General features: G+C 38.6%; 1 protein-coding gene and 1 non-coding gene across 7 annotated transcripts; both read left to right on the top strand.

Annotated features, from left to right (window-relative positions):
• The first annotated feature begins 26,442 nt into the window (after positions 1–26,442).
• On the top strand, positions 26,443–57,358 carry LOC124556572 (nascent polypeptide-associated complex subunit alpha-like). Of its 6 annotated transcripts, none has more exons than XM_047130530.1 (6): positions 26,443–26,689; positions 33,168–33,436; positions 50,102–50,221; positions 53,689–53,784; positions 56,270–56,431; positions 56,591–57,358. In XM_047130530.1, exons 2-6 carry the CDS (start codon positions 33,182–33,184, stop codon positions 56,603–56,605), a joined length of 648 nt encoding a protein of 215 aa, XP_046986486.1. In that variant the 5' UTR covers positions 26,443–26,689; positions 33,168–33,181; the 3' UTR covers positions 56,606–57,358. The 6 variants fall into 6 exon arrangements, with proteins under 6 accessions (XP_046986486.1, XP_046986487.1, XP_046986483.1 ...); XM_047130531.1 differs by having other exon boundaries at positions 33,164–33,436; XM_047130527.1 differs by having other exon boundaries at positions 26,444–26,671.
• An 11,311-nt stretch (positions 57,359–68,669) lies between these two features.
• Trnat-ugu lies at positions 68,670–68,744 on the top strand. Its single transcript has one exon. It is a non-coding gene; the product is annotated as a tRNA-Thr (tRNA).
• Positions 68,745–72,089: the final 3,345 nt, after the last annotated feature.

The following is a 72,089-nucleotide window of genomic DNA, read 5'->3' as shown; positions in this document are numbered from 1 at the left end:
AGACATTAAAGTCACAATCATTGTAATCCACAATGGGTAATTAATAAACTTTATTTTTACTGTCTATAAATTGCGTAGAAACTGTTTTTCTTTTTTTCGTATCGCTCAAGGCATGGAACCCAGATTGGAATCCAGTTCCATGTGTAACAGATTTCTCTTAGCAACAGGAACAATTTAGACATACCGGGAGATAGTGAGCAAATTCTGAAGCTGTGGGAAGAAATTGCTGTCACTTGTGAAGGTGACAGTTCAACAAACATCTAAGAAACACAACTTCAGTCCAAAAAGTGTCTTTGGTAAACCAACCCTGGCTGAAAATCAAATCTTGCAAGTGCTTTGGTGCAACCTGGCAGTGAAGTGTTGAGTGTACATGTTGGCTTTAATCACACATACTCTAAGAATTAAATTTATCTGTCCTACAGTTGTGTGTGCATGTTTGCGTATCATGGTTTATAGGCCTACTGGGGAAACTCGTCATGTAAAAAAATGGGTAATGCATCATACTCGGTACCTCAGGGTGATGTGGAAATCCGAGTGTACTTAATAAAGAAAATGTCACTGTTTGTGTGTTTTTGACTCATTTATCCTATTGCATATAGATTACAAAATGTAACTGAAATATCTACTAAACTATAACATTAATTGGACTATGTACATAGTCATTTCAAATGGTTTTGCTAATTTTCACAGGTAAAGTATGAGTAATCACCAGAATCCCCCAGTACAAATGTTTTCCAGCTGACAACTCAATAAGGTCAAAAAGCAAAATTTGCTTGGACAAGCTGAAAATTGTTTATTCAGTTCCAGTTATTATTTTTTATATTAAAAAAGTCCCCAAGAATTTATTTTGCTGACTTCCTTGGTCTAATTTTCTATATTTAACGTGTCAGTTACGACATGCTTGGTGATGGATGTTTTGTCACCAGACATATGGCATTAGGTGTGTGGCTTTTAGTGACAATAGTGCAGTAGATGTGTTAACAGCTTTCTGGGAACTTGAGCATGAAGTATATGCTTCTAGAAGTCTTGTTTAAAAAGTGCAGCCAAAATTTTAATGTCTGTCTGAGGAATTTTCCTTTAATGGAATATTTTTGCCCAATAACTCAGTTAATGTCTGCTAATTACTTAGCATGGTAAGTGCTGTGAGGCCAACACCAGCCACAGCAGAGCCATCTGCCATGGCTGCTGGCATCTTTGTGACATTTAAGGGATAATATTCAGACGTGGGCTGTGCAAGAGGTTCAACCTAGTTCTCTTTGGTTAAAGCTATTTATATCAGACTTGTGAAGCATGTTAAAAACCACATACTCCTTGCCATAATTTAAATGTTTACATTGAAATGGTTCTGACATGTGCATAATATACGGAAATGATACATTTTCTTGAAACCTTAAGAACCAAACCTGTCAGTTGAATTAACACATGAGTTAACCCATCACAATAGCACTAAGTTATGCATCAATTTGCTGTAGTTACAAGATAAGTAAACATGTACAGAAAACTTTTCATATACATTTTATTATAAAGCTTGCAAAAGTTATAGAAAAGATGGACAACAAGATAAACTTGTGTAAGCGTCATTGTAAATACATTTTTACTTTAAGAAAGCTGAATAGGATAATAATCTCAAGATACCTTAAATTTCATGACACATATCACCAATCAGGTATTTTCTGTTGGAGAAATAGTCTGGTTTTTCAGAATTTTTTCATTTGTTCTTGTGAAAAACCTTGTATCAAACAGCTGTTTTTCTATGATCAATCCATTATTACATGCATGTAGTTTCGGTGACCCAATGGCAGCCATCTTAAGGCTGTATGCAAACCACCAGATAAACATGTCTACATAGTTGGTCTGCGTTGTGCAGGTCCCAGCAGATTTTTTATTAGATTCTGTGAATGTCTCCTTCAGTTCCATGTGGATGCCTCTGACATAAAAGTACTATGATAATTTTATTAAATACTTTTGACCTATATCAATGGTGACACAAGAAAATTTTTACTGGATCGGGATTTGAACCTGTGTCTCCTGCTCTCAAGGCAGTTTCACTGACTACTTCACTACCCAGATACAGTGCCCATCATGACTATGTGGATTACCTCAGCAAATCTTCCATCTGACCCAAAATTCCATATGTCACTACTACTGCAGTAGTACCCTCGCTACAGCAGTCCATCTCACTCGCCATATCCAAGAGATATTCCTGCAAATGGCTCTGAGTGTATGAGTGCATCTGAACTGAAGAAATTTCCCTAATGCCAAGCTAGGCTATGTATAGATACAGTTGTATGCATGGTGACTGTTCTTTTGGATGTCTGAAAGAATGGATACCAGCATATAATTGTAGAAATATAACTAGTTGTCTTATGTCTGAGGTGTCCACGTCAGTCTGAAGAAGTCCGTGGAATCTAGTAAAAAACTGGTGGCACCTGCACAATGTAGACCAACTTATGTGATAAATTTATCTTGTGGTTTATGCATAGCCTTAAGATTAATGGGATACCGAAACTAGTTGCATATAGTAAAGGATTTATAAAAAAAAAGAAAAACAGCTGTTTGCTACAAGGTTTTTCACAAGAATTTGAAGCCAGCTGCGATCCTATATCCCACCTCTGATGGATTCACAAAAAGAAGAAAAAACCATTCATTGCCCTAAGAATTTCTCCGAAAACATTACCCATTACATGGAATGACCAGATGCCGCATTCAGAACAAGAATTTTGGAGACCTATGCAGGACCAATGCCTGATAAGTGCTAGATCAAAATATGGCCTCTTCCAACACCTCTTCATTTTCTACCTCGTTTTCATTTTCTTCTTCTTCACCTAACTCTGAATTACTGTCATGGGTGCTATATAATCCGGATAAAGGCCAGACTCGGTGTTGTAGCTGGTTACTTTCTGCAGAAGAGGGCAAAACTAAGGCAGAAGTCCTAAATTTTGCATTTAAGAACTCGTTCACACAGGGTGATCATACAGACATACTTGACTTTGCCCATCACACAGACTGGTATGTGATTCCACTTGAACCTGGCATCAGAGCTCACGCCCCAGAATTTACAAGAATTAGGTGACTTGTGTGTGCAGATGTGGTGCCAACTCCCTCCAGCGACTTTATCATGGCTTCGTTGGTTCCTTGCAAGAACGCCTCGTCACTGTTACCTGTGCTGAAGATAGACATACCGGCTATTAGGTAGGTGGTCAAAATGTTCTGTTTAATCAGTGTTTGTAGCTGTACTTAGTCAAGGATAGACTGTAAACATTCATCGAGCTGACCACTTAGTTTCATTTCTTTACGAGAATATAACATCATTTCAATCTATAGGAACAGGAAACAGTTTGTTAGAGAAATCCCACAAGCAGTATGATGGGGTCAGTCTGGCTCCAAACTTACCTGCTCTAAACACAACCATTTGGTTTTACAGTTCAGAGTGCAAAGTATGCAGACCTACAGCGCTACAATTTTACAAGCATTCAATCTAAACATAAACAAAATTCCCTGGCATCCATATGACCCCACCACACTGTTTATGGGTTAGATAGGCTATGCCTAATGACTTGGCAGACATTTGTAAAAGAATGAAATGAAGGTGGTTGACTGAGGTGATGGAAAAAAAGGAGGCAAGTGAAAGTAAAGAATAAGTACTACTGAAGTAAAGATGCACTTGAAAATTGCATAAAGGCAGTAAATTTTGTGAATTAATTGGAATAAATTTCAAAATCTTTTGGTGTACAGAAACAACTAACTTTCAGTTTATTTAAATAATATTACTATTTGCCTAAATAATCACTTGCATAATATTGTACATATATTTTCAATAAAAATGTTTTGGTTGCCAGCAGCTTTTCAAGAAGTAATGTATCTTACACAAATTCATCCCACCAAATACAGTAATAAATTGTAAAGTGAAAGAGTTAAAATGATTGTTTCGATAGTATTCTGTAAAGTGATCAGAATAGTGGTGTTAACTCATTCTACAGAAATTCTGGAAGTGCTTCTTAGTATTTCAGCAGGTTATATGATTCATGTTTTATGGACTTTTAAATTATTCATAATTTAAGTGAACACACTGAAAACAGAAAAAAAATTTATAGTAATTCAATTAAAAATAAATACAAGCTGAAACACTAGCAGGACCATGAAACAAAAACGAAAGATCGAATTTCCGTGTACAATGTACAATTATATCTGTATAGGAAGTTACTTTTATTTTTTTAATAAATGCAAAAGGAAATAGTGTGCAAGGATTAAATTATTATGGGTAAATCACCAGAAAATGTTAAGCAAACAACAGTATATGTTTTAGCCACTTTTGATGGCTAATTAGTAATGCATTTCAGACATTGCCCATCATCAGAATATCTGTCCAGAAACATCACAAAATATGTATGACACATTAAGCGTACTTAGACCTATAGGCAAATAAGTTAACATACCAGAGAAAAAAACTTTACTTCAGAGTATCATACCAAGTGTTATCTATCATAACTTTGGAGCTCTCAACTCACAGCATTCTGCGATCACATAATTAGCTGTTATAGCATACCACTAATAGACTTGGTTGTAGAAGTGCTGAGTTCATTTGTCATATTTTGACAGATAATTAACAAAAATCAACTGAAAAACCATAAAAACAGTACATCATGCTAAATGATTTTTTATTCCTTTAGAAAAACTAATAATCACAAATGAGAATGCAAAGATCACATTGGAGCAAAAGTACAGTATTAATACAGGTGGTATGGGCAAGAGACGGAGGGAAGGGAAGGGAAGGGACAAGGGGGATGTGGTGAGAGGCTTCCAAATTAAGCTCAGCTTACATAAATGAGAACCAGCAAACTCTGGTATTAATAAACTTAAAATAGGGAGTAGAGGCTTACTGTAAGTCTATTAGGTATTGCGCATACACATAATAAGTTGAAGGTGAAATTTCTTTAAAGTGCATAAACAGATTATTAAATTATTCCAGCACTTAGGTAAGAACACACAATATATTCAATATAATGTTATTCGAGTGGGGAGAAGCCATCAGACTCTGTCAAACAGTGGTAAGTCACATATTTAGCTTTTTTTGTTTGTTGTCATAGTTTAATTCTTAAGTTAGAAATGGTACGATGGATAGGGTGTGTGCTGGACACAAGAGGAGCTGGCTGCAGTTCACGATCGGCTGAAGATGCTTTTAACTATGGTCAGCTGTCTTCAGGCTGCTGCATTCGGGTGTAATGGTGGCGGAGAAACTGGTGCATTGCTTGGAACAGCTCAGATATCATTTGTTTCACCATAGGCTTTGCTGCTGAGGCACCTTCTAGTGTATCTGATTTGGAGGGTCTGCCCTGACCATAGGGCGAGTGGTGGTCAGTAATACACTCGAATCACTTGTGCAAAGGGTCAACGTTGAGGCAGATCATTGGGATGGGAGATGGGGGGAGTGAGCATTCATGATCAAGGAAAGATGTAAGCAGAACACGGATTAAAAGGTCGGTTTCAAGAGGGTTGGGGCATGGACATGTACAAAATAAGAGCAGAAGAGAGGAATATCTTTGTTTCACTGTGGAACTACACTTCAGAAAATACCCATGAGCCATGGACCTTGCCGTTGGTGGGGAGGCTTGCGTGCCTCAGCGATACAGATGGCCGTACCGTAGGTGCAACCACAATGGAGGGGTATCTGTTGAGAGGCCAGACAAACATGTGGTTCCTGAAGAGGGGCAGCAGCCTTTTCAGTAGTTGCAGGGGCAACAGTCTGGATGATTGACTGATCTGGCCTTGTAACATTAACCAAAACGGCCTTGCTGTGCTGGTACTGCGAACGGCTGAAAGCAAGGGGAAACTACAGCCGTAATTTTTCCCGAGGACATGCAGCTTTACTGTATGATTAAATGATGATGGCGTCCTCTTGGGTAAAATATTCCGGAGGTAAAATAGTCCCCCATTCGGATCTCCGGGCGGGGACTACTCAAGAGGACGTCGTTATCAGAAGAAAGAAAACTGGCGTTCTACGGATCGGAGCGTGGAATGTCAGATCCCTTAATCGGGCAGGTAGCTTAGAAAATTTAAAAAGGGAAATGGATAGGTTAAAGTTAGATATAGTGGGAATTAGTGAAGTTCGGTGGCAGGAGGAACTAGACTTTTGGTCAGGTGATTACAGGGTTATAAATACAAAATCAAATAGGGGTAATGCAGGAGTAGGTTTAATAATGAATAAAAAAATAGGAGTGCGGGTTAGCTACTACAAACAGCATAGTGAACGCATTATTGTGGCCAAGATAGACACAAAGCCCATGCCTACTACAGTAGTACAAGTTTATGTGCCAACTAGCTCTGCAGATGATGAAGAAATTGATGAAATGTATGACGAGATAAAAGAAATTATTCAGGTAGTGAAGGGAGACGAAAATTTAATAGTCATGGGTGACTGGAATTCGTCAGTAGGAAAAGGGAGAGAAAGCAACATAGTAGGTAGAAATAAGAGCAGAAGAGAGGAATATCTTTGTTTCACTGTGGAACTACACTTCAGAAAATACCCATGAGCCATGGACCTTGCCGTTGGTGGGGAGGCTTGCGTGCCTCAGCGATACAGATGGCCGTACCGTAGGTGCAACCACAACGGAGGGGTATCTGTTGAGAGGCCAGACAAACATGTGGTTCCTGAAGAGGGGCAGCAGCCTTTTCAGTAGTTGCAGGGGCAACAGTCTGGATGATTGACTGATCTGGCCTTGTAACATTAACCAAAACGGCCTTGCTGTGCTGGTACTGCGAACGGCTGAAAGCAAGGGGAACCTACAGCCGTAATTTTTCCCGAGGACATGCAGCTTTACTGTATGATTAAATGATGATGGCGTCCTCTTGGGTAAAATATTCCGGAGGTAAAATAGTCCCCCATTCGGATCTCCGGGCGGGGACTACTCAAGAGGACGTCGTTATCAGAAGAAAGAAAACTGGCGTTCTACGGATCGGAGCGTGGAATGTCAGATCCCTTAATCGGGCAGGTAGCTTAGAAAATTTAAAAAGGGAAATGGATAGGTTAAAGTTAGATATAGTGGGAATTAGTGAAGTTCGGTGGCAGGAGGAACTAGACTTTTGGTCAGGTGATTACAGGGTTATAAATACAAAATCAAATAGGGGTAATGCAGGAGTAGGTTTAATAATGAATAAAAAAATAGGAGTGCGGGTTAGCTACTACAAACAGCATAGTGAACGCATTATTGTGGCCAAGATAGACACAAAGCCCATGCCTACTACAGTAGTACAAGTTTATGTGCCAACTAGCTCTGCAGATGATGAAGAAATTGATGAAATGTATGACGAGATAAAAGAAATTATTCAGGTAGTGAAGGGAGACGAAAATTTAATAGTCATGGGTGACTGGAATTCGTCAGTAGGAAAAGGGAGAGAAGGCAACATAGTAGGTAGAAATAAGAGCAGAAGAGAGGAATATCTTTGTTTCACTGTGGAACTACACTTCAGAAAATACCCATGAGCCATGGACCTTGCCGTTGGTGGGGAGGCTTGCGTGCCTCAGCGATACAGATGGCCGTACCGTAGGTGCAACCACAACGGAGGGGTATCTGTTGAGAGGCCAGACAAACATGTGGTTCCTGAAGAGGGGCAGCAGCCTTTTCAGTAGTTGCAGGGGCAACAGTCTGGATGATTGACTGATCTGGCCTTGTAACATTAACCAAAACGGCCTTGCTGTGCTGGTACTGCGAACGGCTGAAAGCAAGGGGAAACTACAGCCGTAATTTTTCCCGAGGACATGCAGCTTTACTGTATGATTAAATGATGATGGCGTCCTCTTGGGTAAAATATTCCGGAGGGGAAGAAATGAAAGAGGAAGCCGCCTTGTAGAATTTTGCACAGAGCATAACTTAATCATAGCTAACACTGGTTCAAGAATCATAAAAGAAGGTTGTATACCTGGAAGAATCCTGGAGATAGTAAAAGGTATCAGATAGATTATATAATGGTAAGACAGAGATTTAGGAACCAGGTTTTAAACTGTAAGACATTTCCAGGGGCAGATGTGGATTCTGACCACAATATATTGGTTATGAACTGCAGATTGAAACTGAAGAAACTGCAAAAAGGTGGGAATTTAAGGAGATGGGACCTGGATAAACTGAAAGAACCAGAGGTTGTACAGAGATTCAGGGAGAGGATAAGGGAGCAATTGACAGGAATGGGGGAAATAAATACAGTAGAAGAAGAATGGGTAGCTTTGAGGGATGAAGTAGTGAAGGCAGCAGAGGATCAAGTAGGTAAAAAGACGAGGGCTAGTAGAAATCCTTGGGTAACAGAAGAAATATTGAATTTAATTGATGAAAGGAGAAAATATAAAAATGCAGTAAGTGAAACAGGCAAAAAGGAATACAAATGTCTCAAAAATGAGATCGACAGGAAGTGCAAAATGGCTAAGCAGGGATGGCTAGAGGACAAATGTAAGGATGTAGAGGCTTGTCTCACTAGAGGTCAGATAGATACTGCCTACAGGAAAATTAAAGAGACCTTTGGAGAGAAGAGAACCACTTGTATGAATATCAAGAGCTCAGATGGAAACCCAGTTCTAAGCAAAGAAGGGAAGGCAGAAAGGTGGAAGGAGTATATAGAGGGTTTATACAAGGGCGATGTACTTGAGGACAATATTATGGAAGAGGATGTAGATGAAGATGAAATGGGAGATATGATACTGCGTGAAGAGTTTGACAGAGCACTGAAAGACCTGAGTCGAAACAAAGCCCCGGGAGTAGACAACATTCCATTAGAACTACTGATGGCCTTGGGAGAGCCAGTCATGACAAAACTCTACCATCTGGTGAGCAAGATGTATGAGACAGGCGAAATACCCACAGACTTCAAGAAGAATATAATAATTCCAATCCCAAAGAAAGCAGGTGTTGACAGATGTGAAAATTACCGAACTATCAGTTTAATAAGTCACAGCTGCAAAATACTAACGCGAATTCTTTACAGACGAATGGAAAAACTAGTAGAAGTGGACCTCGGGGAAGATCAGTTTGGATTCCGTAGAAATGTTGGAACACGTGAGGCAATACTAACCTTACGACGTATCTTAGAAGAAAGATTAAGAAAAGGCAAACCTACGTTTCTAGCATTTGTAGACTTAGAGAAAGCTTTTGACAACGTTAACTGGAATACTCTCTTTCAAATTCTGAAGGTGGCAGGGGTAAAATACAGGGAGCGAAATGCTATTTACAATTTGTACAGAAACCAGATGGCAGTTATAAGAGTCGAGGGGCATGAAAGGGAAGCAGTGGTTGGGAAAGGAGTGAGACAGGGTTGTAGCCTCTCCCCGATGTTATTCAATCTGTATATTGAGCAAGCAGTAAAGGAAACAAAAGAAAAATTCGGAGTAGGTATTAAAATTCATGGAGAAGAAGTAAAAACTTTGAGGTTTGCCGATGACATTGTAATTCTGTCAGAGACAGCAAAGGACTTGGAAGAGCAGTTGAACGGAATGGACAGTGTCTTGAAAGGAGGATATAAGATGAACATCAACAAAAGCAAAACGAGGATAATGGAATGTAGTCAAATTAAATCGGGTGATGCTGAGGGGATTAGATTAGGTAATGAGACACTTAAAGTAGCAAAGGAGTTTTGCTATTTGGGGAGCAAAATAACTGATGATGCTCGAAGTAGAGAGGATATAAAATGTAGACTGGCAATGGCAAGGAAATCGTTTCTGAAGAAGAGAAATTTGCTAACATCGAGTATAGATTTAATTGTCAGGAAGTCGTTTCTGAAAGTATTTGTATGGAGTGTAGCCATGTATGGAAGTGAAACATGGACGATAACCAGTTTGGACAAGAAGAGAATAGAAGCTTTCGAAATGTGGTGCTACAGAAGAATGCTGAAGATAAGGTGGGTAGATCAGGTAACTAATGAGGAGGTATTGAATAGGATTGGGGAGAAGAGAAGTTTGTGGCACAACTTGACTAGAAGAAGGGATCGGTTGGTAGGACATGTTTTGAGGCATCCAGGGATCACAAATTTAGCATTGGTGGGCAGCGTGGAGGGTAAAAATCGTAGAGGGAGACCTAGAGATCAATACACTAAGCAGATTCAGAAGGATGTAGGTTGCAGTAGGTACTGGGAGATGAAGAAGCTTGCACAGGATAGAGTAGCATGGAGAGCTGCATCAAACCAGTCTCAGGACTGAAGACCACAACAACAACAACAACATGTTTTGATTGCTATCAATGTCAACACTAATAGGTAAATTTGGATATCATCTTATAGTGATTGGTATTGGCAGCCATTAGGTGTAGTATGATGGTCTTTGTGATACCAGTCTGCCCTGTGATTTTGGAATCAGCTGAAGGCATTTTTCCTTCTAAACTTGTTTTGATGTGTGTGTATATATATATATATATATATATATATATATATATATATATATATATATATATATATATATATATATATATATAGTACAAACAATGTTTTTATCCTCAAGTTATTATTGAATTGTTGTGTGTGTTTGCGTATTCAGCAAAGCATGATATTGTTTGTAATGTTTGCATTCTTTGCAGTATTAGGCATGTAATATGTGTATTGGCTATCTATGCAAATTCCAAATTGGAAGTCAGTTTGCTACTAATTCATATAGAACACTGCTGTATAAATTGGGATCATGCCTTATGACATGTAGTCCATAGTCCCGTCATAATCCTGTGACACAATCTCTTCTGGTTTTGTATTTATTACGACTCAAAACCACCCCCTGCCCCCTTACCACCACCAATTAGTCACTATTTATCTTACTTATACCCTTGAGCATAGCTCCTCACCTTCCCATTGCTCTTGCACAATCCAAACCCCCCCCCTCTCCAAACAAACATTCTGTATATGAAATTAGGTCAAATCTGTTGAAGAAACCATCAGCCAAGCCATGAGGACAAAGACACAGCATGGCTTCCGTTCTGTGGTGCAATGGGTAAGTTAAAGTGTAAACAGGCAAGGAATCAGAGGAGTCTTTTCATCACCAAGGAAAATTAAAGAAAGGTTGTGACCTGATAAACATACTCTCAGGCTCAGTGTACCAGGGATTTATAATATTCCTTGTGAGCATGTTATCAGTTATGTGGGACAGCCTATACAAACTACTGCTATTTGCTGTGTTAATCATCACCTCAAGCATGAAAAAATGAAAATCAGCAGTTTCTGAGAACTGTTTAGTGAGTAAATGCAAGATAGCCTTTAAGCAGATGAGGATCTGGCCCATATTTCTAGCTGTTGGGTCTCTGTAATTATGGAAGCAGCTGAAATTAGACTGTATGATCACAACAATACACACACTGCCTATGTAATTATTAGTTTATTGATTTGCTATTTTCTAATACAAGATCAGATCACATGTTGCACATAAGGCAGTATGTATGAATATAGCACAATATTTTCACGCAATTTCAAATTAATTAGTATAATTAAGCAATGTATGGAAGCGTGCAATTCAGAAAGAAAAATTACAGAGAAAAACTTCACAAAGTTCACCACCTATTACATGTGATGGCACTGCAAGCTATGCTGGACAGCTTGCAAAAATGTGATCTATGGATGCAGAGGGTGTTGCTTTAGCATATGATTTTTCCATGATGTGATTTAGCCAACTACATTGTGTCCACTGGGCATAAGTGTGAACCTCATTAATTTTATGACAGTCGGACTTGGCCCCTGACAATGGTGATGGAGGCAGTAATCAAAAGCACGGGATTGTATTCAGATTTGATGTGAAATCTTATGAGAGAACTTTTTATCCATGTGAGTAAGATTATTGTGTAAAAGTGATAGTTTGACATCTTACAGAAGCCTCCTTATTGTCCTTGAGTTTTACACTCTCATGTCAATATATTAACCCCTTAATTTTATTTGGTGTTAATAAGAAGTGTGAATTTAGGATTATTTCTGAAATTAAATGCCATAATACTTGCATAGACTGTTTCTCTGCCTGGGATTCAGAATAGAAATTTACATTCTGGTGCAAAATGAGAATTTTATCCGTGATGGATGGTGCTGATCTCCATGTCTGTTCCTTTATTTAACACCCTGTAGTCTAACAGATTGCTGGCAGGCATCAGACAGAAAACTGGAAACCCCAGATATTAAATAAATGTAATTACTTCTGAAACAGTGATTTACTGCCATATGGAGTTCTGTTCCACAGACAGCCACTGCCAATGGGTATGAAGATGACCACATAAGTGGTCGAAACCAGTGACCACAAATAAATTCAAATTGTGATTGAGAACGATTTAAAGTAAATTATCCAAAATAAATATAAAGTAAAAGAGTATCTCATTAGCCTCCTCTCCTATAATTTATCATAATGTTTGGACTCAAGGATGCATGAACTGGATAACAGTAATGTTCATATTAAACAGATATTTAACTTTACAGTTATATGAACAGCTGATGGTGCTCTCTAAAAGTTATAAAATGGTTTGTATGAACTATTAGAGGAAACAACAGTTGAGTAAAAAAACTATTTCTAGCTTTCTGTACTCATAGTTCCTTCCTCTGGGAAGATGAATACATTTGGGAAGACTGGGAATGAGGGGATTGTCGCTCAGATCACAAGTTGAGAGAAACCCACCTGTATTGAACAGTGATGCAATTCATTCTGGAGTACCACTTGAGTTTTTGGGATCCGCACCAGGTCAGTTTAAGGAAGAAACCAAGCAGTTCAGAAGTGGACTTCTAGATTTCTTACTGGTAGAATCAATCAACATGCAAGTATTATGGAGATGCTTCATGAACTCAAATGAGAAAACGTTGGACAAACATGTTCCTTACATGGAACACTATCGAGAAAACTTAGAGAAATGTCATACGAGGTACCCATCACCACACACCGTATTGTAGCTAGCAGACCATGGAAAAGAACTATGAGTGAATATCTAATACATTAAAACATATGGTATCACTCTGAAACTTTGTGATTTATTTCAAATGTTTTGTTACACATTTCACTGTAACTGATAAACTGTGATTACCAGTGATCTACATCTATAACAGTCTCACGATTTGCAGATGTGAGTACTGTCTAGACCTATTAATCTATTAATAATTCCTCATTCAGAATTGTTTATCACAATGCCATATGAACATAACCCGGATTCTGAAAAACTAGATAAGGTACAGAAAGATGCAGTTCATGCATAACATTGACATAGAGTTCTTAGTTTACACAACAATGACCAAAATTGAAGCATAACATATACTTTGCCAGGAGCAAAGGCCTAGGTTAGTTGAAGGGCGATAATTTCGTTAGTTGTGGAACTCGTAAAGTTTGAGTGTGGGATAATTGTTGTGGTGACAAACGGACATATGGCATTGCCTAATATTTGCGTTTGCATTATATTTGAAGGTACCATATTTATCGCACTTCTCGCAATAAACCCTAAAAGAACAAGGTAAAATCAGAAAATATAGTATGTATGTAACTTTTACATATATTTGGACCGCTTTTCCGCGTTTGCCACAGCTGCAACTGGGTTAGTCTGTCACCGCATTCGCGATTATTCGCATTTGAACCAGGTTTTTACATTTAATTGCCAGCCGGAGTGGCCATGCGGTTCTAAACGCTACAGTCTGTAACCGAGCGACCGGTTAGTTAGGTTTAATTAGTTCTAAGTTCTAGGCGACTGATGACCTCAGAAGTTAAGTCGCATAGTGCTCAGAGCCATTTGAACCATTTTTTACATTTAATTCCCATAAGTTAAGCTCATTGAATAATCTGGACCTATTTGACGTTCCAAAATGACAGCTGTGTGCAGATCTACATGTAATGGCTTTTTAAACAACAGGTGAGCGACATCGCTAATGTCAATAGAGCTCATTACACATCTTGTCACCAGGCGGTACTGCTACACACGTTCTGTCTCACTGATGACGTCATGAGCCTCAGCCAATCAGCAGACTCAATTCCTTGGCGTCCCCTAGACGCAAGTACCAACTACTGGCAGATTAACGTGCAAGAGTCGGGCGCGGCGGAGGTGGCCGGCGAATGCTGTATGGACAGCCAGTGGCCGTGCTTCGCGACCCACTTTCAATTATTTATTGCACAAGAACCAAACATTGTACAGAGATCATAATATTTCATTTTGAAGAGAAACCCTGAAAGTTTTTTTTCATGTATACCGCCTCAGCGTAGTTTGGTAATTTGCCGATAGACAGCTCTAGTCGCAAACACCCCAATCACCAGATCGCACTCCATGTGACTTTTTTCTGTGGGGACACTTTAAAGATCTGGTGTATGTACCACCTCTACCATGTGATGTACCAGAGCTCCGGGAGAGACTATGGGAAGCAACTGCCACAGTTGACAATGCCATGCTGGGTCAGGTATGGCAAGAATTCGATTATTGTATTGATGTCTGCTGGGTCACTCATTGTTTGCATATCAAATGTTTGTAAGAATAACTTTGAATTTCTCTTCAAAATTCAATATGTATGATATATGTACAATGTTTAGTTCTTGTGCAATAAATAATTGAAAGTGTCCCTAGACTTTATTTAAGGGGGGGGGGGGGGGGGGGGGGGGTAAATGGACATAGAGGACAAGGAATAGATTTAACAGAGATGGGGAAAGAGTTGATATATGAACAAAAATTATATTCACAAGAATGAGCTGTTTTGTTTTCTTCCCTCCAACAATTTTACAGGAACCACTAAAGTTGTATTCATAACATTTCGGCTTATGGTTACAATATTACTAATGAATCTGAATCATTCTAAACTTCGTAATACTACCAATTTGCAGATTAAAACTATCTTTAATACTGTGTATGAATCTACTATACACACAGCTGGAGAGGTCCCTCTCATAGCACATACAACAATTATCCCAATCGACCTATCCATTCATTTTAAGATACTTCAAATCTGAATGAAGGTTTCGTTTGCAATAACAATACACAAGGCTCAAGATCATCTAGAGGGGTACGCGGGCAGAGGGAAAGGGGGGGGGGTAAATGGACATAGAGGACAAGGAATAGATTTAACAGAGAGATGGGGAAAAAGTTGATGCAAAGAGAGAGGGAGGAGAGGAGGAGGACAGGAGGAGATGGATAAAGAGAAGGGGAAGAGGGGATGGGTAAAGAGAGGGGGCAGCAAGAAGTTTGAATTCACATACATATCAGGCAGTTGCAAGGGATTGCCAACTCTGAAATTCCTACCGATTTCTCAAGGTTACAGGAATCTGTTATATGCATAAAGAATTTTAGCGAAGAGTGCACGCGAAAACATACTGTTTGTAGTTGATGGAGAAGTAAGAAATTGCCCAAAGCTGAAACCAGATGCACAACCATCGATTTTGCCACATTAGTTGACAACAGCTGGACCCTCATGTAAAATGTTATAATTTTGGAAAATCAGTGATAAGATACTTGTAAAGCAGGATAAATAAGAGAATGATATTAACAAATTGGGAGGGACATAAAATATTTTTCAAGTTTTACTTATATAAACAAGAAACAGTGGTGATGTGTTGAGAGAGAATGAAAGATAATGCTGCACTTAATTGATACTTGTGACAATGTAATACCCAACATCATTAGGTCAGTAATTGTTAAGACTGATCTGAGTGTCCTTCTTGTCTTGAGAAAGTATAAAATTCACCAGCATGAAATGCCCAATGCACCTGTATCAGTAAAAGCAAAATATATGACTGACAGTCTAATTAAATATGTTGAGTCAGTGATGTCTAAATAAGACACATGAAAAAAAGTTTTGTAGTTCAAAACTTCGTGAATGTGTTAGAGCATGATTTTCCAGATGACATGTGTTAACAGCTGTGATTAATAATTAAACAAATTCAGTTTCTCGCTAAAAATGAAAAGAGTCACAGGTATAGTGAATACTTTTATATAATTTTCAGTGAATAAATATGTAAATATGTTTGTGTCAGTCATTCACTCCCACTTCTCCTTTATCAAGAATATTTAACTATGAAGTTTGAAAAATCTTTCAAACAAAAAAGAGAATTTCCAGTTTGTGAACAAATGGTATAGATTTTGGGATTTTTTTCACATATCCTTGAGTGTCTCTCTCTCTCTCTCTCTCTCTCTCTCTCTCTCTCTCTCTCTCTCTCTCTCTCTCTGTGTGTGTGTGTGTGTGTGTGTGTGTGTGTGTCATCATCCAGCCATTAAGCTACTCTGTATTGATGTCATCAAACTGCGTCTTGGCCAGGATCTCTAGATGCCTGTGTTTGTTGGGTAAATGGTCAGAAGACCTACCAATAGGCAGTAGAATGCTGTATTGTATTTCAGCTGTGTGTAATTGAAATGTGTTATGAAACAAGATTTGAGTGTGAAAAAGCTTGAATGTGGCGATAGACCAGTCAGTAAACTGGATTATAAGGCACTATTCTGAAACCAATGAAAGTAATTACGAATTATTAGTCAAATGACACCCTGATATGTAGCATGACCATGGTCTACATTTCAATTTAATGTGAAAACTGATAGTATACTTTAATTATCGCAATTTCCTCAGAACTCAGAATCACTTATCGATGCTTTATTTTTGGAAACTGCATAATTATGGTCAGTTTTGAGCCAGTGCACGGTCATATAATCATAAAAAATATGTCCATATTATTACACTTTAATTATACACTGCCCTCATATTTTGGAAAACATTTATTGCTTTCCTTTGTTAAGAATATAAATGCAGTTAACTGGAACCTTCACTATAGCTTCACCAAAACACAATGGAACTGTCACTATTCAGTCTAACATTGAACTTGCAGTATGCCACAAATCAGCATGCCACCACAACTAGGATATTGTATTCATGCTTACTAACTGACACAAAGCCAAATTATCATCTTTTTAACGTAATCTGTACCTTAGGTTATGCCAGAGATTAGTCTGTCACCACAATCTACCTTCTAAAAAATAACACACACACACACACACACACACACATATATATATATATATATATACACACACACACACACACACACACACACATATATATATATATATATATATATATATATATATATGTGTGTGTGTGTGTGTGTGTGTGTGTGTGTGTGTGTGTGTGTAAGGTAGTCCATTGATAGTGACCATGCCAAATATCTCACGAAATAAGCATCAAACGAAAAAACTACAAAGAACGAAAGTTGTCTAGCTTGAAGGGGGAAACCAGATGGCGCTATGATTGGCCTGCTAGATGGCGCTGCCATAGGTCAAACGGATATCAACTGCGTTTTTTAAAAATAGGAACCCCCATTTTTAATTACATATTCGTGAGATATTTGTCTCAGTCACGATCACTGAACTACCCTGTATATATATATATATATATATATATATATATATATATATATATGAAGGGCTTATTTCAATAGTGGTACAAGAGTCCATTAGCTCCACGTTCCTGCCTATAATGCTTCTGAAATTAATGATCCAAACAAACAGAAAGAAAGGTTCATCTCTAGAAAGAAGCCATATGCTTGAATATTTCTGGCATCTCAACCACAGATTTTTTAGCGCTCATTTAACTTTAGGACTCTACCTCAAAATGCACAAAAATGGACTTGTACCACTATTGAAATACGCTCTTCATATGTATATGAATGTATAATTATTGGTGTTCTGATGTCTTCCTGTTTACAAATATATTGCATCACATGCCACAGCATTTAAATCATGGGATGAAGCCAAAATCCAGTATTAATAGTTTCAGTTGACCCTCTTCAGTTTGTGTATCTACCACCATATAGCCGAAAATACATATACAAACAATGAGTAAGATGTGGTGAGATTCAATGTTCATGGTCCAGAGTCACCAGTGGACATCCATAGTGGTGCGGTGCAAAGTTATGTGTTATATTTGCTGTAAATTGTGTATGATAAGAAGAACATTGTGTAATATGGACTAACTAAATGAGGCAGAGCAGCTGCTAAGACATGACTTCGTATTTGAGCTACCTGATTTAAGTTTCCTAAATCATCTCAGGTATCTCCTGTCCTGTCCCCTTAATTACAATACATATCTATATATTCTGCATGTAGTTAGTTTCAAATTTCATAGATCCTTTGCATGATTAATTGTAAGGTTGTAGAACAAGTCACTCTACTTTCACATTACACATTCATGTATAAGTATGTCTACATGAGAACTATTAACAAGGTTTTTTTAATTTTGTGTATTTTTTTACTACAGAAAATATTTTTTTAATAAAGATTATCCCTATCCACCGCTCTCTACACATTACAAACATAGAAATTCTTCTACAGAAAAGAAGGAGTTGTTGAGCAGGAACTTTTCAGTTTGGTTTAAAATTTAATTTCGCTGTCTATGAGGCATTTTATATCACTGGGTAAGTGATAAAAAGTTTTGATGGCAGCGTAGTGCATTTCTTTTTGTGCTAAAGACAACCTTAAGGTGGGGTAATGAAAGTAATTTTTCTTTTGTTTGGCACCATCTTCAACAGCATTACATATAATCAAGAGCTGTATGTCAGCTATATAAGACATCCTCAGACTTCTTTCTGTATCATTTCAGGACAAAACCTTGAACTCCCGTCGGTTACCTCTTACATAACGCCACTTCAGGAGTAGTTTATACAGTCAGCTGCTTCTGACAAAGTGCTACAGACAACAATTGATACATTCAAAAATCGTCAGATGAAGAAAATGAAGCTGCACTAGCTAAATTGGTGTGTAAAGTATCCACTCTATCAGTATCAGATGCAGAGCACCTGCATGCAGGTGCCCAGCTACCATTAACTTTTCATTCATAGGCACTTTACGAGTATCCAATCCTTCCAGAGACTACTACATAATTACTGACCTTTAAGACATATGTTCAACTGGAAATAGCTCAATTTATTAGTTTAGAGTTGCAAGCAGACAAGAGGGGAATTGGAAAAAGGATTCGAGTGTACTTGACAATTGTGAACTAACCAGTGCTAAAGTATACCTAAATTCAAGGTATTTTCAATATGTTAAGTTACAGCTTTACTGGAAAATTAATACCGTTTTTCTACTGTCTGATATGGACACAAGGCTTCACTTTTTTTCTCTGAGAGATATGAATTTGGATGCATGCTCAGTCCTAAGAAGCTAAAAGAATTAATGGATGCTGTGGTGACTGAATGCTTCTTTCAAACTTAAGATATTAAAAATGGAACTGTAGACGAGCACACTGAATTTGTATCGTCGCAAAGCTTCCCTAAAGTCACTGCAGCATATGCATTATTGATAAATGACCATATAGTAAATTACTCACCTATTACAGGAATCACATGTGTTGTACAAGTGTGAGGGTATTCCGCCTTATGTACCATATCTGACAATGATGGCTCAGAGTGGAAATATCATTGTGGATATGCAGGGGCTTCACTGTTAGTGTGGACAGTTCGTGTCTAAAGATGTTATATTTGCAGCATTCTCCAGTGAGGCATCCATGGCTTCAGCTGGCCACCGACACTCATGCCAAACACGTGTTGCATGCATGCGCTCAGTCCAGTTGGCACACAGCATGGAGAAAAGAGTTTACTTCCCACATGAAGTATGTATATCGATTCATGTATTGGATGATTGGCATTTTACCACATACAGACAGGCCTGCACTGAAATATGGCAGCAGCCTGCCATGGGCCACTTCCATTTTCAGTGGTGCATGGACAATGTTTCTAAACTTATTTCACCAGTTCTTCAAGAGCAGCATAGGCAATGTATGTTAAGTATTACCTAAAACTTGAAAGTGAGAAGGGGGAAAATATGAAGTGAATAAATAAATAAAAAGTTCTTCTCTAAGAAACATTATTTATTGACAGTCCAACTTAAATGTATTTGTAAATTTTCTGAACCGAGTATCCAATTGTTGTCCCTCCAAAATCGTTTAGTGCAGTGTCATGTGCTATGACTCCTTGAAAAATTGCATGGTGGACTCACTATCATCATGGAAAATGATGGAATGAGGAGGGAGTATCATATGACAGTAAGATGACATGGCTTGAAACCTATGACCATAGACACAGCGTGGTTTACATCGAAGGCTATCCAAGATATTGTGGCTGCATGTTATATTCAAGAGTGTGTCAACACATGACCTTGAAGAGTTCAATTGCCCCTCAGTTCGAAGACTCAAGCAAATGTATGGTGTCAAAAACAACAGCAGTTAGATAAGTGCTTCAGAAAATTTACAAATACTTTTAAGTTGGATTAAAAAAAAGAGAGCTCTGTATTTATTTATTCACTTCATATTTTCCCCCTTCTCACTATCAAACTTTAGGTAATACTTATAGGCTGCTCTTGAAGAACTGGTGAAATAAGTTTAGAAGCGTTGTCTATATGCCACTGAAAATGGAAGTGGTCCACAGCAGGCTACTGCCATATTCCGATTTGGGCCTCTCTGTATATGGTAAAAAGCCAATCATCCAATACATGAATCGATATACACACCTCATGTGACAAGGGAACTCTTTTCTCCATGCTCCGTGCTAACTGGCCTGAGGTGCAAGCATGCAACACATGTTTGGCATGAGTGTCTATGGCCATCTGAAGCCATGGCTGCCTCACTGCGAGAAACTACTTGCATTGCACAAACCTATGTACAGGCTGTGATTGACTCTCCGAAAACTGTACGTAAGTGTACAGCTAGAAATAGTGCAAGAAAAAAGGAATACCGGCAGGAAGTGTTGAAATTATGAAAAATGTGGTATCTGCAAGCTGACTGAAGAATAGCACTGGTGGTGTGATTTGAAATTTTGAAATTATGCATATGCAGACTGGTTGCTTTCGTACCACAAAAATATAATATCAAGCTGTAGCATTTTTTTCGTTGCAGAGCATGTGATATGGTGAAATGTATTCTGAATAATAAAGTACATAATAATGTATGTACAATTTTCTTTGAATAAATGGCATGAATAAGATCAAACTTTTGGTAGGCCCTCTGCATGGAACACATTACCGTATTTTACATTGATTTATATGGGATAAATTGTTTCGCTTAGCGAGTGTTTCGCACTGCCAGTAAGATTATGGAACGAATTATGCCCGTTATGTGAGGTTCCACTGTAAAATGTGGTATCATCCAAAAATCGTGGTGCCATAATGAAGTCTGCACTTCGTGTTGATACCACACAAAATAACGATATCTCGCTACATACTGCAACGACGAATGCGAGACGCTGGCAAAGCCACACCCTCTCTGAGCTTCGCAGCACCACTGCAACGAGAGAACGATATAATTATAGCCAAGCACAGGAAGGCTCAGCCCAGTTCGTCATCGACGATTAAGACGACATCGTCATCTTAGACAGGGCATTAGTTTATTTCACGTCTAATGCTGAACTTTAACTGTGAACATAATGTCTATGTACTCCAAGTGAAGAGTCTTGCTGTTTGTGTGTACCAAGAGATACCATACTTAAATATTCAGAGACAGGTGCAAATACTCTGAACATTCCTGTGGAAATGCATTTACAAAGTCAAGTAAATTTATATTACGATAAAATGAACTAATTTTTTACATGTTCTAGTTTCCACTCGTTCTCCTCTGAGAGCAAGTAAAGAACATACATTTATACTGACGGTTGTACTTTCGTCAGGTACAACATCAAACATTAACGAAATACGACAGGATAAGAGCACTAGAGGGCAGGATGTTCGCCATGACCCAATAAAGGGAACCATCCCTGCATTCACCTTGGCGCAAGGCGAAATCATGGCAAACCCAAGTCAGGTTGGCTGCAATAAATCCTAGTCCTCCCTAGTCCGAGTCCAGTACATTAAGACTGGAATAACCACCTCGCTTGGTGCACAATTGGAAGGGGAAACACAAAATACATCGTCTAAATTGTGAGTGCAACATGCACAATAAATAAATCAATGAACAAAAAAATTTAGAATAAGAACACCATTGAAAAAGTGAAAACACATAAACAAATTATGTAGAAAAGTACAAAATGCACAATAAATCATTCAATGCAGGTAAATCGTGAAACTCTGGTTTAAAACATATCTCAAAAACTAAGACACACGAGCACATTATGTAGTACTACTAACAAGTATAATGGATGAACAAACGAAAATCTGCCGGCACCATAACCATCACAATTAGGCTAGCATCAGACCTAACCATCACAATTAGGTTAGCATCAGACCCCTTCTCAGCGGAGGTGTATTACACTATATCTGAAACAGATGAAACAGAAAACCAAAAGCAGAAACATTCTTTGCAAAGACGAACACAGGTACATCAGTTAACAGAACCAAATGAATGAGGATTACTAAATCCTACAAGCTAACATATTCATCTACACTGCAGAAAAACCTCTCAACAAGAAATGATTTTAAATCTGATCACAAGCCATTTCTGCATCCTACCTCTTTATGTATGTTGGCAGTGCGTTGCAAAGAATGGCACCAAAATGGCTCACATGTCTTTGAGTGTGGGTTGTTCTAACTTGTTCTATATGGAAGGGTCCACAGTTGTGAGCAGTATAACTGTGGTAATCAGAGTTAGTTAGCAGGTCACCAAGTCTAGCTCTTGTTGTCAACATACATTAAGTATATGTACAAGGAAGGTACAATAAGCAAATACAGCTTTTTAAATAGGGGCTTGCACTGAGCTCTAGCCAAGCTGTATGACAAATTTCAAATAGCCCTTTTCTATAAAGTGAATATTTTACTTTATCGACTATTAATTTTACTCCAGAAAACTATTCCATAAGCTACAAAGGACTGGAAGTAACCAAAATAAGCTTTTGTAGCACTATCTGGGGAGAAAACTTTAGTAATAGTTTTCAGAGCAAAACATACAGAATTGAGGCTCTGGGAGAGATTAGTTACATGGTCTTTCCAGTTAAGTTGCGGTCAGCATCCAGTCCTAAAAGATTTGTGCATTGTCCCTTTCTAATTCATTTCCACCGAGTACCAGATCGACATCCTGATTTTGATTCGTTTTTCCTGTAGTTTATGTCGTTTGCTTTTTTTCACATTTAAGGTCAGTCTGTTGGCACTGAATCATGAATGCAAGGACTTAAGTTACAGTGGACAGAGATTCCTTAACATAACTCACTATTACAGTAGTGTCATCTACAAACAACACGATCTTGGCTGCAATGTCTAAGGAGCATATATATCGTCGAGCTGTCATTACTCATCACAAACTATGAGTGTTCTTTTCTTCCCTTTGTTGACAATATTCCGTTTACAATGAGAAGAACCTATAATGTTCAGGTGAAAATCGTTTTCTGCCCACCGCATATGACTGCTGACTTGCTGGGATCAGTAGGGGGCAGTGACGCACTGTCTGCGTGAAAAGTTTCTGAACACCTAAGTGTTCCACCTTTCGAGTTTGCTTTGGAGAGGGACCACTGCACTAGCAGTTTTCTGTGGTTTATTTATGATTATTTTAAAGAGAGCTCGATACTGAAATATTGATTTCAGCCTTTCTGGATAAGCACATTGATAGATAATGTTTTTATAGATCAAGATATATTTAATCAAATAAAAACTTTTCCTGTTAAGAATGGTCTGTCTGATCGTAATGCCCTGTTAGTTACAGTATATGACATAACTCCATCCAATAATGCAAAACAATCCTCCAAAATAGTGTGTTCAGTTAACAATTTAACAACTGAAAGTTTAGGGAAAGCTTCCAACAGTTAGACTGGGTTGAAGTGTACAGGGAACTTGATGCTAATTTAAAATTTAACCTATTTCATGATATCTTTGTGAGTATATTTGAAAACAGTTTCTCTAAGAAAACAGTGAGATATAATTGTAACAAACCATGTAGAAAACCATGGCTTACTAAAGGGACAAAAAAATCTTGTAAACAGGAAAGGAAAATGTATCTTATAGCTAGGAGGTGTAATGATCTCAAAACAGTGAAACATTATGAGAACTACTGCACTGTGTTAAGAAAAGTTATTAAAGAGTCAAGAAGTATATACATTATGTCTGGGATTAGAACAACTGATAATAAAATTAAAACAATTTGGAATATTGTTAAATGGGAAACAGGGAAACTACGAGCACAGGAAGACTGTATTTTTATCAAACTCAATGAAAAGTTTGTTAACACGAAGTCAGAAGTAGAAAACATTTTCAATAATCGTTTTTAAGTGTTTTAGAGAAAATAGGATCCAGCTATTCATTAGAAAATGCAAGGCAGTATATGAAAGTGATAATACCTATGCAATTTGACAAAATTTAAATTCAGCCTATTGAAATTAAGAGTATAATAAATTTACTTAAAAGTAAAAGCTCACAGGGAATTGATGGCATTTCCAATGCAGTGCTAAAAGCTTGCTCCCAAAAATAAAGTAGGATTCTGAGCCACATATGTAGTAGCTCACTGAAACAGGGCATTTTTCCAGAGGGATTAAAATACATTATTGTTAAACCATTGCGAAAAAAGGTGATAGGTCTGATGCTAACAACTACCGCTCTATCTCACCTCTGACAGCTTTATCCAAAATTCTTGAAAAAGTAACATATTCAAGAGTAGCATCACATATTTGTAAAAATGAAGCGCTAACAAAATGTTAGTTTGGTTTTCAGAAAGGCTTTTCAACAGAAAATGCTATATGTCCTTTCACTGATCAAATATTAAACAATAACTGAACATCATCCATTGGGATATTTTGTGTTCTCTCAAAGGCTTTTGATTGTGTGAATCATGAAATTCTTCTAGATTATCTTAAGTATTGTGGTATGAGTGGGACAGTGCACAAATGGTTTAATTCATATTTAACTGGAAGAATGCAGAAGGTTGAAATTAACAGTGCAGATAGTCTACAAAAATCAGCAGAGTCCTCTAACTGGGAAGGTATCAAGAATGGTGTCCCACAGGGTCCAGTCTTGGGTCCCTTATTGTTCTAAATATATAGTAATGACTTGCCACTCTATATTCATGAATATTCAAAGCTAGTTTTTTTGCTGATGATACAAGTATAGTAATCACACCCAACAAACAAGAATTGACTGAGGAAATTGTAAATAACGTCTTTCAGAAACTTATGAAGTGGTTCTCTGCAAATGGGCTCTCACTAAATTTTGAGAAAACACAACAATTGTGTAGCGTAAATAGCATAACAGCATTGATAAATATAGACTATAAACAGATGTCTGTTGCTAAGGTAGAATATTCAAAATTTTTGGGTGTGCACATTGATGAGAAATTGAATTGGAAGAAACACATTGATGATAAGCTGAAATGCTTAGAGTCAGCTACTTATTCTATTAAGGTTATTGCAAATTTAGTAAATTAGCCTACTATGCCTATTTTCAATCACTGCTTTCATATGGCAACATATTTTGCGGCAATTCGTCATTAGGAGAGAAAGTATTTATTCTACAACAGCATGTAATAAGAATAATAGCTGGAGCCCACCCAAGATGACCTTGCAGACTTTTATTAAAGAACTCGAGATATTCACAGTACCTTCGGAATACTTATGAAATTTGCCATTAACACCCCATCCCAGTTCAAAAATAACAGTGAAGTGAATAGCTACAACACCAGAAGAAAGGATGATCTCCACTATTCTGGATTAAATCTCACTTTGGCACAGAAAGGGGTGAACATTGCTGCCACAAAAATCTTTGGTCATTTGCCAAATAGCATTAAAAGTCCAGATAGCTAAACAACATTTAAAAACAAGTAAAAAGAGTTTCTGAGTGACAACTCCTTCTACTCAATAGCTGAATTTTTAGATATTATGTAGTAACTGTGTGTGTGTGTGTGTGTGTGTGTGTGTGTGTGTGTGTGTGTGTGTAAAGAAAACTTATGTTAAAGTGACGCGTTCCCACATCATTACGAAATGTCGTATTCATGATCTATGGAGCAATATTAATGTATGTATGATGTTTCATTTTCACATTATCGGATCTGATCCATATGTAGCTCCATCAAAATCCAAAAAGCTTCAGTGTCCGAATAATTCTTCTTAACTACGGTATTCGATGACTTTTTGCATGTCAAGTGTAGATGACTGCTCGAAATTTAATTTAACCAGGTTCTGTGTACTCATTTTTTCCCTTGAAATCGGTATTGAACACTAGCCTACATAGCATCTGAAAGTGGCAATCGGCATTCTCGTTAACACAGTTGTCTTCTACACAAGCTTGAACGCTGAAAGGTTTATGGTTTAAAATACGTTTCCGTTCCTTGTGTGTACAATGCCTACGCATTCCAAAATGGGAAACGTAATCGGTTCATCATCTCCTTGCCAGAAGTTTCGTATTCACTTTTGACTCCTAGTTAATTATTATGTAGGTGAGACAGCGTTTATCCGCACAATCGAATAGTAATTGAAAGAGGTGAGTTTTCATATCGAGGAAATAACAGAATTAACGTTTCACAAAAAAATTTATATCATAATTTCTTGTTCAAAGCACTAAATGCTGCAATGATTTTTCTGAACTCGCACGTTCAAATGAAGTATTGGTATTATCAACGTTAACAACATGCGTGACAAATACGACCTTTGATACTTTTGTTTGTTGTCGTCTTGAACTTAACCTGAAGACTTTGTTGATAATGTTATACAACTCTTTACCAAAAAATAGGAAAGCTGATTCGGGCTCAGAGGTGTGACTGCACGTGGGGAAGAAGTGGCTTGAATCTCTGAGTCTGAAAACAGGGAGTTAGAGCCGGTATTAAGTTGAACGAGAAGGTAAAAGTCAGACTACAGGTGGTTTATTAACTATTTTGGGTATTATTAAATTTTACTGTAAGATAATCTAAACCATTTATATATATAGTTTTGTAATGTTCTTCGGTTGTATGTTTTGAAGAGGTGGTCACGAGGTGCTTAGTAAGTTTTAATGGCGGATTGTGGCGTCGTGTGACTCTACAGTTGTTTAAGAAAAAGGATCTTACTATCCTTCAGATTGCACTAGTTGTACTTTCGGGGTATCAGGTACAGTGCTAGTAGATGGTTTTTATGGAAATATAATGTTAACAATTATCAAATATCGATAAGGCGGGAACATGCCCCCTTTGTTGTTCGTTACCAATTGAATGTGGCTTCTGCGTAGCAGTAAGTTTTTAAGCATTGAACATGTAAAATAAGAATCTTGATTGTGTGTGTGATAGTAAAGAGACAGCTATGGCTTCTTCGTTGACTATATTATTACAGCTCGAATGATGATATAGTGTTGTGTATTTTACGCCATGCTGTTGGATAGCAAAATACGTACATAATAGTATTAAAGCCACCTTCCAAAATCTCTGCTCAGGCCATTAAACAGCATGTCACACTAATCACCAAAAGAGTACTCGTGGCCTCCCAAAGACTGTACTTTTAAGTTATGCTGCAGCAGAAAATGTATGACAATGAACAAACTGATGGCAGTCCGTTTCCTACCGCTTATGCACACGGGCAAAAGTTTCGTTTGCTAGGTTTTGTGTAATATACAGAAGGGATTAATTCGTCTATATTAATCGATACTTATTTATGCAGTTTCAGTAAAACTTCTTCAGATCATCTGGATTTAGTGTTTAGTGGGATGAAAAGTAGTTGCACAATGTCACAGTTGTCCCCCCCCCCCCCCCCACACTCCCCACCCCACCCCCGCCATTGGATATTAACAGCATAGTAGTGTATGGAAGTTTGTTTTATTATTGTGACTAATTCCTTTAGTGTTGGTCGTATTACTCTCACACCCATATTCCGTGACGAGAGGTACGTGAGATACTTGATAAAAGTAATTGTATAACACTAAAATTTTCATTTCAGTTTTCAGGGGACTCATCTGTTGTATTATTACAATTCTTGCAATATTAACACACAGAGTTACTCTTATGTAGGAATCCCTTGCAGTTAAACATCAAATATTATATTGATCGTGCATCAAAGTGCAATTGTGTCAGCTCCTCTTAGATCCATTTTTGCAGTGTTACAGAATTTTTTATTAAAGGCCTTCATGTTTTTGTGTGTTGCTGTCTGTTAATTTTTTGATCCACATTATTTATTACTTATAACTCAACTTTACCAAACTATGTAGTAGGATGTAATGATGAATAGTGGATCAGAGTAATCCTTGGTTATTTATAATGAAATCAGGTAGATTAGATCAATGAAAACTCATTCTTTTTTATAATGTAGGCATGCTGATTTGTAGCTTAGCATGGGCTATAGGTTAGGTTGTTAGTGAGAGATTGAGTTGGTGAAGGTACTGAATGCAAAGGACATCTTTGATGTGGTGACATACTGATCTGTAGGTAGCATAGCTCAGGGTGTAGGCTGAATTGAAAAATAACTGTTCATGAGTTGGTGAAGCCTAGGAATGTGATGTCTTGAGAGTAACTAAAATTCTTGTTACTGTGTGTATTGAACCTGTGTTGGATTTCATATAAGTAGTTTGTGTCCATTATTTTAATTTCATTATATGTCAAAGCAGATGAGAGGTATTGGCAGGCTCAGTAATTCCCATGTAAACACTATTTTGTGACTGGTTCGGGCGTTTGAAGATGCATTATAGTCCACTGTAGGCAACATATGCTTCATGTTTGATACACTTTTGTTGTAAATATGTAAAACTCCAAGGTAAATTTAGGAACACTATAAGCCAGTAGAAAAACCTTTAAGTTTTCTGATTTTTATGTGCACGTATTTTATGCCAACAATGAACAATACGAAGGGAGCAGCTGTAACTTATACTTTATTTGAAGTATGCCATAATACGTTTTATGGCTGAGCCAAGAACAAGAGTGCTCATATCCTTGTGGCGATGCTATGAGAGACAAGTGTGGGATCCAGCAGTTGGTACTTAAGTCTCCAATGCATTATGAGCTTCTGTGTAATATTGTGAGAGTTGTGTATGATAATCATTTTTAAAGATTTTAGCACTCACTATTGATCAGCCTGGAATGGATATTTTTTCTCATTGGACCATTCATCGTTATTTGATCAAAATAACAACGTATAATAATTTGTCTGTGGCAGATGTGCTGTTCAAATATATTATCAGGTTTTGTTATATAAGACACTTTGTGTGTACTGTCATCTCTACTAAGGAGTTTCTCCTTAATGTATACACCATTTTTAAATTACAGCAATTAAGTCTGAATACAATAAGGGTGGCAGGGGTAACAGAGGCATGCTTCTTACATTAATGCTGCAACACATGGAAAAAGTAATCAGGATGCTGATTCAGTTCCTGTTAAACTTTGATTAACGTATTCCAGGTATAAAAGCAAATTTTTGAGACAGTGTAACAAAAATTACTCCAGAATGGAAGTCATGAGATGGGAAATATTAACATAGTAACTTTAGTTACCAGTTAAACATGATACTGTTAACAGCAGTGAAGTAAGTGACCCCAGTAAAGTAGCCATTTGAACCAACTAATTGATCCAGTTAGATTAGGACATACATTTCAAAATGTAAAACAGATAATGGTAAAATTGACGTATTTCCACATACGTAAGGAACTGACATTGGTGGAAGCCATATCGGGACTACAGAATTGTCTGGTTCCACCTGTCTGCTTTGATCCATGACATCATCAATATGGCAGAAATGGCTATTCTAAGAGTCTCCAATATGTTGCCTATGATGTCACTACATACACATGGCAAAAAACATGAAAATACATATAAATAAGAAAATATCTCCCTCCAAAAAATACCATCAAAGTAACGGGACAACTGGGGGAAATTGGGGGTTTTAGGGAGGGGGCAAGCTAAATATGCACCACGATCCCAAAACACACAAAATGACAAACAAAAAACTACAAAATCTATGAGAAACACACTTCCCTTGGCCTATATAGGTCAACTGCAGCTGACGATACCAAAACACCAATACCCACTTATAAAACTATATGAAAATTGTAATCGATCATTTCCCTTGATGTATATAAGTCAACCATAACCATTGATATGAAAAACCAACACCTACAACTACGAAAAACAGAACCAAAACCACAACACCTCAAAAATTCAAGTCAGGCATCCCTACGTAAATTAAAATATATTGATACACAATAAATTCACGAAACATTACAATTTGAGAAAAATAGAGAGAGAGGGGGGGGGGGGCATCAAATACAACAAGATGACGTCTACCAATACAACCAGCTCATAAACTCTGCTCCGTAATGGCGTCACACACCTTTACGTCAGGGGTCGAAGCACACGGGTGGAATCAGACGCTTCCATTGACCTGCCATATCAAATGCAAGGGGAAAATGCCTCTATTAACAGGGCATCAAACCCTCAGCATTTGGTTTTGTTGTTTGGCATTTATTGTTACGCCACCAATGGAACCTTACCTCTCCTATAAAACTAAAAGTTTATTTCTTTAGATATTGCTTTCGGTCATATTTATGTGTTTCTTTTTTAGAGAAGTACGTGTTGTCCACCTTTCTCTGTCATTAAAAAATAGACTCTGAGGGGGTAATCATCTTACAAGCAATTATGCATGACTGTTGCAAACAGTAGTTTGATGTAAAGTTAACTTACCAGCTCAGACTTGAGCATCATTTTGAGGAATAATGCTTCCTTGTCAATGCTCTGTATCTGTTATGTGCTTATTAAGAATAAGGATGTGAGATCTGGTTTTCTTCCTTCTCTTACAGAGCGCCTGCCCACAAGTTGGATTTGAAAAATCCAGTAATGAGTTTCATGAATTATGTAAAAATTTGAATTTAACATCACATTTCTTACGTGTTTATTGCTAGTCTTGACAGATACCCTACCTTTCTTTGTCACTGGTAAAGAGACATCTCTACAGATCTGCATATGTTTCACAGTGAACAGATCTGGCAGCATTGAAGTACTTGTACCAGACAAAAATAACTTGTAGGTACAGTGGTGGGTTCTTTTACTGTACTCTGGGAAGATATCAAGTGGATACTATTACACGTAAAATATTAGTTCTGTTTATTACAACATAGACAAGATGAATTACTTAACTTTGTACAATGCAGTTTCACAGGGATGTAATGAGTATTTTTAACAGTCACTGAATATTAGCATATCACTTGATACTGACAAGGTACAAGTCTCTTCACATGATGTATAACTGACAATAAATTTTATGTAGAGTTCTGAATAATTCAATGTTCACACTGCTAGCCTAGTTGGAAGACGATGCCATCATCTTCTTTGATGATCGTGGATTGGGTTGAGCAATAATGTGCTCGATTTTTAGTGAGTGGAAGCAGCGGCTTATTGAGACTCTTTTGGGGACTACACTGACAGTGCTCATTTGTTGCTGCAGCTGGCAGTGGCTGTCCTTATTTGTGGTTGCATCGTGAGGTACCAACCTTGCTTTGGGATCTTGCGCTTTGGGTGGCACCACTGTAGTTTTACTGACTTTATGAAGGTAACTTAGAAACGAGCAGAAAGATTTGATTATTGACTGATATTCTTGTAAAGGCCTTTGAGAAAAGTGTCTGCAGAATAGTTTGTATCAGAGTCTGCAATGTTTTGGACTGCAGACGCACAGTGCCCACTTCAGTTTCCAGTTAAAGAATGAAAGACATGATTTGTAGTATTGAAACGTGAGAACTTCACGTGTTTAAATATATTAGCATCAGTTGCTAATATCTTTTTGATGATTTATTAATTCATTTTACAGACACAAAATATCATTCATGGCTTAAGAGCATATATCTTCACAGATCTGTAAAATTTCACAGTGAACGGATCTGATCAATTGCAAAGAGTTGTGCTAAGATGTCTGGTTGCAAACAATTATTTTCTAAAAATGCACCTTGAAAGTCAAACCTGTAAAATTCTATGAAGAGAGATGAATAATAGTGATTGTAGATTGTAGCTGGTGAGCCTCTCTCTTATTGTGGTAGTCACACATTTCAATGAAGAGTGCACACATCTCATCTTAAATGCTGAAAAGTGGTTACAAATGTAGCATGGTTACAAATATGAAATGTGGCACTCAGTTATTCAGTATTTGTACAGTAGTTGAAACATGTTATGTAGTGTTCTGCATGTTACATTTAATTTTCATATATTTTGCTTGTTCCTTATTATTATTATTATTATTATTATTATTATTATTATGCCAGGCTGGTGGGTAGTGTAGTCCGAGGCCTAAGTTAGGTTGGAAGATGATAGCTTCATTGTCAGTTGGCATAGCCAATGAAAATGCAATGATAGTTAAAAAAAAATGATGCATACACATTTCATATTTGTGTTTCCACTGAATGTGTCATTACCACTGTGGCCCAATATATGTTTTTAATACTTTGGAAAGTGTCGATAACCAAAATGTCCCAATAATAAAAATATGTATATTCCCTTGTTGAATATAGACAGTTAAATGTGTTTTGTGTAAATTTGCATAAATACTTGGTGTGACATAGGCCTATTAAATGAAAGACAGCATATTTACGAGGAGGAACAATGGCCTCTTTTTAGAGTAGCTGTTTTTTCACCTGAAAATGTTCATGTGTGTGTCCATGTGCACCCCCCCCCCCCCCCCTCCCTCCTCTTACACACACACACACACACACACACACACACACAGTGTAATTCCCATAATTATCGGTTTGTGCAGATTAGAACTAATTATAATTTGTTATTATATATTACAGAAAAAATGTAGAGTATGTGTGCGTACATCTTAATGTTTAATGCCCATGTTCCATGTCCCTGGAGGCTCTCCTTCATGGAGGGATTTATAGAACATGGTGTGTGAATGAAAGAACTGTGTTTTTTCTAAGCCTAATACAGTGCAGAAGCTAAAAAGTAGAGGCAAAATTAATCACTTACAGTAACCACTGGCATTAGGGATATGACATGAGAAACCTTGTGGTGAACAAAAAATATCTTAAATTAGCACTGTTTCAGACGATGATGTGATGTGAACATTCTCTCCCTCCCTCTGTGTGTGTGTGTGTGTGTGTGTGTGTGTGTGTGTGTGTGTGTGTGTGTGTGTAGATGGGTTTATCTTGATTCACTCTGAATAAGAACACTGATAGTCTCTGATGTCTGAAATATAATCTCTCCATTAATATTTTTTGTTAAAATTATTACCAACATGTGTATTTTACTTATTTTATTTACTTTATGCAACATATTTGATAGCATTGGATAGATTGTTCTTCTTGGATAATTATAGTGTCATTTAGCATATAACACACTGACTCAACAGCATATCTCCTCAGATTTATAAGGTTCTCACACATTGTTTCAGGTAGATTTGAGAGTATAAATGCCTGAATTGACTGAATTAGAGAAACCATCAACTTCGAAAGGAAAAATGCAAGGTGATGACTCTGCAGGAGGTTCTGGTACCGAGTCAGATTCAGAGACATCAGTCCCTGAACTTGAAGAGGCTGGTCCAAGTGGAGGATCAACAGTTTTCTCTCCTGGAACAGGGTTGCCAATTGACTTGGTCAGCAAAGCAAAACAAAGTCGTGGAGAGAAGAAGGCTCGAAAAATAATGTCCAAACTTGGGCTTAAGCAAGTGAGTATTGTTTCTAAGCTTTTAGAACTAACCTAACAAGGCAGAACTTTACATTAAATTCAAGAGGAAAAGCAGATGGGTACTTAACGTTCAATGCAGTGTGTACAGATGAGGCAGGAGGCTGTTGTGTTCCACGATTTGGTGGCCGAATGTCCGTGAAATACAATTTTGTATGGATTTTGTTCAGTAATAAACTGATACATATAAATCTGTGTTATGAACACAATTTCATATTTTTAAACTTGATACACAATGTGGAGTTCTACTAGATTTTTCATTGAATAATATATTTCTTTTAAATGTGGTGTTTATTTCTATTACATAAAGCCACAAGGGACTCGGCATTCATTTGCTGGGTACAGACTTGGCGACCCCGGGGTTCCTTGAGCAGCGGACTGCTAAGTGATGCCAGCCCTATCACTGTAAGCACTGAGCATGCTTCAGAGACCACCAAGCAGTGAGGCGGTGGAACACTGTGTGTCACAGGGACTGGGGATCTTGGCTTGACTGCCTGGATTGAGAGGATGCTAAAATCCTTAGTAAAAAAAAAAAACCTTCAATCTCAAGGTCTGCTGTGAACCAATAAGATGAGATGCACAGGTTTTGAGGTGTAACAGTCATTAGCAGGCGACCTCTGGCAAACCTGCCACACCTCAGTTGTAATAGGTTTACCTAGGCATGTGGGGCTCTGTCTAGGTGGACTTTTATTTTTCTAGCTGCCCCGGGGACTGGATGACACCCTCAAAATCTGTCCTCATCCCAGCAGAAAGGGTGGACTGCTGGTAGGTACAATACCCAATTGCTCAAGAGGCCACATGTGACAAGCCCTCCAGATTCAGGAGTTTTTAAAAGTAGTTCAGTATTTAGTAACAGAATGTATTTTTGATAGTTAAAAGGTGAGAGGGAACTGTCGGGAAAGTGTGGCCTTTTTACATTCAAAAGGATTTAGAGGGCATTGCAGGAACATTAAAATCAGTCAAGTGGTTACATAATGGTGCACTAATGGTTGAAACCTGCAGGAATTGAAATGCCTATGAGAGTATGGCATTGAAACTGAGCTCCATACCACACTGAATTACAGCAAAAGTTGTGTGACATGCAGGGATCTGATGGATATTCCCAAAGAACTGGAAGTTGAGTGGGCCCAAGAAGGAATATTTAACGTGCAGAATATCATAAAAAGGGTGGAGGGTGATCTTGTCAAATCCATCTTGTTTAATCTTTCAGCAGTATGAAACTTCTAGAGCAGATTAAGGCAGGTTTTCTTTGCCTCAATGTGCAGCCTGTGTCCTCAACATGTTGTACTGTTTCAAATGCCAATACTTTGGACGTAGTGCTGTAAGGGTGTCGTGGAGAAGTCACTTAGGACAAGTGTTGTAAGGCTGCCCACAAGAGTCATTTGTTCACATCTGTTGAAGTGTGTGAGCTGCTCTGAGGCTCACCCTGTCTGTAGTCAAGTCAGCAGCGTATATCTTGAACGTAAGATACTACGGCTTAAGACTATGAAGCACATCTCATACAATAAGACAAAAAGATGTATAAAGCCACACTGCTCTCATTGTTTGCTACTTCCTTTGCTGCATTTCTTTCACCTCCATTGCAGAAAGTAGATGCAGCTACACAAATGGAGATTGCTAGTGTCAGCACTAGTACTTGCATTTGTCAATGCATTTGTGCTTCTGCATCTGTTTAGACGCCTGCACCTCCCACCAGAACTTTCGTAGGGTCGACAGAAGCGTCTGATCCCACGCGTCGGCTTTGATACGTGACGTAAGGGTGTTGTGGTGTGTGACATGACGGCGTGGAGTTTGGTTTGTGTCTGTGGTGTGTTTGTAGATGTCGTCGTGTTGTGGTTTGTTGTGCCCTCTGGTGGTATGTTCAGGGCTTTCGTTTGTGTGGTGTAATGGGCTCAGTTTTTGGCTGTGTTTGTAGTGGAATTCGTTTCAGCGAGTTAATGATTTAGTGGTTTTGTGTGAAGGTTAATTTAGCGTTGTTCGCTGTAGGTAGTGTGGTAATTTTAGTGAGTTAATCGGTTGTTGTTTTTGTTCAGGAATGGATATGATGGATAAAATTAATAGCGCGTGTCTGAGGGAAATGATGGGAAACACCGCTTTGGAACTGATACAGTTGTTGCAGCTGTTTGGCTTAATTGCCGAGATCGTGAAGTGCTTTATTAGTCGTGAAGAAATGAAGTTGGCTAAAGTGCCGGCGTCTCGGACCAGGGACGGTTACATGTGGCACTGTCGAAAGGATGACATTTGGCGTTCCATACGGCGTGGTTCCTGGTTCTAGGTCTAGGTTGAGCATGCGTGAGATTGTACTGGTGACTTATTATTTTTGTTATAGATCCCCACACAGTTTTTGCGTGCATGAGACTGGTGTGAGTGAAAGGAGTGTGCTTGATTGGTTTTCTTTTTGCCATGAAGTGTATTCAGAGTTTATTAAGTACAGGGGTAAGTTGGTGGGGGGGAGGGCGTGGGGTGGTTGTGGAGGTGGACGAGTCACAGTTCCGGAAAAGGAAGTATGGGAGGGGTAAGTATGTGGTTGGTATCTGGGTGTGGGGGGCTGTTTGTTCTGGGGGGTGGGTGTTCTGAATGTGTTTTTAGGGTTGTGGAAGGGAGGTTTAAGGCAGAATTAGTGGGGTTAATTGAGGAGTACATAGAACTGGGGTCCAGAGTAATTTCGGATGCATTTTCTTCATATAAGGGGTTGGGTGAGAGGGGATTCAATCATTTTGTCGTTAACTATGGCTTAAGAGTTCAAAAATTATGAGAGGGGGGGGGGGGGGCTTGCACAAATACAACAGAGGGGATGTGGGGGGCTATTAAGTCAGTTCTTGGGAGGGGGAAGAGGCGCTCTTCCAACCTTCAGTCTCATTTAGATGAGTACTGTTGGCGGAAGAGTGTCCCTGAGGGCTATTGTGTTTTTTGGGTTTTTTGAAGGGCTGTTAGTAAAATGTATAGGCCGAAAGTGGTTAGTTGGGTACTTAACGACTTTATATGCGCCATATTGGAATCGTGGTTTATGGTCGTTTCCGCCATATTTGTGATGTCATGGGTCAAAGCAGACGGGCGGGATCGGACGCTTCTGCATTTCCCTTTCGGAAAGGCTGTGGTTGTCTACATTGCAGAGCTCCTTGCCATCCAAAGGTTCAGTCTGGTACACTGCCCAGTGCTACAACCACATAGCTGCAGTTGTGGCTCCGAAATCAAAGGCAAAGCATCCACTACTGATATAGTCAGAAGGTAAACAGCCCAAAAATGTCGATGTCATTCTCTCTGAAGTCTCTCCAGATTCCCACATGATGTGGGACTGGGGCAATCATCCCCCCCCACCCGATTGGCCTCCACCCAATGCAGGCTCCCCTCCCTGGCAGAAAGTCAGAATGAAAGTGATACTCCTGTGTTAGGTGGCTCCCATACTGCAGTGGAATGTTAATGAGTTCCGGACATGTGTAGGAACTGAAACAGCTAAAGTGCGCGTCATATATCTTGGCGGCCGAGTTTAGGTTCGTTCTGCGCATCTGACGTCACAAAACACAGTCAGCCAATGAACAGAGAACGACGTTGCCAGATCTCGACTGCAGTGCAGAGCACGGGCGAGTGTCTTCAGTTTTAGAAACGTTCAGTCATAAATAAAGTAATAGAACAAAAGCAATGTCTTGATAGCAGACTTTCTTTTATAGAAAGCTTGGAAAAAGCATTCTTTATACCAATTGCTTCATATTCTATTAATTAATTAAACCAAACAAGCAATAAGACTCCTAATTCAGGCGATAGCAAGGAAAGGTGTTTGTTTCAATCTCACGAACTGCTTTCTCGCAATAAAGAACAGGGGTGATTGTTTATTTCCTATTGTACTTCGACGAAGCGTGAGTAATTCATAGTCATACCAATAGTGTTTATAAGTAGTTGCGTGAGGTGTTAGTCCTTATGGAGTTACACTGTTCGATGAGCTGAGGTAGCGGAACGGTTAAGGTGTTGGGCTGCCAAGTGAAAGGTTATGAGTTCTAACCTTGTGTGGTGCTTAATATTTTCTTTATTTAAAAACAATATTGGAGTGCCTTACTTCACGAATTTTATTCGTTTGAATGAAATTTCTAGAGCTTTGCCTCTTCAATAACTTTTTCGCTGCTGCAGACACGTGCTCCCCGCATTCCGCGCTGTGCGCGATTTTGTCATCACTGCACTTCTCGCCTGTGCAGACACATGGTGCTCCCACTGCTTTGACACACTTACCATTCGATTTCACAAAAACTATTTGGCCAAAAAATTTGATTTTTACACGTCTTCTTGACTGATACCTTCCCCCCATAAATGACTTAATTTTGTTTTGATGTGCAGCATTAAATGTAGTAAACCATTGCACGAAATTTTGAAGAGTTTACAGAGGTAAAAGTCCATAGTGTATACTTTCCGTATCGTCGATTTTAGTTGCCAAAATGTTGAGAATGAAATGTGGACAAGATACCTAAATTTCATATAATATTTAATGTATAACAATATCTCATTTAATTTAAGTACCACATAGGTGTCGTATGTAATATTGAGAAATATTCCATCTTTCGCGACTGTAATAAAAGTTTTATTTATACAGGGCACGTTTGGCTTTATTTTAAAGCACTTCCATCGGTGAAAGGTATGGCACATACACAATGGTATTCATGTTCTATTTCTTGTTTTTGTTCCACAGTCGCAGTTTTACCAATGGTATTGAAATATATCCCTCTTCTGCAACTGTAATAAGCGACTTATTTAGACCAGACGCGTTTCTCTCTTTTGAAGCATCATAAGAGGACTGTATTTTGTGTCCTCCATTGCCAAGTCACCTTTCGTAGTTTTATGCTGCGGTAGCACAATATTCAACGTTTTTGTTGGCTCATCAGTGTTTTAGCAAATAAATGCTGTTTGTGTGTGCCACACACAAAATTATATTTGACATAGCTCTGAGCACTTCACTGACAGACGGTATATTCAAGTCCTAATATTTTTGTAAGTCCACAGTTTTGTTTCATGTATTTTGTCTACTTCCTTTTGATTGAATGAAGTGCTTTAAAATAAAGCCAAACGTGCCCAGTGTAAGTAAAACTTTTGTTACAGTCGCGAAAGGTGGAATATTTCTCAATATTACATACGACACTTATGTGGTACTTAAATTAAATGAAATATATAGGTATCTTGTCCACATTTCATTCTCAACATTGTGGCAACTAAAATCGACAATCCGGAAAGTATACTCTATGGACTTTAACTCTGCAAACTCTTCAAAATTTCGTGCAATGGTTTACTATATTTAATGCTGCATAATAACTGCGTTGAACATCGAAACAAAGTTAAGTCATTTATGGGGGGAAGGTATCAGTCAAGAAGATAGGTAAAAATCTAATTTTTGAGCCAAGTAGTTTTTGTGGAATTGAATGATAAAGAGTGTCAAAGCAGTCGGAACACAATGTGTCTGCACAGGCGAGCAGTGCAGTGACAAAATCGCCCACAGCGCGGAATGGAGGGAGCACGTCTTTGTAACAGCGAAAGGGTTAATGCGGCCGTGGTGGCTTTACTTCATGAACTGCGCGCTCCCCCCTAAACGTAAGCTTGCGAACTATGCTATACTATGGCGCTGCTTCTCTTGGCGCGTACGTCGTGTGCAACTGGCAACACAGCAATCTCCCGCGTCTAGGCGGGCATGCGCGAGCTGCCAAGATAAAAGAATTGAACTATAGTGTAGGAAACACCCCCTGTATTTGTATTTGCAGGAAACATATTTTAAAGCATTTGATGTCCCTGTCCTACAGGACTGTACACACTACTGCAAGGATGACCTGACTGTGGAAGGGTGAAGGGAGGGGTCGCCTTCTTTGTCAATAACGTGCACTACTCCTCTGCTCTCCCTCTACCTACTGACCTGCAAGCAATTACACTTGTAGTTCATGTATGTAAGAGGATCACAGTTTGTTCACCATATTTACCTCCACATGATGCAATTGACTCTAAGGCACTAACATGTCGAATAGAACAACTCCCGTGACCATTTCTCATACTGGGAGACTTCAGTGCCCGTCATATATTGTGAGGTTTGACCTCTACTTGCCATTGGGGTTGGGTATTGGAAAATCTCATGACGTCTCACAAGCTGTGCATTCTCAACACAGGCACTTCCCACTCATTTCTATGCTATTACTGGGTCATGCTCAGCCATCAACCTCTCTTTCTGCTCTCCAGCCCTTGCAGACTCTGTTCGGTGGAAAGTCACTGATGACCTTTGTTCCATTGACCACTTACCACTTCATATTCACCTTCTAGGTGGAGTTCTCTCTGAAAGGATGCAGCCATGGTAGAGGAGAAGAGTTAACTGGAGGCTGTTCAGCCAACTGGCTGTGTTTGAGTGCCATGACACCATCCAGGAGTGGGTGGACCACATCTCATGAGTAGTCCACCACACTGCTGACCTCTCCATCCCAAAGTCACATCATTGTCCTAAGAGGCCACCAGTCTTTTGGTGGACTAATGAGTGTCATTCGGTCATTTGGGTCTGTGACAGTTTGAGCCACCTGGTGGTGCAAAACCTCACAGGCTTTCAGCTAACAAAGGCAAAAGCTAGATGTGTCATCAAGGAAAGCAAGAAAAGCTTTTGGCAAGTGTTAGTGGACTCTTATCGACCATTCCATGTGTTCTACTATGGTATGTGAAGCCATCAGTATGGTTTCCAGTAAAGGTAGTCATTGTTGAATCAGGGGTGTTTTCAAAAAACACCTGGAGACAATGCACATACAATGGCAGAGCATTTTGCACTGACTACTGCCACTGCCAGCCAGGATCCATTGTTCTGTCATTACCGGGCCACCATGGAGAGGCTGAATTGAACCTCAGGTCTAACAATTCAGAGTCCTACAACCGTCCGTTCTCCATGTGGGAGCTGTATTTGGCTCGTCTGTGGCTCGTGATACTATGCCCAGTCAGATACAGCATGCTGCGGAACTCGCCACCAGTGTCAAAGGAAGTTCTCTTATGATGTTTTAATTCGATGTGGTCGACAGGCAATTTTCCCAATTCATGGAGGGAGGCAATTTTGATCCCACTTCTCAAACCATTAGAGGCAGACATCTCCCAGTAGTTACCAGAGTGTCACCTTTAACGAGCTGTGTAGAAAAGACCTTGGAGCGAATGGTTAACGGTCATCTGGTCTGGATGTTTGAGACTAGGCAGCTCGTAAGTTGCTTTCACTGTGGATTCAGGAGATTTTCGTCCAGCATCAACATCCTGAACCTGCTAGAGGTGGCTATTCAGCAAGCTCACCTTGATCAACAGCATTATGTAGGTATATTTTTTAGTAAGGTGTACGATACTACTAGGCACCACAGTATTCTAGGGCAGCTCCACCAATTGGGCATCTGTGGCTATCTCTCAATGTTTATTCAGTCCTTCTCATCAAAGTGATTTTTTTCACCCAGTTTGAGGACGTGAAGGTGTTGAACATTTTGTAGTGTCTTAGCCATAGGTCTTAGGGAGCAGGGAGGGCACATCTGCTCCATTTTGTTTATAGGGCTTTCATTTGATTGCGGCTGGACTATGGGTGCACAGTGTACAGGTCAACGAGGCCTTTGTACTTGAAAATCATTGACGCTGCACACCGTAAGGAGATCACGCTTTCACGGCAATTGTTTGTGCCGAGGCTAATGAACCCCTACTTACCATCTGATTGCAGCTTCTCATGGTGCATCAGGTATGTCAGTCCCTCGCTACAGCCAATTCCCCAGCATAGCATACTGTTGCTCATCTGGCCTCTACCAATCATCTGCAGGCAACAAGACCATTTGGGATCTGTGCAAAGTGTATGTTGGAACCCTTTGGTGTCGGGCATGTATGGGCTCAAATCTGGGTCTTTAACCAACTGCCACCTTGGTTACTTCAGAGGCTCAGATTCGTTTTAGGTCTGATGCAGTGGCAGGAGGGATTATTGCACTCCTGCTTCTGTTTTTAATAAGATATTTTCTGACATTTTAAATGAGGAACCTGACTACGTAGCTGTATTTTTGAATGGGTAAACAGGTGACTCCATCTGTTGCTCTGCTCTGTTGTCTTCACGGATCGTGTTCTCATGATTTGGTTGCCACCGAAGTTCACTGTATTCAGTGCTGGAGCAGATGATTTGTCCCATGTGTGCTAAATTCCTCATCTGTTCCTATGTCCTTCAGTCTACACCACTTGTATCAAGTGATAAAAGTAGTCTAGGATATCCAACATGCCCTCCTCCAGCTATGAAGGCTTGGCAAACAGGTGTTCTGCTGGGTGCCAGGGCTCATGGGTGTTGCAGGAAACGAAAGGGCTGACATAGCAGCCAAGGAGTTGTCGTGTTCCTCAGTTAGTTCAGTGTGCCATACCCCTGCATGCTATTGTCTCACTGTTGAGGTGTAGTGTTGCATCAATGGGAAATGAATGGCTGGAAGTGACAGACAACAAGCTTCATTTTGTAAAGCTGACAATGCAGCTATGGTGTACCTCCTTCCAGATGGGACGAGGTTGACCTTACTCATTTTCGCATAGACCACAGGCCTGGAATGCAGGGTTTCTTGCTCTGGTGAGAGGACCCTCCAATGTATGGTGCTTGTGGCATGCAGCTCAGTGTGCACCGCATTTTTATTAGACTGTGTTTTACATTCCATCCAGCAGGCTGCAGCAGATTTTCTGACAGATCTGCCATCTGTTTTAAGTAATATTCACACAAATGCGGTAACAGTTTTAATGTTTTGTGGTTTGTCCAGCTTGCTTCCAAAAATTTTGAGGAGAACTTTTTAATGTGTTACAGTGTGACTGCCTCATCCATGTTTTTTGTAATTGGTCAGCCAGTCACATTTCTCTGCCTTTCTTTTAGCTCATCTGTCATCTTACTTCTGTTTTAATCAAAGGCATACCACCTTTCACTGTTGTAAGGTGTGTGAGGTAGTGTGACTGTGTAGGTCAAAGTGAGTGCATGAGTGTCATTTTGTAGGTTTCCACCTCACTCTGTGACAACTATTTTCATTGCATGCCTTGCTGTTGGTTGATTGCTTTTAGGCCCTCCACACACACACACACACACACACACACACACACACACACACACACTCTCTCTCTCTCTCTCTCTCTCTCTCTCTCTCTCTCTCTCTCTCTCTCTTTCTAATTGTTTTCCTTGGTCATATGCATTTTGAGACAAGTGTCAGTATTGTCAATAAAATTCTCCTGGGTATATGACTGCATTGTCAGTGTGTGAAATTTTCCAACATTCTGGTCACTGTTGCAAATGGCCTTCCTCAGGGTGTTTTGCTAACAGCTGAATGAGTAAAGTTTTGGCTCTTATATACTGGCAGAAGAGGTTGTTACCATTAACTGATAGGGTATTGAGGATAAGTGCACATACAATTTCACAATACATTCCCAACAAATGTTCAGAAATGTATTCCTCTCGTAAATTTGAAAGGCATTCCTATTTCATAAATAATCTACAAACTACAAAAGTTACCATGTGGTTTCACTTAAATACACTGTTATGTTCTTTCACTGAACAATACAGAAAATTAACTCTTTTCAAGCTTAGAAACTGACTGAAACAAATCACTAACGGTTGCCAACAATGACGTAAATGTTTCTATATTCTTAATGGAAAGTAAAGAAATTTACTTGTATAATAACCTTTGCTTCTCTGGATGTCCTGGAAAACTACTGCAGATACACATCCGGAACAGGTTTTATTAGATTCACGAGACCAATAACAACAAAAAAATTGAAAATATGCTTTACTTTAACCTCGTACTGTTTTGTGATGGCTACGTATTTGCAAAGTTGCTAAATTTCAGGCAAAATCTTTTATTAGTTGTAACTCCGTAAGTAAACATTTGTGGACATATGTTTATATGAACTTGTTTTCTTTAGTTTTACTTGTAGAATAATGTGTTAAAATATTTGCATACCTTCATGAATCACCCTTTATAAGCTCAAGAAGCAAGAAATGCATATGGTATATCAGATGCAATAACTTTCCACTCACACAGACAGAAACCAAATGTACCAGTGCCACAACTGCAGGTAACATATGCCATGACCAATAGAGCGCACCTTGGGCGAGTAGAATACCAGGTGGTGGAGCCATCAGTATCATGAGGAAATTAGTATAAATTGTATATCCAGATTACTAACAACGATAAAAGCAAAACTCAAAGGCATAAAATCGTGTAAGATATGGCAGCAGACATTACATATGTGAAAATTACAGCATATTAAAAAACTCATCAGTGCAGCAAACATCACCAAACATTTGGTGTTATAAACAGTGGTCGCAAAGGGCACACCATTTTTACTTCCAGTGGCAATTGAAGACATTATCAAAAATGAGAAAAAACCAGTCTCTTGTTCCAGTGATCTGCTCAGTAAGTAAAGGTCATGGAAGCGCCGTCTGTGTTTGAAAATTTCTAGGCCTTCCAAGATATCCAAATAAACTGCTTTATTTTCATGAATGAAGAATCTGTAAGTTGTTTTCGGTGTCACAAAGCTGGTGACTCCACTGACTAAATGAGCTCCTAGTGGACTATCACAGCTAGGATAACCATGTTCCCTATATCGCATTCTGAACTCACTCCCAGCCTGTCTGATGTAAAACTTGTCACAAGCTCCACACTTTATCTTAGACACCCCCCCCCCCTTCTCCCTCCATTGCAAAATTTATTAACTGGCTGCTCTATACTATGTCTGATTTGTTAATAATTAAACTTACTTTCTGAGAGGGCGGGAGAGCTGTTGACAATATATTCATCATTTTTAATGATAGTAAGGATGAGACACTGAAACTACAAGAAATTTTTTACTCTTTACATCATAAATTTAGTTTGAAATTGAAGGTTTACTGAACTATTTGGATTTATTGATAAATAGGAATGGTCAGTGTTTAGAATACGAGGTTTTTTGTAAACCGACACTAACAGATGTCATTATTGATGCAAATTCTAATCATCCCCCGTCACAGAAGAAAGCTCTTTTTTTTTTTTTCTTCTTCACATCTTTAAAAAAAATTGCGCTTGACTAGAGGCCACTGACAGGGATATGACCACCATTGTACAGATAAGGATTGCAAATGTATTTAGAGAAAGTGATATTAGGAAAAGGGTGAAAAAAACTGTCACAGACTGCGAAGGAACTGGAGTAAAAAAACGAAGAAGTTAGACATGTCTGTTGGCACAGTGTCTGAAGTGTTTAAGAAGCATAACATAGTGATAGGTTTGTGCTATGAACAAATTTGTGAAGCTGCTCAGACATAATGTAGAGCAGCTGTTAATAAGTTTTATATTGGAAAGAGGGGGGGGTGTAAGTGTAATTTTGTCACAAGTTTTACATCAGACTGGGAGTGAGTTCAGAACAGATGTGGAACACGGTTATCCTAGCAGTGGTAGTCCACAAGGAACTCATTCATGTCAGTGCAGTCATCAGCTTTGTGACGTCGAAAGCAATTACAGATTCTTCATTATGAAAATAAAGATATGTGTTTGTTTTTTAATATGCTGTGATTTTTACATGTGTAATATTTTCTGTCTTGTCTTACGCAGTTTTATGCCTTACAGCTTTGCTTTTGTCATTTTTAGTAAACTGGATTTACAATTTATATTAAATTTCCTGATGATGATGATGATGATGACTGTGCCACCTGGCATTCTGCTAGCCCAAGGTACCCTCTCTTGACCATGGCATATGTTACCTGCAGCTGTGTCGCTGGTACATTTCGTTTCTGCCTGTTTCAGTGGAAAGTAATTGCACCTGATATACCATGTGCATTGTCATGAGGACACAGCAAAGGATATATATCAGCATTGGATTGTGTAATAACTGAGTTTTTTAAAATCACCACAGGGGTTTAATTTACCTGTAGGATGTTTGCTATTACCGGTGGTGCTGCGCTTTTACTTGATTTTTGTCAAGTTTCCGATACAGGGCAGGCTTAGGAAAAACAGTGACAGGCAAACTGTTTCATTGTAATATGAGCCTGAAATTCTGTTGCACAAACCAGTCCTGGAGAAAATTGAGACACAGAGAGCAACTAACTGTTGATATGGAACTTGATCAGAATCCAAATGCACTTAATCATCGATGGAGAATCCAGACAGTTTAAAAGCATGCAAACCAAATAGATTTCCATTGTAAGCATTGTCCACAACGCGGAATGTTAATGAACGAATAACTGCCAAAGAATGGGAATCTGTTGTTTGCTATAATGCGCCAGCCCCCATTACACTGGAGTCAGACGAGAAGAACCCAAATTCAGACGAGAAGAACCCAAATTCACATAAGTCTGAGAATTTACCAATGTTGCTGCTGCACCCATGTCCACCTGCGTTCTCAGTGTTTGTTAAACACATGCACTTCAGTGTATAACTTGCTTTGAGACACCATCACTACTGACACTTTGTTTGCATCCATGTTCGTTTCCGCCTCACTCATGTTGGGAAAGGAGCTGCATACAGGAGCCGTGTGTCCTTTCTTATGACTTCTATTACATGTTGCCCAGTGCTTGGGACACACGGTCCATTCATCTTAAATGAAGCAGTATGGGCATGAAGGCAGTGGAGCTCAAAGGTGTTGTTGTGACAGACTGTTGTTGCAAACAATAATTATATTTGGAGTCGCAAATGATGGCGGTCAAGTTCAGGTTCATTCTGCATACCTGTGTCACAGTCTCTGACAGCCAATGAGTGTTCAGTAGTGCTCTGAGCTCTATGCTGTGAATATTGTGCCCATGCTAGCATTACACATGATCATAGTGAGTTATTTAGCGAATTTTTATTCCATTTGTTGCGGGTTGTTGTGGCTGATGGGGGTGGTAAGCGAAGCAATGGATGTGTGTGTGCATACCACAACTGTCGCTTTTGAACCAGGAACAATGCAGTCACCATCCGTTTGTCAACCTGTGTGAACTGCCATAGTTCATGGGCCAGACTATATGTATATGATACTGGGACGTCTGCTGGACTGCTGCAGTAGTGTCTACATTCCCTGCGAACTGCAAGAAGGCTGGGAGGAGTGAGAGGAACTGATTCTGAAACTTTGGACCAGGCTTCTATTGGACAAACTGCAGCTCGTGAAACTTCAGACGACTGAACTATTTTCAATACTTTGTAAACTTAGGGTTTTTCACACTGTAGAGCTCACTTTTGAACTCCTCCATCGGGAGAAAAACGTTTGATTGCATCATGAACCATTTGGCTGCACACGATTCTTTAAAGACGTTTTGCCACAAAATTACAACAGTGGCTAAGTCCACGTAGTTCTGCTGCCCATGCCCTGTATGGCTGTTTTGGTTGCTTTTGGCAGCAGTCAAATTCCACTAGCCGCAATAATGCGACTACATTTACAATGGTAGGTGGAAGATAACTCACACGTCTGATCAAAAGAAAGACTTGAAGGTTCTCGTAAGGTGTTGAGGGGTTGAGCTGACAACTACTGATGCCCACGAGACAACAAGAAAAGGGGCTTGGACAAGTTTACGTCTGTTACTCCAAATGCCTGGAAATGTTGCCGCAGGTGTTTTTCGTAAGAATCCCCGTCCTGCGAGTCGTCGTATGCAGGGAATGGTGGAGCATATGTTGTTGGCAGGGCTGCAGGTTGTGCCAGTGTAGTCATTAAACTAGAAATAGTAACTGTCAGGGCGTGCTGTTGCCTGAAAAGAGATTTAAACACTGGCTCCATGGAAATTAAAACCCAAAGGACCAATGACTGAAGTGGAACACATTGAGACGAATGCAATACTCATCACTAAAAAAGTGTTCTAATCCGAGAACACTAATTTATTGCTCAAACAGTACATACACGTGGAAGACAAAGCGCAATACAATTAGCAGAGCCTAGTGCTCCGCCCAATATAGACATCAGTTCCAGCAGGGGAGCAGTCGGCAGACTGCGCTTACAACTGCTGTCATATTAGCAGACCGGGTAGCCTCTAGTGGCAGAGAACATACTGTAAAGCGGTGCACACATGTAATAGATAGTTACAGCACTGTTTCCATAAGTTTGAGGCAGTTTTTACCCATTGTAGCTCTGGACAAACAGATTATTTTGTTGTGTAAAACACAAGAACCAACCTGTATGAAACTTTAAATTTTTATACAAATTATTTTGCAATCTTCAAACTGAAGCATTTCAGTTGTAATGAAATATCCACACTTCCTGTTTCGAACTACAAAATTGAGTGTATTATTTCCTCATCTGTATATTTTCACTTTTGCCCCTGAAATTAACACTGATTTTATGAACTGTTTAAGAGTTCCTCTTCAGTTGCTCACCACCGACCAACTTTTTTTTCATTAACATGAAATCTACATCCAGCTTCCCACTTTCTGTGTTCCTTTGCATAGCTGATCACTTTAAGGTCAAATTTTACTGTGTAAGTAGGCCTCTGCTCTTTTCCCATAGTCACTCACAAACTAAATGATAAACTTTTATCTCATCCTCAGCTTTGATTTTCCTTACACTGTGTCTTAAATTAGTCCCACCACCTGATCTGTCTTGTTGGTGATAAGTCGTCCTTAGTTTTTTGTGTGGACTAGAAAATGTAGCATCTATTTTTTTGCAAAATTCGCATGTGTATTGGTCGAAAATCACATGTTTAATTTTTTTTTAAATGATTAGATGCACACATTTAAAAGATTGTCACATTTGTGTGAGGGAAGACAACTAAGCCTTCGTTCTTTGAAATTCACTGTTGGTGGTTTTTTCGTACTGATTGGAACTTTTTGACTGGTAGATTTCTTTATTTGGCTGTATTTAGGCTTTCAACAAATGATTGTTCTATTGAAAAGAGTAGTGGTTTCCTACGAGTGAGCTTGAATGTGTCTCCTATTGAAGATGTTTCTGGGCATTACTTGCCTTTTCCTGCCCAATTGCATGATTCCAAAATCTGCAGAATATTAAATGTTACATTTTGTGGGAATTTGTTGCTTTGTGACCCATGCTTGACGATGCTACAGATAGTAACTCTATTTTAATGTCAGGGAAAGAATATTGGCGCAGTCGAGAAACATAACATTTTGTTTTCCAGTCACTTTAGTGCAGTGTGTGTACACTGTATAAATGTAAACAAATTAGATTAGATAGATGTAAACAAATTAAAATTCTGACTGTCGGAGGGGAGTAGTAGTGCAAGGAAACAAGTCCTGCGTCCCTCTTGCAGGGTAGCAGCCTACACTTGGGTTCTGCGAAAGCAGAACTGACTCGGGGATCACCGATCTCTTCTGGTGTTGTAAGGGTCGCCCTCAAAATCTGTGATGGGCCAGGCTTAGTCACTTTACTCATTTCAAAATAAGAAAGAACAACGCACAATACAAAGGATTCAGGAACAGTTACCATGCAATTGCTTGTTGAGGATGGTGGAGTGTTGTTAATGATGTAGTTCAGTCCAGACCTCTAGCAGTATTTGAAGCAACTAAAGGTCAAAATATCTGTCATCTAATTTTCCACATTAGACTGTGTGCATTATACAAATTTTTGAACTTAGCTAGCTAACAAACATATGCATTTCTTTGTTGTAAAATGCTAAGTTCCATGGTTGAGCACTACATTGCATTACAAGGTGTGTATTTTAAATGAACCATCCAACCACCCACAGTTGTCACAGCAAAAGAGCATAAGCACATTGATACATTGCATTCATGCACATTTTATTTTGCAAATGGTTTCTTGTACACATTATCTTTCCAAATTGGGTTTCGCCACATGATGTATGATAGCAGTAACTGAAAATTGGTTACATTTTAGATATTTGTATGCAGAAAATAAAACTATTTCAAACTATCTCTGATAAAATAGTTCATTTGGATACAATTCACTATGAAATTGTGTCTGTTAAGTAATTCTGTTTTTTCACATTTAGGGACAGAATTGGCATCTATTTTGCATTTATTGCAAAACACTAATTTTTCCTGTGCTTAGATATGTGGGGAGGGAAATAGATGCAACTCAAGGTTCTAAGTTTTGCTAGGCAGTTGTGAAGAACGTTCGAAATGTTTATAAGAAGTTATCAATCAATTCCCATAAATTTTTGTATGAATTTGTTATTGACTTTCCTTCTAGAGAAGTGTGTGACCTAATTTCGCACACTATGAAATACTAATAGTGTGTGAAAGATAAAATATAAACCAACATTTTTCTTCTTAAATAGCGTTATGAATACCATGACTACACTATTATCAATACCTTGGATACATGTGTAAGCTGTCTGTGAGCTGTTCCCTTGTTAATATTCTTGCTGGTTTTTTTTTTTTATTCTAGAGGTCTTGTGCCTACTATTCGACTGAATCAGTACAGATCTGTGCCATTTATTCATAAAGGTAGAAGTAGAGAGAGGTGCGTGTATATGGCTATTTGGCTGCAATTTTATTAAATAAAATACTTTTTTTTTCCAGTGAACAAGTTTCTGTAGGTGCATGGTGTGGAACATGTTAATTAGTTCATGTAATTGTAGCAGTCTTACTTTTAGTGTACCAGTTTGTGAATAGTTGTTGAATTTACTATCATTAACTTAAGAATATTGGTTACACATTTTGCAAGAAAGTCATTGTGTAGACATTTCTTGTGGAGGCTCTTAAATATGATGAAATTACAAAAATATGCAAAGGTGGTTTGGTGTTCATTAATTCATATAATTCTGTTTCAGGTGCAAGGTGTCAATAGAGTTACAGTAAGAAAATCGAAAAATATACTGTTCATTATAAACAAACCAGATGTGTATAAAAATCCAGCATCTGATACATACATTGTTTTTGGTGAAGCAAAGGTAAATATTTTGAAACTGTGTTTGAATTTTTATAATATAATGTAATTCAGTTGCCACGGGTTCTGGAAATCGGGGAATATCAGGGAATTTCAAACACATTTGGGAAATTTGAAAACCACCGGAAAATCTAGTTTTTGTCTTAGTAAATGAAATGGTTTGTTTGAGGCATCATGCTGGCTTGGTGCTGCTAAGTATGTACACCACTTCCCTACCCCCTCATTCTTGCTGCTTCTCCCCTCCCTACCACTCCCTTCAGCTAGCAGTCAATGCTGCCACCACATCTTGCCACTAGCGTAGCAGCTGCCTATGAGAGGCAGGGAGGCATGAGGATTGGTTTGTTTGGATCTGATCCTCAGAAACTGTAGACACAGTGCTCAGAGACAGCAGTCGTGTGCGTGAGTTTTGTCTGAGTGATTGTGTGAATGTGTGTGTCTGCTCTTGTTTCCTGACAAAAGCTATGGCTGAAAATTTAGTTGTCAGAGTGTGTTTGTCTCTTCTATGTGGCTCTCTGCAGCTTAGAAATCATCTTCAGGGTGAGTTGCTACCTATCCTCATTATTACTGATTCTCAAAATAATTGAACAACCTATCCATTGCACGGATTGATCATCATGGTCTCACCTCATCCACATACTGTCCGTGGCTCATGAATAGCTGGCCACACAGTTGAATTTCCACAACGGGCCAAAACCGCAGGTCATTTCTGATGGTATTTGTAACATGCAGGCCCTGTCCATTGGATCTAGTCTCACCGATCTGCCCTCAGGTGGGTGTTTTTGTGTGTGGCGTAATGCTGCGGATTTTCATGGTTTATCCATGTACCCAGGACTTAGATGATCCTCAGCAGCCCAGAGGCCACGAGCGATGGATTTTGAGAATTGTGACTGTCTCACTGCAAGTACATTGTACAGTGTGGCATTCTATATACATTTCATTTGTTGTAGTACATTTTTACACTTCAAAAATACCGTATTCACTCGAATCTAAGCTGCACTCGAATCTAAGCCGCACCTGAAAAATGAGACTCGAAGTCAAGGAAAAAAAATTTTCCCGAATCTAAGCCGCACCTGAAATTTGAGACTCGAAATTCAAGGGGAGAGAAAAGTTTCAGATCGCACCTCCAAATCGAAACAAAGTTGGTCCATTGTAATATGAGATACAATTTAGCTTGAATGAATGACGATACAGCTACAGTGGTTTGGTTCGAGTCGTAAGCTTAGCAGTTAAGTTTTACCAGGTAGCCATTGCTATGCGTTAGGCGCCCTGTCCGTATTTATACGGGTACCCTTCCTTTTTCACGTGCTTCGTCTGGTTAGAATTGATTGCTTATTTTTCTTTGATCTCATAAGTGCCGTTCTCTTTGTTTACGTCACTCTAAGGTGAAAATGCATTACTGTACTGTGTCATTCATTGTTTGTAGCATTCTGATAATGAGTGTTTACGGGCGACGGCCTGTCACCGCTCGCGGCATGGCTTGCTTTTGTGCGTGCTACGACCACTTATAAATTTTTTTTTTTAAAAAGAGAGGAATCATCTCATTGGCGAAACAATGGCAAGAGACTGCTATTTGTTGTTACTTACACTGCTGCTTTTTTTGATAATGATCAACAAGCACCAAATAATAGACTGCGTGTGATAATGATGTTCTGAATGAGAGTTTAGGGAAAATTTTTCTCTGTTTGAAAATCTTTGCAGGCGCCTCTTTAATACATTACATTTTGCACAGAAATTAGTCATCTTAGATATAAAAATTTAGTCAATTGCCGTGCTTCATTTCTGACTGTATCACTATTAGGCATAAGAATAATACGAATATAAACATGACATGATATGTATATTCTTGCGCGTTTGCTGTTGTCTCACTCTAGTTTCGTAGTTTATTAGGCAGACAGGATTTGAATGATATAGCAGCAAACACGAAACAATACATGACAAAATGTATATATTCATATTATTCTTATGGTGACGAGAATATGCATGTGATTCGCAATTCATAGAAGTTCCTATTAGCAACCATCTCTTCTCACAGGTAGCAAAAAATTCAGAATGTAGAATTGGCCATATTGACAAACATCCCAAACAGTCTTGCCAGTCTGATTTTCGTAGTACATTGAAATGCTGCTACATTTGAAGATGGACAATACGGAATTTGTATTTACTTCGTTGGATAATGTATGAAAATGCAGTGGTCGAAACTCGGGGTTGAGAAAAAAGATCGTCTTCCACCCTTTTTTTTTTTTTTTTTTTTTTTAGTGTAGCGCTACATATATTCGATGGCAGAAGTTAGTTGTGGCGGCACCTACCAACATTTTGCAGAACTTCCGCTTGCTTTGCACTCGATTACAAAAACCGGAAAAAAAGTGCGGCTTAGATTCGAGTAAATACGGTAGTTTATATGTTAGAAAGTATGGACAAGAAGAAGAAGAAGAAGAAGAAGAAAATTGTGAGTCACTGTCACTGGCATCATATTTCTTGAAAGAAAAATCACACAATACTTGTAAAATAATAGATATAACACAGTGGGTAATAACCCACTGGCAGTCACCTACAGTGTTGGTTTACACAATTCTTCCACACCTTTTACACTTCTTTCAAGAGGCCTACTTGTTTCTGAGATTCTGAAATCAGTGAAGGTATTTTAAAACTGTCTTGAAACTCCAAGGAAATGTGTATTTTTGTCATAAATGTGTTTTGTTTTATTCATTCATTTCATTTCTGTGTCTGGTCAGCATTTCCAAAAAATAGTTTCGTTCTATTGAAATAAAATATCATTTGTCTTAATGAAACACAATACCATTTGGCTTACTTCTCCATCTAAAAACAATTCATTACAAAAGATGTTCATGTTACTACTTAAGATTTTTGCTCATGTCAGGAAATGCCATCTGCTTGGAAGTGTTTTTTAATATTTCCTTGTTTGCACTCTTGTTTGTTATACTGTAGCTGCAAAAACAGATTGTCAACTTACAACCTAACTTACCCGTGAGATCTCAAAATTTGTCGGGGAACAATGCTAAAATTTGTCTGGAAATGAGGGAAATATCAGAGAATTCCACTTGGGGAAACCTTTGGGAATCCTGATACTAATACTTGTACGAGCAATTAAATAATAGTTCAGATGAGTCTGTTTTGAATAAATGTTTCTTCTTGGAAAGTAAAGAGGTTAAAGGTGAAAGTTCATGTGTTAGGTTTTGTCAGTCCTAAATAATGACAAGGTATTGAAGACTGAAATCCATATGAAAAAATGAACAGAAAATATTCCAACAGAGTGGTAGTTACTTAACAAGTAAGAATCAGTGACAATAAGTATTGATAGTGAGTGGATCGATGACAAGCTGTCAGTGATCCACAGAAAGGAAAATCGGAAATTGTTTTGTAGGAAGTTCTGGAGATAATTCACGCAGTAACAGGAATATGCATTCACTATGTTGTTGATTGTAAGAATAATTCTTAATATTACCATTCCAGATAGAAGACCTGAGCCAGCAGGCACAAATGGCAGCAGCAGAGAAATTCAAAACAGCTGAAGTGTCTACTGCTGCAGAAGCAAGCACAAATGCAAAAGTAAGTGCAGTACCTTTAATAATAATTTGAAAAACATATAATGTACACGGTATGTAATCATTATTTGCTATGGAAGTTATCACACCCAATAGTTAACTTCTTAGTTTTTTAGAGAAAACATGAGTCCTTAACTATTACTCATCTTCTTTACGTGTTATTGTTTTGCAAATTCTGCAAAATGATCACATTGTGAACAGAAAGAAAGTTAGTCTACCATGAAAATACATGTGGAATGGGACAGAATTTCATCTGGAAGTGCATCTCAGGGTTAGCAACTTATGGAGTAAACTAATCTGTGGGCTATTCCCAGGTGTGTGTGTGTGTGTGTGTGTGTGTGTGTGTGTGTGTGTGTGTGTGTGTGTGTCAGGAGTTTTTAATCAGAACAAAATTAGTGAGCTTGGGGGGGGGGGGGGGGGGGGGGTGTAAAAAGGAGTAAGAATATGCCCTGGGCTGTAAAGATTGATTCCAGTTGATTTATTACAATAGTGTTTTAAAGATTGGAAATCTGTTACGTTGATTGGACAATTTGAAATTATTGATGTTTCACTCATCTAAAGAGCTGTAACTTATTTCTGCATAAATTTGACTGACAGAAGTGACCTTTCAACTCCCTATTATGTAACAGCTTGTTTCTGTGTATGGTGAAGTGGCATTGAAATGTGTTGCTTGAACAGAGGACCTCATAAAATTCATTAGAGTTGGGATATGAAGTGTTATTTATCATATGCTTAGTATTATTACCCCTTTCAGTGCTGTGGGCATGGTTCTCTCTCCTGCTACACAGTCTCCCAGGTGCTGTGAACATTTATACGCATGCCGCTTGGGTTTATATGCATTCAACTGCTAGTGCTGTGAAGTGGATTTTCTCATTTTGAGGGTGCTGAAGGAGGGATCTGTTTTACGTGCTGGGGGGGGGGGGGGGGGGAGGGGGAAACACCACTCAATAGCCTAGATTGCATAAAATGTTCCTTTATTTAAAACAATCAGTTTCAACAGACTTCACTGTCACCTTCAGGTCTTAAAAATCTTTGTGTTGTGAAACATGTTCGTTTTACGTTGATTCTCATGCTATGTTATCATGTTCATAAGTCAGCAAATTATGAAAGGTTTGTCGTAACTAAAATGTTTAAAAACATAAAGTACCGTGTGCAAAAGGCCATGGGCACAGATGCTCATCACATTACAAAAACACAGTCCACAGTAGCACATCTGTTTAAATAAGCTGGACATATTCAAGAAAAAGTTGTAAGGATGCTTTCTTAGGCAGCTATGAGGCAGCTCAGTTTGCTAAGTAGAATGACCAAAGTAGGCAGTTGTGACAGAATTTCATAAATAAAAATGAACTTTATCTTTAGTTTGTGGCAATATGTAAGTAACATCAAGATGGGGAGCCTGATGAAGAAATTAGATCCAAATAGAAACAGTTTTAGCCACAATTTCACTTTTTGTGTGTTGTATTTTTCTAGTCTAATGCAGAAATTGAAATAATTCCTTAATAAATTACTAGCCTTCAGATCCATATAATGTTTTCAAACAATACTCCAATTTTTTATGTAATTGTGAATTGTGCTTATAGTGCTTTTGACGTGCTACATGGTCGTGGGCTAAGCAGGCAACAAACTGTACTCAGATTAAAATTACTTTGATCACATTTTCAGCAAGTTGAGTGGTAGGGGCCAGCCACCGGCCAGTCGTAGTTTGTTCTCTTTCACCACATGCTCACTTTGTTGCCTGGAATCTCTCTGACTGGTACAGAATTGTTCTCAATGATAAGTCCCACTTTGAATTGAGCCCCAATGTCCAGCAAAGACATGTCTGGAGGTGCCCCAGTCAGCAGTGGTGTGCCAACCTTACTGTTGCACCCATACGGCCATTTCTTTTCATAGCAGGACCACGTACAACACAGTGGTATGTTGTTGATATTTTAAGCCTTATTTTGTTGCCCTTCATGGCAAGCCATTCTGGGCTTACATTTTAGCAAGATAATACTAGCCTACACCTAGCAAGAGTTCCTACTGATTGTCATCATGGTTGCAAACTCTGTGTTGACCAGAAAGGATGCCAGATCTCTCCCCAATTGAGAATGTTTGGAGCTTTATTGGTATGGCTCTCCAGTCACCTTGGGATTTAGACAATCTAACATGGCAGTTGGACAATTTGGCACGATATCCCTCATGAGGACATCCAACAAATCTATCAATCAGTGCCAAGCCAAACAACTGCTTACTTAAGGGTCAGATGTGGACCAGTGCATTATTTACTTGGTCAGTGGCGAAGCTCTTTCTCTTGAATAAATCATCCCACTCTTTCTGAAATGGTAATCACTTGTTTTACCGTAAGTTTTCCATCTCATTTTTTGTGGTTCCTTCATGGCGTCTTTTTTTTAAATGTAGAATGAAGTAGTTACTAGGAATATGATTATGAAAATTGGTGAATAACTTTTTAGGACTGTTATATAGGCTAATTTTTGTTTCATATTTTTCAGATTGTTCCACCAATTCAAGAAGAGAGTGAGGAGGAAGAAATTGATGACTCAGGTGTTGAAGAGAAAGATGTTGAACTTGTTATGTCTCAAGCAAATGTCAGCAGAGGAAAAGCCATAAAAGCATTGAAAAATAATCGCAATGATATTGTCAATGCCATTATGGTGAGTATTTTATTTATGTAATATGTGTGATGATATATCACTGGAATAGCTATTGAATTAGTTCATATGTTCAGATTTAAAGAACTTGGACAAAGTTTGGTAATAAAACTAACAAATATTCTTTTGAAAATTATTATTTGGTATTCTTTATTGTTGCAGGAACTGACAATGTGATAATCAGGGTTTCTTGATTCTGTGGTGTGTGTAATTCGGATGCACAGTAGCCTTTTATCATCAGGGTGTGTGGAGTCAATGATGTCACTGTGTACGTGGTCATATCTGTTTAAGAAGACACTTCTGTTGACTTTTACTCATTAACTTCTATGCTGAGTGGAACACACTATGTGTTTTAAATCATTTTTGGGGGTCCCTTATTCAGTGAGCATTGATTTTGAAGGAAAAATATACAAATACTTTGGATCCATGATACCTCTTAGTTCTAATCATAATTTGGTCTTTAAATACTTAATGGTTGTGAATCACATTACATGCATTAAACTATGCACACCCACCCCCATGTGTTCTTTGCTCATTTCTGATTCTGCTTATTTTATCTGTGTTTATGTTTTCGTTCCATGTTGCAAGATATCTTACGTCAGAAAAAGAAATAGTTATTCTATTTGAGTACAATGTGTTCCACAGTTCTGTCAGGTGTACTGTAATAGAAAGCCATCTATAAATGTTTGTGTAGGTAACCAAACAAAGTTATTACAGTGAATCTTTGTACATTGTGAATCAGCTCTTGCCTTAGGACTCAAAAGCTAGGTGTGTGTGTGTGTGTATGTGTGTGTGTGTGTGTGTGTGTGTGTGTGTGTGTGTGTGTTTTGTTTTCAGTACTTACGATTTGAAGCCAGAAATTGGCTACATTGTTGTTTTTTCCTCTGTGCCACTTTGTACGTTTTATGAAATAAAAACTGTTAATATTTACATGATTTCTCAGAGTGCGTCATTACTTTGACCTCATTTTGACTGCTGTGTTGTGGATGAAATTTATAAATATGTGCTTTGTGAAGTAAGAAGTATTATTTTGTTATAAAAGTTCTCGCAAATGGATGTTGCTGTTATCTTTCAATTTCTAACAGAGATGGAGCTCCCAATATAGGACATGGAAAAACAACATAATCTGCAGTGCTTATAATATTTAATTTGCAAAATATTTGAGCATTCTTTCTTTACACGCAGATAATTAAGAACTGTTTAATATTTCAAGTGTTCAATACGCGATGATGATCCATTTTGGGGTGTATTTGACACAGTGTCTTCTGATAGCTTATCTCCATGTAGATTACTTTTAGATCTCTGTACTTTGGACATCCAGCATTGTTAATTACGTGATTTTGACAGAGTAGTGACACAAAATATGGAATTACAAGACTACATTGGGGGGGGGGGGGGGGGGGGGGTTATAGTGGAATAGCCCTACAGCAGAAAAGTTTTTGACAGCATAGTGATGGATGTTTAGAAAATGGTTCCAGTTTATTAAAACACTGTAAATGACCCATTAGAACTAGTGACAATAAGTACCAGTGGTAGATAGGAAAACTAAACTGTTGGCCTGAGTCAGCTTAGAGTTCGAAAAATAGGCAGTATTAGTAACAGCAACACACAGGAGATAACTGATACCCACTGCACCTGTCATTGAATCAAAAAGTACTGTCACACCTTGTTTTTCATTTGTGGTCAAACAGTGAAAACTGTTGTCTGTTGTTTTCATATGGGAACAGTGAACAAGTCACCATTTCCAGAAATAATCATAGCAAACTTGAATTTTATGTATGTATGTACATGGGTTTATTTAGACTGTCTTCTGCTAATCCTGGGGTAGACATGTATATAGTCCATCATAGAGCAATCTAGGTAGTTCATAAAAAGGGTATCATTCACATCAGAAGTGTTCCAGGTTCAGTTCCCAATCTATTATACAGGTTTATTATATGGAACATGGTGTGAATTTTATATCTAATAGTTCTTAGTGCAAGTGAAAATGGTAAGATGCATTGCAATTGTGATTCTGTTTTCAATGGTAGGTCTCCCTCATTGGGGCTGCTCTCAACTCGGACTAAGGCAAAGTGCCATGTCTTCTAAAAAGTTGTGATGCCCAAACCAACCTTCAGCTTGTGATGGTTGGGTTGCTTTCAAATACTGATACATCCAAAATTTGATTTAGAGTGAGAACTTTTAGCACATAGTGATTGAGAGTTTGAAAGTGAGAGATGTTTACTCTCTCTCTCTCTCTCTCTCTCTCTCTCTCTCTCTCTCTCTCTCTCTCTCTAGTGTACTCTGTTGTTATTGTTACTACTACTACTATCATCATCAAAAACAAAATAGCAGTTACAAGCTAAGTGAGCTCTCATTTAATGATCTCCTTCTCAGCCGTCTGAATGGGATTCCACCACCACCGTCTTGATGTATCAGCTTCTTATGATCTCATTACTTGGCCAACCTTCTTAATCCTTTTATTTTTGCTGTAGTGTCATATTCTTTAAGTAGGTCATATTGCCTCACCTCACCCCCCATCATCAGGATTTATCATTCTTCACCGACTAGGTCCTTCACTGCTCCTAAACATTTTCTGTAGTATTTCCCTGTTGAAAATATTCTCATAGCTTCATCTTATATATTTAAGGTATTTGACACAGTGTAGTATGTTTTGTGTGTGTTCTGGATCACAAATTGTCTTGTTGTCACATATGTATGCCTTCCTGCAATGTGATCTCCTGCTGTGAACCATTGGCATAAAAACTTTTTCAAAATATCCTACAAAATTGCATTTCAACTGCCATCCTTTATTTCTCGTGTTTACCATAAATGTTTACTTGTATGTGAATACTGTGTGTGATGATAATGCTGTAAAATGCACCTCTTACTCCACATACGAGAGGTTAACAGCATAAACTGGTTAGCCTTGTATTTAATTTCTGTAACTGAATTTGTACCTTAGCAAAATGTAAGATTTGGCTGTTGTAGTTGTTATAGAGTGAAACAATGAATGTTCCCACTTGTGGCTATTTTTAATACTACCATATTGATTCACAGAGGTTTGTAATATGTTCATCAATGTCTGATGCGTGTAGAAATGAAGTACATTTTAAAGTTGTGGATACCACTTTTTTGACGTGATCTGACCAACTGCTTATACAAATTAGCTAAACACACACACACACACACACACACACACACACACACACACACACTCTGATCAACTGCTTATACAAATTAGCTAAACACACACACACACACACACACACACTCTGATCAACTGCTTATACAAATTAGCTAAACACACACACACACACACACACACACACACACACACACACACACACACCAACTGAAGCATAATGCTGCATGTATTTACTATTAGTAGAGCTAATTCTTATAGTGGAATAATTATAGTAGACTAATTCAGACCAAAAAGTAATGAGGAGGAGCAGAAATGGCAGTAAGAGTGAAAGTCTAACATAAAAGTAGATAACTGGAATTGAAGCAAAAAGAAGGTATTCTGTGTATAGGGACGAGAATAGTCTAGTAGTCTGCCATGAAAAATTATATCTGAGAGGACTTTTCATGTGCATCTGAGTGATGGTTTCAGTGTAAGTTACTTTAAGTAACTGAGTAAGGTTTTTAGTTACTAATTTTGTCACAAATCCTAAAAATTTAAATGAAGCTTAGAAATTTTTACACCAAAAGACAGTAATAGTAGGACATCTTCAACTGACCAGAATTTATCTGTACAAATTTCATCTCAACATTGTGTGATATGTCTCCAATTACATTCCATTGAGACACTGTTTTGCCCACTTTCTTTATTCACATTTAAAATGAACTTCATTGGGCCATATTGCATGTGACACAAAGATAATGTGACCAGTACATTGAATGATTTTGGAATGGACTTCAACCCTAAAACAAATCAAAACTTCATAAGTAGGCTGCTGTTCAGTGTCCCCATAAATATGAAAGCTAACGAGACTTGTTAGTGCTAGGTTAATAGCCTCTGATGATAGGTACACTCCAAACTGGTCAACAGAAATATTGAAGGTAGATGAAGTCCAAGCAGCAGATTCAATAATTATCCAATTACATAATATTACGGATTCATTATAGAAATGTGAATTTTGTCAAAATAATTATTGACAAACCGATCTTGAAGAGTTAGTTTTAAACAAGAGAGATTCGTTGGTGAAATGATGTGGGTTCAGTACAACACAGGATTGTAATGGAAACTCTAGTTCCATTACAGAACATTATTGCGTTGATTATAGACTGAAAATTTTCTGTTACTTAGCAGCATAGACTACTCAATCAGTTAATGTCATTAAGCAAGGAATAAAGTTATAATCTCACCATCATCACTTCACAAACAGCACTGGAATCATTTTTTGACATCTAATTGCACTGAACATTTAATTTTGTAATAAAGAGTAGTCATACATGCAGGATTATTATTTTGAAGTTTGTCACACTACCATTTTACTAACATTTGTATTCATTCAGTGCTTAGCAAATGAGATGCCTAGTTGTACAGCCAAATACACAGATAATCACTGTGAATTATTGAATGATGTGGCACTAGAACTTATGAAATGGCAGTCAGTCCATCAATAGCTCCAACTCTTTCTAAATTTCTTTCTTCTTTTGCATTGGTTATTTCTCCCCCCCATTCCCATTCTCATTAGCATATGTAGGGTGTGGGCAGAAGGACAGCACATCTCTTCTGCACCGGGGATGATGTGCTGTGCTAATGACGACTTTCAGAGCAGTCTCCAATGCTTTATTCATTGCGCTGATACCCTGCTGGTAAGTGATTTTCCATCAGCCACTTAACCAATGAGATGTTAAACTTGTATGACATTCGACAATAGTGAATGCAACCAGTTACCTGCATTCCAATGAAGGCAATTTTTTTTGGGAATAAATATATTGCTGAAAGTCATAAAACCCTGACAATCAAAGATTATATTGTATCTATCAACAAAAATAGTATCAAACAGTAAGAATTTAGTTAACTGAAGAAATTTTCTTTCAGAATCATCGCACAAATACAGTCCAGCCTAGTGCATTATGCACTGCGAAGAAACGATTTAAGTAAAACAGACTTTTGATTGCAGTGAAACATCACATTTTCTGACCATACAGATAATCTTAAAAGTGTATAATCATTTCGTCTGCTAACGTGTGTCTGATAGTCACATTTCCTTTAATAAGTGCTTGCTATTGATGGGGTTGAAGACTGCTATTGTCTTCGTAACACTGATGACCATGAGAATGATGTAAGCATTTCATTGCTCTGTTGAATATTGATCTGTATGGTAACCACTAACCACTGTTTAAAGGAGGAACAATTTTTCTGAAGACAGTGAGTTGATGACCTAAATAGATATCCTTGTGAGTGTGATGACCATTCAACTAGCAACATAACTGTTAACATAGGCATCCAGTGATTGCCTGTTGGTAGACTCGTATAACCTCATTCATGGACGGTGTGCATCAGTTGGATAAAATACATTGTGTATCGACGTATTTGAAGACATCGCAAACTGTAAACACAGACAAAACGTAAGTACTTGCAATTGTCTCGAGCATAGTTAAGTACTAGCATTAAATTAAGGGAATATACACAACATATTAAAGACAGGAACCCTTCAATGCAGGATCTGAAGGCACTCAATAGAGCAGCTGGTTGCCGGAAGTCAATCACAAGACTACTAGCTCGACAACCAAGCAAAGGAGATTCCAGTGCCCAGAGTAAAAAACTCAATACATTATTCATCTATGTAATACTAATCAGACCAGAAAAGGAGATGATGTTCCTACCTGTTTGCTTTGCAGACACGGACAGTGAAGATTTACAGTTTCTAATAGTGAAAAAGTGTTCCGAAGTTATTGTGGGTTTATTAATGATGCAGACACAAAAAACTTCACTACAAGTTGCAGTATTAGATTTATTATATGTGTTATAGTTAGTAGAAATGCACTTAAAACAACAGTACACCATTTGGCTTAACACTGAACTACGATGGGAAAAGGTCTTCCTACTTGTTCTCTTCACCCCTTACTTCAGCGTGGGAGGAATGGTGGATGGATGTGGGCTGTTTTGAGTGCTTCTTATCTTGTACTAGTCTGTTAGTTGTGTTGGTGTTTTGTCATTATTTATTTAGACAAAATATGGTGGTACTTCTATTAATTTATTTTTAAGGGAGTTTTGGGGACAGCTTTATTATTTGGCCTACAACCAAACCAAAAACTCTGGTCAGACCTAAAGTAATGGAAGAATGACAGCACACCGAATTTCACATTCTGAATAAGTGATATTTGTGAAAAATGATTACTTATTGAAATTTCCATCAAAGTTGAATATTATGTAGCAAATCGGATACACAGTGAGATTGTGTGGGTACCAAACAGAGCTTTTTATGTTTAATCAGAAGGAAAAAACCACACACACACATACACACACAATGTGTATCTGTAGTGATGAGCATTCTCTTGTCCAGTATGCTGAAGACCTCACAAAGGTCTTCACAGACAGGCATCAACCCCCAAACCTAGTCCGTAAACAGATTTCCTGTGCCGTATCATTACACTCTCCCAATCCTCCAACACTCCCAAGAATCAGCTACAAAGGACCCTGACCTGGATCAACTGAATAACATCTTTTGCCAGTGCTCTGATTATCTCTCAATCTGCCCTGAAATCATGGCCATTCTACCCAAGATCCATCCCCCACATCCTCAAAGTGATGTTCAGTCACCCACCCAACCTACAGATCATCCTAGTCTGCCCTATGCCATTCCCACTCCCAACCTTGTGCCACAGAAATCATATGCCTGTGGCGGAGCAAGGTGCAAAACCTGCCCAATCCACTCACTCAACACCACCTACTCCAGCCCCATCACAGGCTTATTCTACCCCATCAGAGGAAAAAAGCCATGTCATATATGAATTCTGCTGCAAACACTGCACAGCTTTTTATGTTTGCACGACTACCAGCCAGATGTCCACAAGGATGAATGGCTGCTGCCAAACTGTTGTGAAAAACAAAGATGACAATCCAGTGGCACAACATGCTAAATTTCAGTGGCTGTTCTTTGAGTTACGAAGATTGGAGTTATTCTTAAAACACATTCTCCCATCCTGTAATCATCCTGGCCTTAATGCCAGGTACCCCATCTAGCCACACCATCAAGCAAAGTCTCCCCCCCCCCCCCCCCCTTCCTCTTTCCTGTCACTCCCACTCAACTCACGTTGCTTCAGCATATGCTGCTTTCCAGTGGTTGCTACTGCTACAATTGTGCCAGCATGTGTACCACCCCAAACCCCCCCCCCCCTCGGCCCGTTATCCTAGCTGGCAAACCAGCCACCTCCCTCAGAGCTGCTAACCCCTCTCTCTCTCTCTCTCTCTCTCTCTCTCACTCACTCACTCACTCACTCACACACACACACACACACACACACACACACACACACACACAGTCCTACTCGCCACCCTCTCCCTCTACCTACTTCACCCCCCACCCGCAACCAGTCCACCAGCAAAAAATAGTGTTGGCAATGTTAGCCCAGACCCTGCCATGTAGGGGACTAGGTGGTGTGTGTGTGTGTGTGTGTGTGTGTGTGTGTGTGTGTGTGTCCTTAAAAATCAGGAATCACAGGAAAATTCTGCAGAACTGCACATAAAAAATGCTAAGTTACAAACCACCTCCATAACTGCACAAATTGTGATGGATATTTTTATAATAAAAGATTATGTCACCCTACTACCATATAATACCAAGAAATACAAATTAGTCACAAAATATTTTAAACTTTCAATTATTGATAAGTAGTGTAATGAAATAATTGATTTATAGACCCACTAGTTTTTTTGGCATGCTCCTTACAGATGAGTTTTGATAGAGACAAACAGGATGTAGTTATGACACATGCTAGTGATAATTTCATTTTAGTTAATTCTGTCATAAAGGTCTCTTTCCATATGAGTATTTAACAGATCAAATAAATACTAGAAACATAACTACCTACCTCAAAGAGGGCATTTCAGAAGTCTACTTACTGGTGATACTGTTACCAGACAGAGTATAAACATACTTGTGATGCATGGAGAGTTTTTTTTAGTGTAAGACTTCTGGAAATTACTAAAATATATACTTGCAATCTTGTTATTTTATTGACTGATGTATTTGAAAACTTCAGGTTTTCTCTTGAGACTTATAAATTAGCCCTGGCCATTGTGTACTATCAGGACCTAAACAAACTCAAAACACTGTTGTCAACTCCAGACTTACTGAAGTTAAACCCTGTCCAAAGGCCTCACCTTCAGGTGCAGACTCAAATTCAGCTATGCTCTGGGCTCCTCAAACAACTACTCTGCTTCTTCCGATGCCTTAAGTAGAAACACTTCTTTGCTACTGGTCTCTCCAACCAAAGGCAGCCTAATCCCGAGACTGGACCTTGCCTCATCCAGTTCATACCACCATCCAGCTGTGAGCCCCTGCCTTTCCCATTTAACCACTCCAGAAATTCCTTACCTCCAATTTGGCTTCACCATCCTTCCCCAGGCCTTTTCCCAAGAACAAAAATCCCACAACATAAGAAAGAATAGCCATCCAGAACCTCAACACAGACCCAGATTTAATCATCCTCTCTGCATACAAAGGCTCCACCAGTGTCATGGTGAATTGCAGTAGCTACCTGAAGGAAGGCTTCTGCCAACTGTCTTAACTATTCACTTAAAAGCTCTGTCATAGCGATCCCATACTAGAAGTCCAGAATAAGCTCCAATCCCTACTCAAATCCAAAGGCTTATCCCTGATCTTTTCTCTCAATCTGTCATCCTCCTCATTCCAAAAACCCACCTTCCGCATTCTTCCCAAAATCCATAAACCCAACAACCCTGGACACCTTATTGTAGCTGGTTATTGTGCTCCAAATGAAAGTATACCTACTCTTGTCTATCAACACCACCAACCATTTGATCACAGTGTAGCATCTGATATTAAAGACATCAACCACTTCCATCTCTGACTCTCAACCATCCACATCCTACTATCCCCCTTGCCCACGGTCTTGCTGCCGTCTGCATCTACATACGCACCCCACAAGCCACCATATGGTGCATGGCAGAAGTACCTTGTACCACTACTAGTCGTCTCCTTTACTGTTCAATCTCAAATAGAAAGAGCAAAAAATGATTGTCTATATGTCAATATCAAATTCATGTCGGGTTTCGTGTCTATATGTCTCTGTACAAGCTGTAATTTCTCTTATTTTTGTGGTCCTTACGCAAAATGTACATTAACAGAAGTAGAATCAGTCTGCAGTCAGCTTCAAATACTGGTTAGCTACTTTTTTCAATTGCATTCCCTGAAACGAACTTTCCCTTCCCTTCAAAGGTTCCCATTCGAGTTAGTGAAGCATCTCGATAATAATTGCATGTTGTTCAAAACTACCAATCACGAATCAATGTCTTACTCCAATCTGAACTGGTGGGGATCCCAAACACTTTGTGATGCACCCTCACAGCTTTACTTCCGCCAGTACCTCGTCTCCTACCTTCAGATCAGCACACACTCCGCTGCTGAGTCACAATTTCATTCTGGAATATCTACACTGCTCAACGTGGTGCAGCAGCTACTGGCCAATGCTGCGTGCCCAACAGAACAAGCACCGCCTGCTACAGCTGCTCTACCACCTTTTCAACAGTTTAGTGAACAAGATGAGGAATGGCTCGAGTGGCTGCACCACTTCAATGCCCATATGCTAGCTCACAATGTCCCAGGTTCTGTGCAACCTCCGTATCTATTATTCACGATAGGAAGTGTAGTGTTCAGATTAATTCAAAACCTCTTCCCTAATGCCACTCTGAGTGAACTTGCTTATGATGCAGTGGTAGACTCACTATCAAACTATTATGAACAACAAGTGAATGTGGTAGCATTCTTCAATTGCAAAAAACGTTCAGAACAAACTTATTGCGAGTGGTTAATAGATTTTCTGGGTATGACGAGGAGATGTAAATTCAGATGTGCTTGTGGTGCTTTATATTCTGATGTTATGTTGCGTGATGTGATTGTGTGCAATGTACCTGATGTCAAACTTGGAGAACAGATTTGAAACAGTCCAAGCCATCATTTCAGCAGGTAGTGCAAATACTAGATCAGTATGATTCCAATGTCTTGCCGGCTCATACATTTGAGCAGCCAGCTATTTGCTGTGTTGAGTCCCTTGCTTGCGATCACCCCATTCCACACCGGCAGCTTGCGCTAGCCAAACCGAGTAAACAACGCTGCATGCCGCATAAGCAGTTTGCTACACGGGCGGCTACACAGGTGAACAGAATAAAATCTTCCCTTATGTGTTATAGAACATACATAAAAATTTGACCCACTGCTAAAAATCTAATCACAAGGCCCATGTCATTAATGCAGTATATTCCAAGTCTGCAACTGGAAAGTTGATGATTGAAAACCTAAATCTGGATAGCCAGATGGGGATTTGAACCATTGTCCTCCCAAATGTAAGTTCAATGTGTTAACCATTGCACCATCTTACTTGGTGCACTTTGCTTGAAAAAATTTATGGCCTAGCACTTCTTTATCTAACTAAAGTATCTGGGCAAACTTATTTGGAAATACAGGACCTTTAGTTCCATCTACATTTGATATCTGAAGTAGCATTCTTTGACCTTCAGTATGAGCTAGAAACGCTGCTTTTATAAGAGATTCTAGTGCAGTTGTTGAGTAGACTGTGGTATCCTGCCCACTCGTGTCTTGTAGGGCACCTATGTAGCTGTTTTCTCAGATAGCTATACAACACACAAGAAAATTCTATAAATGGTACAGTAATTGAATTAACAGTACTTAACTTTGGGTCGCAAGCAAATGGTGACATGCAAATAACCAATGTCATTCACTATATACAATGTCCAGGCAAGTAATGTACCCAAGTTCATAAGTCACTGCTATTGTTAATATCACTGCGGTTCTTCTAGTGCCTCTCTTCTAGTCCATCATCTAGTGCCGGTCTACCAGTGCGCATATTCTAGGTGGTGCGTTGCTTTTATTCTCTTCATGTAGATACCACTCCTGCCATGGTGATGTCCTAGTCAGCATGCTATTGGCTGACATCATCTCACAACCCTCTGTGCTGTATCATTCTTGATCTTCATATTGGTGCATGTCATTATGCCAGAACATAGACAATACTATAAACTTTTAGAATTGTATTAGCATTCTCAAACAAATTCACATCTACATAAGTTGCAATATTTTGTGATTAATCAATGAGTATTACATTATTCATTCTGATAAACTCCATTCTTTAGTTAGTTTTAACGATGTGGCGGGAGTTACAATTTTATATGTGCTTTATTGCACTGTTTTTAGGGAGGGTCAAGTCAATGATGACATCATTTATCACAAACTGTATGCATTGTGTTACTGTTGAAAAGTTTGTTTCTCTCTCAGTCTTCAGATCAATTATTGAGCATTTTAATGATTCATTTTTATGTGAACAGTCAAATATAGGGTTTTTATTAAATTCAGTAGAGTTCAAAAGTAGTTTTCTTCACCCACATTTCATGCAATATGATAGTTGAAATGTTAAATATAAATCTTATTCTAGTTTAGTTTTTAGCATCCCAAAGAAATTTCTCTTCTGGAGGTCCTGTGGAATTTGGGTATACTTTGAGATGTTTTATATGTATGAAATTAAATTACTTTGAACCTTTGTCAAATGTTTCTCTATCAACCTGAAATACTAAAATCACACATCTAACATGAAACGATAATTAAATCGACACCCTAGCTGCAAACAGGTTTTGATATACTACATTGGGGACAAGTTGAAAATGTGTGCCCCAACTGGGACTCGAACCCGGGATCTCCAGCTTACATGGCAGATGCTCTACCCATCTGAGCCACTGAGGGCATGGAGGATAGTGCACCTGCAGGTACTTACCCCTTATTCTAGAGAAGGTGCACAGTCATAAATGGTATCTGTTCTTTCAGGAACAGATACTACCTTCATATATAGTTAAAATATGGCTACCCAGTCATTTACCTTGTGCGAACGCAACTCGTCCGGGACTTGATAGAGTAATCTGCCACGAGTAATGAGTCTGATGGGAAAACATCTATTAGGTGCACCATGAATGTAGTGGTGTGGACATGTTGGGAATGTGGGTCTCACAGGGAGTGTGCAAGGGATAAGTCCCTGCAGGCGCACTATCCTGTGTGCCCTCGGTGGCTCAGATGGATAGAGTGTCTGCCATGTAAGCAGGAGATCCCAGGTTCGAGTCCTGGTCGGGGCACACATTTTCAACATGTCCCCAATGATGTACACCAGTGCCTGTTTGCAGCTAGGGTGTTGATTTAATTATCATTTCACTCTAGAGAAGCTGCACGGTCATCAATGGTATCTGTTCTTTCGGGAACATGTACTACCTTCATACATAACTAACCATTTATATAGATGTAGCGAGTTTCAGTTTGTTGTGACCAAAATTGACAACAGGTGCTAGACTTTCCTTTAAATCCAAGTGATGAAAAGTAAGTCTTAATCTTTTATAATTTTTTCAAGATATTTCAAAATGGAATCAGCATCTTATTTGACACATGCCTGTGAAGCATATTCCACCATACTTTTTCCGATATTATTTTTTCTTATGAATCTGGTTTACCGAATATCAGTTAAGACATGTCATGACTCTTATGAATTAAAACTTCCTCATGCTGATAATTGAAAATAATCATCTTATATTATTCACAGAAACCAAAAATCAGTTTTATGGGAACCAGAATTTTAAAACAGCCATTATCGACGACTAGATTTTTCAGGGTTCAGCTGATCACCATCTTTCATTCAATAGAATAATCTGATGTTAAAGATGTGCTCTCTTTCAGAAGCTCAAAAGCTAATGAGGCTTTTGTGGTCACTTGTTGATGTATTGTCTGTAGGCTTTTGTTTCGGGATTCTCAGCTAACATCTGTTACACAATTTTTCTGATATTTTGCCAGCACAAGTGTCTGGCATTGTCAAAGGTTCACCATGCATTGCTAGTGGCAGACTGGAGTCTCTCCAGCTGCAGGCTGAGCTGCAGTCTGCCACCAGCAATAGAGGATGGACCTTTGAAAATGCCAGCCTCTTGTGCTGCCAGAATGTCAGAAAAATTGATAAACAGATGTTGGCTGAAGATCCCTAGATGAAAGCCAACATATAATGTCTTTTAGAATTGTTACTTCAGGACTGTGAACATGATCAGTACTTTCGTTATTAAGATGATACTGAAGTTCAGAAAATAAGTGCATTTAATTGTATCACCATTTATAATTTTTGTTTCACTTCTTTTTTCTGAAGGTGGTAACTGTTTTTGTTTTGTATGGTGATTGATGCTAGTGCAACATACCCCAAAACTGCTTGTCCGTAATTTTCAATGTGATGACTTGAATCAGTGTTTAGCATTTCATGTACAATTATTGACATTGTTTAGAGTGTTAAAATATTTTTATTAGTTTTTAACACACTAATTTAAATAATTGTTTACTATGTTTACCATAAGCTGGTTTTTATTTACCTTTTTTACTTTTTTCACATGTACTCCACTAGTTTTTCTAAAATAGGTGTTTTCATCATACACTATTCCCATTACTATATTCATTGCAGATTGAGTCTTGCTCATGTAGTGGTACACTAAATGCGTATCTCTGCCAACTGTTTGCTTGCAGCTTTTCTTTCATTAATTGCTTTTCTTATTCCAAAAGTTCCATCTGCAAGGCTGAAAGAACTGCCAAAATTGTATAAGAGAAATGCCATCACTCCTTTTTTGCAATAAGGAGTTAGTTGGCTAGTCATTTCCATGTTCAATGAATCATAATTGCAGTCTCTCGCTATTATCTAGTCAGTTTTACAGTTATAGTTCTCCTCCTCAGGAGCAAAAATGGTAACAAGCAGATCATGTACATGATTTCTTCAATGTTTTTTATGACTCTCTCTCTCTCTCTCTCTCTCTCTCTCTCTCTCTCTCTCTCTCTCTCTCTCAACTTATGTCATTCTCATCCCCAAAATCTGATGTTATCCACAACATTACATAGCTAAGGCTAATGACCTGCAACATGTGACTTGCAGTTCAGTTTCTTATCAACATAAACACTTAAGGGGCTCTGGAAAGGCTCAAAATCATGAAAAGTTCAATTTTTACTTTTTTGCGTTTTCTGAATCTGCAGACTATTACCTTTTAATAGATATATAATTTATTCAATTCCGATGACTACAACTATTTTTAAATATTTTTTGAAATGTGTTCTACATGGGCGTGACCCACTGTGGCGCTGTTAAACTGCTGTCAAATGGTGTTATTATTAACGTCCGTGTTCATCAGGTACATTTTAGTGATGTGAGATAAAGTATGTGTTGTGGCTAACCTGTGATGGTTCAATATATATCGCTGGTGTGATTGTCGATTGTTTCATGTTTATTTACTCTGTCATTATCTCGAAAATATTCGTAATTAATTCTGTTTCTTGAGTCTCTGTTTTGTTGAAGTATAATAATGAGTAAAAGTAAAGTTATTAGAAATCCTCTGAAGGCTTTTAAGAAAAGGAGAAATGTTGGAAAGCCAAAGGTATGTGTTATTACTGTAAACAATAAAGACGATAACCAAGTGAGTGAACCTAACCTCTCAAGTACACCTGCCGATAGTGGTCAAAGTGGGAAAGAAAATACTTCACAGAAGAAGCTTGGTTCAATGAGTGAAAACTATGAATGTTTTATGGGCGAATCGGATGTGAATGAAATATTTGATATGTCGGTTCTCAAAGGAATTTTTTCAAACTGTGTAAGATGTATTCATTGTAGTGAAGTTGGTCTGGAACTCTCCATAATAAAGCACGTAGGACTTGCTAGTGAAATACAACTGAAATGTGATAAGTGTTCATGCATGACCACCTTTTGGAACAGTGTTGCAGTAACTGCAACTGAAGAAAATGGTAGCAAAATCTACGAACACAACATTAGATTTGTTTATTCCTTGCGTTCAGTTGGTAAGGGTGCTACTGCAGGTGCAATTTTCTGTGGCATCATGAATCTTCCAAATCCCCCAACCAAGTTTACGACCTATAATAAATTAATAGGGTCTAAAGTAGAAGATGTCTGTATAGAATCTATGAAGAACCCTGTGGAAGAGGCAGTAATGGAAAATAATGCTAACAGAGATTTGACTGCAGCGTTCGATGGTACCTGGCATAAACGGGGACACACATCTCTTCATGGTGTAGTATCTGCCACCAGTATGTATACAGGGAAAGTTTTAGATGTAGCAGTAATATCAAAGTATTGTAGATGTCCACAAAAATATAAAGGTACACATGAAAATAATTGCAAAGCTAACTATAGTGGCAGTAGTGGAGGAATGGAAGTGGCTGGTGTTGCCAGTATATTCCAGCGTTCTGAGGCGTGTGATAAAGTGCGATATGTTAATTACCTTGGTGACGGTGATTCTAAAAGTTTCAAACATGTTCAAGGACTGAAGCCCTATGGTGGTGATGTTGTAGTGCAGAAATTTGAGTGTATTGGACACGTACAGAAGCGAATGGGAACAAGACTTTCAAGGACTGAAGCCCTATGGTGGTGATGTTGTAGTGCAGAAATTTGAGTGTAT

Source organism: Schistocerca americana, chromosome X (genome assembly GCF_021461395.2).
Source record: "Schistocerca americana isolate TAMUIC-IGC-003095 chromosome X, iqSchAmer2.1, whole genome shotgun sequence".
Lineage (NCBI taxonomy): Eukaryota > Metazoa > Arthropoda > Insecta > Orthoptera > Acrididae > Schistocerca > Schistocerca americana.
The sequence above is the reverse complement of the archived record's forward strand: the minus strand, read 5'-3'. Positions and strand labels throughout refer to the sequence as shown.

What these genes read in the sequence shown, in the direction of transcription:
- LOC124556572 (XM_047130530.1), top strand. Translation starts at nt 33,182, where the DNA reads ATGCCTGAATTGACTGAATTAGAGAAACCATCAACTTCGAAAGGAAAA. An exon ending in TTGTTTTTGGTGAAGCAAAG is followed by an intron (nt 50,222 to 53,688) that starts GTAAATATTTTG and finishes TTACCATTCCAG; the next exon opens with ATAGAAGACCTGAGCCAGCA. An exon ending in AAGCAAGCACAAATGCAAAA is followed by an intron (nt 53,785 to 56,269) that starts GTAAGTGCAGTA and finishes CATATTTTTCAG; the next exon opens with ATTGTTCCACCAATTCAAGA.